General features: G+C 38.2%; 1 protein-coding gene and 1 pseudogene across 1 annotated transcript; both read left to right on the top strand.

The window, feature by feature from the left end:
• Positions 1-36,425: 36,425 nt before the first annotated feature.
• Positions 36,426-39,414, top strand: LOC110864143 (annotated as a pseudogene).
• Positions 39,415-59,225: 19,811 nt separating this feature from the next.
• On the top strand, positions 59,226-63,013 carry LOC110944965 (uncharacterized abhydrolase domain-containing protein DDB_G0269086-like). Its single transcript, XM_022186608.1, has 4 exons — positions 59,226-59,436; positions 59,932-61,860; positions 61,936-62,258; positions 62,720-63,013. The coding sequence occupies exons 1-4, from the start codon at positions 59,226-59,228 to the stop codon at positions 63,011-63,013; spliced, it is 2,757 nt and encodes a 918-aa protein (XP_022042300.1).
• Positions 63,014-72,089: the final 9,076 nt, after the last annotated feature.

Here is a 72,089-nt window from a genome sequence, read left to right as displayed (position 1 = left end):
AGTCCTATTGGCACAAAATGGGTCTTCAAAAATAAAACTGATGAAAGGGGTATTGTTGTCAAGAATAAAGCCAGGCTTGTGGTTCAATGGTTCAGACAAGAAGAGGGCATTGACTATGATGAAACTTTTGCCCCTGTTGCAAGACTTGAAGCTATCAGATTATTTCTGGTCTTTACTGTCAACCACAACATCAAGGTGTATCAAATGGATATGAAATGTGCATTCCTCTATGGTAAGATTCAAGAAGAGGTTTATGTCTGTCAACCTCCAAGCTTTGAGGATCCATTTAATCCAAATCATGTCTACAAGCTGAATAAAGCTTTGTATGGCCTGAAACAAGCACCAAGGGCCTTGTATGAAACTCTTTCCACCTTTCTACTTTCCATTGGTTTTACAAGAGGTATGATAGACAAAACACTGTTTCTAAAATGGAGAGGGAAGGATTTGATGATTATCCAGATTTATGTGGATGACATTATTTTTGGAAGCACATGTAATAAAATGTGTGAAGAGTTCAGAAAACTTATGATAGCTGAGTTTGAAATAAGTGTAATGGGTGAACTCCAGTGCTTTCTTGGTCTCCAAGTAAGGCAACTGCAAAATGGCACTTTTATCCATCAAGGCAAATATGCCAAAGAACTTTTAAAGAAATTTGAGATGGATGATTGTAAGCCATGCAGTACACCCATTGCAACCAATAAATTAGTCATGTCTGATGAGAAGGATGAATTGGTTGATCAAATTTTATATAGAAGCATGATTGGGTCTTTATTGTACCTAACTGCATCTAGGCCAGACATCATGTTTGCAACATGTGTTTGTGCAAGATCCCAATCAGCCCCTAGAAAGTCAAACCTTATTGCTGTAAAAAGGATATTCAGATACCTCAAAGGTGCTCCCACACTTGGTATCTGGTATCCAGCTGATGGTAAAATTGAGCTTTCAGGTTTCTCAGATAGTGACTTTGATGGATGTGACAAAACAAGGAAGTCCGTTTCAGGAGGGTGCCAATTCCTAGGCAATTGCTTAGTGTCTTGGCAAAGCAAAAAGCAAGCAGTTGTTTCCACATCCACTGCTGAGGCAGAATATATAGCTGCTGCAAGCTGTACAGCCCAACTGCTCTGGCTTCAAAATCAGTTGCTGGATTTTGGTATCACTGACTTAAAGACACCACTCATGTTGGACAGGCAGGCAGCAGAAAATATCATCAAAAATCCAGTTTCCCACTCAACCACCAAGCACATTGACATCAGACATCACTTTGTGAGGGATTGCTATGAAAAAGGTTTGATTTCTCTGCATCATGTTCCAACTAAGGATCAGCTGGCAGATGTGCTAACCAAAGCATTAAACACATCCACCTTTGAAAGCTTGATCTCTAGGATTGACATGCTAAACATGGAATAACAGGCAAAATGTTGTTTTTCTATGAATAATAGCATTAAAATGTTTTTAGAAAATAAAAAATCCACCCTTAAAAATAGCTAAAAATGAATGTTTTCATTAAATTCCTTAAAAGTCTGCCATAACCACTGCTTTGTTCAAGAGTCTGTTCTACTTCAAAGTTTTTCCACTGCTGAATGTCAACCCCTGTTCTCTCATTTTCATGATAAGCACTGTTGTTCAAAATCAGTGTTCTATCTACTGATATGCTATCCACTGATAGTAAAAATCATCCACTGTCTTCATTTGTTACCATTGCAACCACTGCCCTTCATCAGTGGCTTTCATAAAAGTACTGTCCTTCATTTCATCAGGGGTTGGCACGTGGACAGTACATAGTGGTCAGACTTTTTGTAACCGCTGCCACGTCAGCATTCACTTTTTCTCCATAAAACCCTCTTTCAAAACCCCAAACAGGGTTTTACTGTCGAATTGAATTCTTAAAAATTCCTTTCTCAAAGAAGTTTTCATCTCATCTTCTCAAAATCAAAATCATCGTCAAAACCCGGTAACACCGATGCTTTCGATTCCACCTCAAAATCATCGTCAAAATCATCGTCAACACCTAAATCCACCTCAAAATCATCGTCAACACCCACTGAAATTCCACACAAACCTTCTCACAGTATTCTGGGTCTTCTTACAAAACCCGGCAACACCGATGCTTTCGATTCCATCATTGACCTCATGTCTGCATCAAAGTACAAAACTTTGCTTACAGCAGATGCTCCAATCTACCTCCAAACCCAAAGTGAGTTTTGGAAAAATTGTACCCTTGACAAACAAGGCGAAGATGTTATAGCCATTAACTCTACTCTAAAGGGTAAAGCAGTCAAAATCACCCCACAATCCATCTCGGAAGTCTTTGAACTCAATGATCAGGAAGGTAAAAATTCTTTTCCCAAAAATAAGTTAAAAATTGATTTCCTTGAAAGAGGGTATGCTGATCCAATGATGAAGAGGAATACCTTACAAAAAGGATACTTCCCTCCTGCAACAAGATTTTTATTTCATACCATGTTATTGTGTGTTTCAAACAAAACCACCTCTTTCAATGAAATACCATTAAAGATTCAAAACCTGGGGTATGCTATTCTTCAAGAAGAAAATTTCAATTATTCCCAGGAAATCTTTAATGATTTGGTTAAAAATGTTGAAAAGAAATTTAGTAAGGATGATGCTTCTACAATAAAACAAGGTGAATCTTTTCAAATAAACAGCTTAACTGCTGAGACTTTCACAAGAATGTCAACACCTTGCAAAACACAAGCAGAGGTGCCTGAGCAGAATTTAGCAGCTAACACTGCTCCTCAGGTATCTGCTGCTGAGCCCACTGCTCAAGGTGATCAAAGTGGCAAAACAACTGCTTTGAAACCCACACCTACAATCCACAAAAAGCCAAAGCAAAAGAAAACTCAAAAACCCCCCAAACCTACGAAAAAGGCAACTCTGGAGGATGAGATACCAGAGCAACTGCCAGTGACAGCACAAAAGTCACAAGAAACCACTGTTGCTACTTAATCACAGCAGATGGTAGAAATACCTCAACCCATGGCTGAAACTCCTCCTGCTTCTTCTCAAAAGGAACAGGTTGTACAAATAGGGACACCACAATATGATGCTCTGGAATCACTTGCTTCCATCATCCACAGTCCAATGCCCGGGGCCAATTCTGTTTCTAACCCAACCTCACCTCCACAATTCCCTCACCAACTAAACTACTGTTGGAAGCTATTGATTTGAACCAGGCACAAACCAGTCCTTCTCAATCACCTATCAATGAGAATATACCTCAACAACTTACTGGGCCTGATGTATCAATCATTTCTAACCCACTAACACAACCTGAGGAGGTTATACCCCTTGAGTTACAAGTAACTCTTGGTGGTAGTCCAAGTGAAGCAGCCACTACAAGTGTTGAACCCACTGGTTTACACTTGGACAGTGGTTACATCAGTAAGACTTCCTTGGAGGCAATTCCATCTATAGCACCTCTGATAACCACTGGTGAGTTTGTTTTAACCACTGGTACCATCAAAAGGTTATCAAGTGTTGAAGGAAGAAGTCCCCAAAACCAAGAAAAAAAGGGCATCAATGGATGATACTTGGAGTACACTCCCTACATCAACCACTGTTACAACCACTGTTAGTGGGAAATTAGATGATCCCATTAAGTTGGGTGATGGTTTAAAGTACCTGGAATTGACGGAACGAGTTGAAAAACTGGATAACTCTGTTACAGAACTCAAAGAAATGCTGCAACAGTTGTTGACAGTACAAAAGGTACAATCCACTATTGTTCCACCTCAAGCACCTGCTCCACCACAAGCACCTGCTGCAGATGAGTTATGGAACCTATTTCAACCTTTTCTCCAATAACAAAAACAAATGGCTGATCAGCAACATGCAATACATGTACAAGAGCTGAGAAACACAATGGAGTCCAGGTTCAAGAACACACAAGCAGACATTAAGGCTATCAAGGCCCACATATTGAACACCACTGGCACTGCTCTTCCAACTGTTCTCTTCATTGATCAATTACCCCCAGATAATGCCAAAAAGTGGGAGAAAATCCAGGAGTGGAAGAAGAAGGGAATAGATGATGATCTTTTCATTGAACCAGAAAAAGATACTATGACCAAAAAGATCCCCTTGCCAGATGGTAGCAAAAAGGTTGATGTTACCCAAAATGCACTTGATGAAGCTAAAGCAAGTGTAAAAAGGGACAGAGAGGCAAAGGACTTGTCCAGGTGGAATAAGGAGAAAAGAGCTTATATGGAGCTGAATACGCAGGGTTATTCTGAGCCAAAGGATGTTAAAAATCCTGAGCTGAAAAGAAATCCCACTAGAAAAGTGAGGGAAACCAAATCCATACCATCCAGACCCATAAAGCATACTCCCAAACCACCGTCCAAAAGCCCCCACCATCAAACTTCCACCCAAACAGTTGTTGTAACACCTGCTGTGTCAACAACTGCTGATACTTTAGTGGTTTCAACTACTGTCAGCCAAACACCTGCCATCACTTCAACACACACCACTACCACTGTCGTACCACCGTCACCACTAAAAATCACTTCACCTCCAAAAACAGCCACTCCATCATCTCCTCCTGCCAAAAAGCAGAAGACATCAGATGTTACAACATCTGTTGTAATGACAACAGTGGTTGAAACACCAGTTGTTTCAACAACTGTTAGTCAATCACAAAGCACTGCCACTAAAATCACCACCACTGATCCACCAAAAACATCATCAGCCTCTCCTCAACCAAAAAGGAGAAGGCTAATCCTGAAAGATGATGACATTTCACCACCAACAAAATCTTCAAAATCTCTGTCACTTGTTACCATACCAAACCATGTTCCTCTCTCTTCAGCTCAAATTCAAAAACCATTAGCTCCTGCAGGTGTTCAATTTCCTCATGAGCTTATAGCAGTCGGAGATGAAATCAAATCTTTTTATAATGAGGATGACCCTGCAAAAAGGAGACTGCCATCTGTTGAAGGATATCCAAGGCCAAACAATATTGAAGAATATTTGAAAGTCAAAGCCAAACAAGCAGAGGATATCTCAAAAAGAAATTCATAAGGGAAATCTGATAGAGAAATTCAACAGAACTATTAATTCTTGCTCACACAAGTCAGATCTTTGGAACAATTTGCAAAAAATATGTGTTAGTAGATATTAGAGAAGGCAGATGAATCTCTGAGAAAAGATTATGTTGAAAACATAATGGCCCACAAGAAATACAAAGGAGAGAGATACATGTATAAAGACTGAACCATTCCTGAGCTGGAAAGTGAGGCAGCCAGGATTCAAGAAATGATCAAGAACAAAGTCAAACATACTCCCCCAGAATGGGCAAAATTCAAAAAGAATGTACCTGATAAAAAGGTAGAGCTGAGGAGAATGAAAGAGGAATTAGCTGCTGCTGATTATGGGTCCTTAAATCAAGTGTTGAGATGGAAAGAAGATAAAGTCAGGGCTACCTACAAAAGCTTGGAGAGACTAAGAAAGACAGATCCTAATGCTCCACATAAGCCTGACTATCATGAAGCAAAGGTTTCAACAAGACCACCAAAGCTGCAAATCAGGAGAGCCACTGCTCCAGCTGGTGCAGCCATCTTTAAAAGAAGGCAACAAAAACAGTTGGGTGCTGAAACAATCCAAGAGCTAATGGAAGGTGATGACCTTGTAAAAGAGGGCATTAAGAAGATATATTAGAAACTCTTGGATTGGATCAAACTGCAAGTACTGCTTAGACAGTCATTAATAGGCCAGCATCACCAAACACCTCATCTAATAAAGATCTCCCAAGAAACCCACCAGACTCAAAAGTACTAAAGTGGAAAACTGATAAACAGAGCCATTTACTGAAAGTGGTCAAGTCTAGTGGAGAAGTGAAGAAAATAAAAAGGGAACAAGCACTTGGCCTAAGTCTTGAAGATTTGCAGGATATCCTTGATTTTCCACTTAGCAGGGATGATGATGACACAGATGCCTTAGCCTTTGAGCTACAACATAAAGGGCAAATAAGGGAACTGCTTATGAGGCAATAAAGATCTTCCAATAATGAAGAGTTTTGGCATTATCTGTTCCAGGGGGGAGATTGTTGGGATTGAACCCTATCAGATGAACAGATAATCAAAGCCAAAACTGGATCAGAGCAGTGGATCCAGAATAAGCAAAAGTTATGTATTCAAGTCTCTCCCCTTGAAAGTGATCTCAACATCTGCTTACCTCCAATCCTCTGATCGTTACAATCTGCTGACCTACAACTACTGCCCAAGTCAAAGTCTGATGGAAGACTAAAGCTCTGCTGTTCAATCTACTGCTATGGGTCAAGCTCTGCTGGATAGTTCAAGTACTACTGGGTTCACAACAGTGGAAGGATGCAGCAATAGTTTAGTTTATATTATGAAATGAAATGTACAACAGTAGTTAGCAAAGCAGAGTTTGTATAGGTCAGATGTTAGAAGTTTATTAGGAGGTTAGATGTCACTTTCATGGTGACGTCAGCATAGATGCTTCAGTGGTTTGCTCGTGCCTATAAATAGAACAGTGCTCTGTACTGTTCTATTAGCTCTTCACCATCTTTCTCCTGCATGAACAAATCACTGTGAGCTCAGGCTAAGGGGGAGTTTGTTATACACTTGCAATTGTAATTGAATCTTGTAATAAATTCAAGCATTCGGTTCAATGTTAAACTTGTGTATTGAAAGCAATTCCCCTGTTTGATTGTGTGCAAAGTTTGTTATCATTTATATTCCGCAGCATTTCTCATTCATCTTCATCTTAATTCAAACGAAAAATACAATCAATCCAAACTCAGATCCTAACAACTATCATGCATCTCAAATTTCTTTAAAAGTTCTTTGGCATATTTGCCTTGATGGATAAAAGTGCCATTTTGTAGTTGCCTTGCTTGGAGACCAAGAAAGCACTGGAGTTCACCCATTGCACTCATTTCAAACTCAGCTGTCATGAGTTTTCTGAACTCTTCACACATTTTATTACATGTGCTTCCAACAATAATGTCATCCACATAAATCTGGACAATCATTAAATCCTTCCCTCTCCATTTTAGAAACAGTGTTTTGTCTATCTTACCTCTTGTGAAACCAATGGAAAGTAGAAAGGTGGAAAGAGTTTCATACCGGGCCCTTGGTGCTTGTTTCAGGCCATACAAAGCTTTATTCAGCTTGTAGACATGATTTGGATTAAATGGGTCCTTAAAGCATGGAGGTTGACAGACATAAACCTCTTCTTGAATCTTACCATAGAGGAATGCACATTTGATATCCATTTGATACACCTTGATGTTGTGGTTGATAGCAAAGGCCAGAAATAAACTGATAGCTTCATCTCTTGCAATAGGGGCAAAATTTTCATCATAGTCAATGCCCTCTTCTTGTTTGAACAAACATGATTACATTCATCAGATTGAAAAACGGTTTTCAAACTGTAAAAAAATCAATGTGTTGTAAATCATGAGGGTAATTACTACTTTTAATAAATTTCCGTGCATAGTTAGTCGAAAATGGATGGCGAGACAAAGCTATCAGTATCGGTTTGTCAAATTTCTTTAATGGTTTTGCATTTTAGGGGGAGAAAAATTGTCAGAAAATACAAAAACATTAGAAAATTTGAAAAAGCCAAAAACATGATAAAATTCAAAAATTGAGTTTTGTGTAAAAAGAGGAAATGATAGTACATCAGTAGACAGTTACGGTATGTTAAAGAATTGTAAAGAATTAATAAGCATTAAACAGTCTCACTGATGATATGTCGATAGGTTTTTTATACACTTAGTAAACTTTTTCGGGATATAAACCTAAATTCAAACACTTGCTTATTTCATGGGAAACACTACTTGGATATATTGGTAACCCCTGAAATCTCGTTTGAAAGGTCCCTTATTCTGAGATACTAGGTCTTTATACTCAGTGATATCTGGGGTATTATTCCGGGACCTCTGCTGAATGGAAGTTCTGACCTAGTCCCCGAATAATACTTTCTGCAAATGCTTGAAATATAGCATCGCCCTCAGCAAGCTGATGAAACAATAAAATTGATAGTCGCTGCTGTTGTAATCAAAAGATCCTCTAAAGGGATACACCGAAAAGTCGAAGCCGTCATCTCTCTGCGTATACGGAAGTATCGACCTGAGCTCTCACGGCCCTCACATCTAACCCCTTACAGATATCATCTGTGGTATACTCACCTGTAAGACTGAATATTGGGATCTGGATACGGGTGTATATTCAAGAGGTGGACACATGAATGAGTTAAGTTCTTAAAACATCTAATTCGTATCCTGAATCAGTTGAAATTTTGTATGAAAATTTAAGTGGAGCAGTATATCGACAATCTAAGTGAATTGTTTAATTCTTTATGTGTAATTAAGCTCAACGGTACTTGTGACTTGTCAAAAACGGATATGATTCTCTAACGCATACTCAAACAAAAATATTGTCTGTAAATATGTTTGTACATATTTCTTTATTGCTTTATATTTTCAGAAAATACAAAAGGATTTTGATTTCTACTTTATTTTCGATAAACCGATGTCTGAGTTGCTGAGTTTCAAAATCTAAGTATGCTGATTGTGTTTCTGAAAATTAAACAAGTTCATTAATTTGATACTTGAATTAAAATCAAAAATTTCAAAAACAGTTTGTGATATCTCCAAGGTCATTAGTTTGGACTTGGACGATTAAGTGTGGGGGAGTTCGATTCTTTAACACTGCCAAATCTGTAAAGATTGTTGATAGGGGGAGTGATTTAGAGAGTTGAATAGTGCCAGATCACGATTTCTGGAAAATTGAATGTCCAAAATGTTGTTACTTATAAATGTTTAAGAATTGCAGATGTTATTCCAGACTACGATCCCGAAAGCCGAGTCTAAGGGGGAGTCTGAAGACGAGCTCAACGCAAACGGAAGCGTGCAAAGAGCCAGGTATCGTTCCTGGAAGAGCTTGTAACCGGAAAGCCAGGTGTCGATCCCAAAGCACGGAAGCTTGACGAAAGGGGGAGCCTGAAGAGTTTACCGAAAGGGGGAGCTGAAGCTGAATACAGATCCACGGGGATTCTGTTCAAACAAAAGAGAGTCTACGTTGATGAAGACGTGTTAAAGATTCAAAAAGACTCAAAGAGAGAGAGAGAGAGAGAAAGACAAGACGCTACGAGATTGACTGCGGCAATATCCAAGGGGGAGTCTGTTAGTGCATTATCAGTCTATCGCCTCCGTCAATCTAGTCCGTAGCAGAAACCGAAGAAAACGATATTTATATTGTTATATTAGTGATACTTAGTCAAAAAGTCAAGGTGGCATAATTGTAATTAATGAGAAACCTCATTAAATGCCTTGGACTATAAATAGGAGACTTTATGTTAGATTAGAGACTTTTGCTACATTTGTCATTTGGAGCTTTCTAGAGCTAGAGAGAGAAACTAGAGAGAGAAAGTGACATCGTGATTCAGGTTCTTGTACATTTTCAGATCTGAGCAATAGAATCACAGTTTATATTACGTTTCGTGTGTTCGGTCACGTTCGTGTACGGATTCCGCACGTCACACGTTCGATTATGCAATCGTTTCGGAGTCAAAACCGGTCCTACAGACTTGAATACATAACTTTTGCTTATTCTGGATCCACTGCTCTGATCCAGTTTTGGCTTTGATTATCTGTTCCTCTGATAGGGTTCAATCCCAACAACTCCCCTTGATATATGCAGAATCTGCAAATCTTCAACGAGTCTTCGAGAAGCCGCTCCCCCGCATTTAATCGTAATATTTAATGTTTAATATTTATCAATTATTTTAATTTAATATTTGTATTATAAAGTTCTTTTATTCATTTTTTCTACTTAATTAAGTGGTTTCTTATTTAATAATACTTATCATTCAGGTGAGGTCGGACAACATGTCGTGCCAGAACAAGTCTCATAAAAAGGATTATTTTGGTTCGAGTCAAAACGTGGTCGGGTCAAACCAGTGTTTAAGACAGGTCAAATAAAATTGCGCTCTCCAAAAGAGCTACATTCTGTTTATATTTTTATAACTAAACACAAATTTAAATTATATATTTAGGGTAGACTTGTAATTTATCTTAAATTTTAAGACATTTAAGAAATATATAATGCATTAAGAACCTATCATTTACCATTTTTTTTCTTTTGTGATATTAATGACTTATTCAACGAACATAAATATAACTGGACCCGCCTTAAATAAGTTTATAATCTTGTGATATTAATGATTTATATACCTAAATAAGTTTATAATCTACATAAGTTTATAGTTAACAAATTCAAAAAATTAATGCAAGTCTAGAAAAATTATATACCTAAATAAGTTTATAATTAACAAATTCAAAAAACTTGATTTGGACTGATCTAGCATTTTGAATCAAACCTCAGGGACGAATTTAGCAGTTTTACCCATTCATTAACGGAGGCTCTAATGGTGTTAATTTATTGGACTGAAATAGCAACAGAAACTAGGCTCAGGAACTGTTTTAGCAAAAAAAGTTGATTTTGGACTGATCTAGCAATTTGAGTCAAACCTCAGGGATGATTTTAGCAGTTTACTCCTCAGATTATGTGTTCATCATCTTTCAAAACCAATTTATGCGCAAAAAGGGCATTTTGGGTATTATTTAGGCATAAGATGTGGACTTGCATAAAAACCCGACAAATGATATGATGAGAAGGTATAACCCTTAGTTGTGATTCCTTAAAATAATACAATCATATAATAACTTCAAATCAGTATCTAAACTATCTTAAACAGGTCAGAATCGAAAGTTAAAGTAGAAGTTAAACTGTTTGACTTTCGGTTGCGAACCGAGCTCTAAACAGGAAATGATGGGTTAGACATGATCTAACATGTCCTAATATGTTATATAAATTGATATAATGTCAAAAATTAAGGTTTCGATACTTAGAAGTTCATTTAGCGTTAATTACGAAAAACTGTGTTTTTGACTTTTATTTAATAAAACTTTAACCTGTAATTTGACCATCTTAACGTGATTTTCAGAAGGTGCCCTCATACGGGATTAACACCTTCATTATTACGATCACATAGCCATGTTCGATTCGAACATTGGCTTGACCAAAATGGTCATAACCGAAAGTCAAAGCAATAGTCAATTTGCTTGACTTTCCACTATGAACTAGCCTATAAAATGAAAAGAGACTAAGGAGAACACTTAATTAAAAGTGTTCAAGGGAGTGTTATAACTCCAAAGAGGAGGCCTCTATATATCAAAAGCTGCTCTAAAGAGATTTATTGAGAAAGTGAGAGGTGCAAAATCACATCTATTTATAGTTGCACAATGATCATGAGATGATCCCAAGTGTTTAAAAGGAGTGTCTAATGAGGTGGGAGAAGCCGAATGAAGGTGGCTTTTCGCGAGATAAGTGGCTAGAGTAGTAGGTTGCTGCTGCCAGCAAGAGAATCTACCAGCTGCACCCCTTGCGGACTGTAAGTGGTAATGGCTTACGATCCGTAAGGACCTTCCGGCGCCCACAATTATTTGGAATACCTTACGGACCATAAAGCATATGCCTTGCGGTCCATAAGGGACCTTTAAAGCTAAAGAATTTTAATGCTTTACGGACCATAAGGTATATGCCTTGTGGTCCGTAAGGGACCTTCAGAAGCCAAAACATTTGGCAATTTGTAATATTTGACCCCTCCACTTCCATCCTTCCACATATTTACGTAATTGGTCCATCTCGTCCAACTTATTGGGAATATTTGAGAGTTAATTAGACACGTGTTGCCATATTATCAGTTTAGAATTTTCGAGGTGTTACATTCTCACCCCTTAAAAGAAATCTCGTCCTCGAGATATATTCAAATAGATATGGGTACTTCTGTCTCATATTTGCTTCAACCTCTTGTGTATATTCTGGGCCACGACGGGGATCCATTTCTTATGGAGCTTTTTAACTTGTCGATCCTTGATCGAAATCAGTTTCTCAATGAACCTCAGGTTTTCATCAATTTGCACATCGTGATGCGGCATTGCTAGCGATGCATCAGCTAGACATTTCTTTAAATTTGAGATGTGAAACACATCATGGATTCCACTGAGTTCCTCAGGTAGCTTAAGTTTATAAGCTACAGAACCGACACATTCAATTATCTCGAATGGTCCAATATATCTCGGGCTCAACTTGTCCTTCTTTTCGAACCTCATGACAACTTTCTATGGTGACACTTTCAATAAACCCATGTCCCCTATTTGGAACTTAAGAGGTTTTCGCCTCTTATCTGCATAGCTCTTCTGCCTATCACAGGTAGTTTGAGCCTATCACGGATTTGTACAATCTTGTCCGTGGTTTCAACGACTATCTCAGGTCCTGATAGTTGGCTTTCTCCAATTTCAGCCCAACAAACGGGCGTTCTGCACTTTCTCCCTTGCAAGGCTTCAAATGGAGCGGCTTTAATACTTGTATGGTAGCTATTGTTGTAGGAGAATTATATTAGGGGTAGGTGGTCATCCCACCTACCACCTAGATCAATAACACATGCTCTCAGCATGTCCTCTAACATTTGAATTATAGGCTCACTCTGAACATCAGTTTGTGGAAGATAAGTCGTACTAAAATTTAATCGCGTACCTAAAGATTGTTGGAAACTTTTCCCGAAATGAGATCTATATCTAGTATCTCTATCAGATACTATGGACACTGGTACACCATGAAGGGATACAATATTGCCCACATACAATTGTGCCAATTTGTCAGAACTAAGAGTTTCTTAAATTGGCAAAAAGTGAGCTGACTTAGTCAGTATGTCGACTATCTCCCAGATCGTGTCATTACCATGTTTACTCTTAGGTAATTTGGTAATCAAGTCCATTGTTATCATTTCCCAATTTTAAGAGGGAATTTCTAGTTGTTGTAGTAGTCCTGATGGTTTCTAATGTTCAACCTTAAATTGAAAACATGTCAGACTTTTAGCTACATAGGTGGCTATGGATTTCTTCATACCCATCCACCAATAATTTCTTTTTAGATCCTGATATATTTTATCTCCTCTTGAATATTTGGAATTATGTAATTCCTGGAGAATCAGATCTCTGAGTCCTCCTAAGATAAGAACCCATATGCGATTTTTTAATCTCAAGATTCCATCATTTCCAAGTGTTAACTGTTCAACAGTTCCGCCTAAACCTTCATTAGAAACATTTGCTTCTAGTAAGGCTTGCCTTTGAACTTCTAAAAGTTTCTCATTCAAACTGGTTCTAAGTTCAATCCTTTTAGCATAAACCCTGATTGGTTTGATCCTTTCCTTAATAGCTCAAGGCGTCAGCAATGACATTTGCCTTGCCAGAATGACTATATGGTTATGTTTCTACTAAAATATTAAGAATTGATAGATATATTGTGATACAAAATTATTATATTGTAAAATATTTTATCTACGCTTTATTATAGTTGTACCTAACCTCTATAGTCGACATTATAAAAAGAGGTATTTGGATGTATAGTGTTCTTAAATAATAAATTATTATTAATTTAATTTTTAACTTAAGAATTTTCTATCGAAAAACTAAATCTCATTACAATTTACTATATTTTATTTCTTTTTTTTTTGTCCAAACATTTAGTATTATTCATGCACTACATGTTTACTAGGGGTGTACATAGGTCGTTTGGTTCGGTTTTTACCATCAACCATAACCACTAGTAGTTACGGTTATGGGATAACCGTAATCGATATTTGGTTACGGTTAATCTGTTATGATATAGTTATTTTGGTTATTAATAAATAACTTCAACTAAAACTAATTTCCTACTAAAGTTCAAAACTTTTAAGCCAATAGGTGTAGACAATTCAACATTTAGGAATTGTATATATTCATGTGACTTCCAAGTAAGTATTCATGGATTCATACCATTTTGAAAAAGGTTATTTCTCTCAAAGTATAACACCCGTCTTATTTATTAATTATTTTATTCTAAAATAAGCACTTTTCAAAACCAAAATGCATAATTATCAAAAACTTAGTTAATAAACTAAGATGTACATCGTTATAGTGTTTTAACATTCGACATTATGAAGTGTTTACATGACAACATTTTCTAAAACATGATTAGATTAGTGCAGAAGCTTCAAAACTTGTGTTCGGTTCTTGATTTCTTGCTTAAGCGGCATCCGGCACGAAACGAGCATCACCTAAGGTCAAAACCACATCAATTGTTAGTTTTGACAACATTATAATAAGCATAGACAAGTCCCAATATCATACGCATAACAAAAAAAATAAAAATCTAAATATTTGATCTGTCGCGCCACGCGACAGAATTAGGTTTATCCTTCGCGTGCCTCGAGCGGCCCCGCGTGTCGCGCCCGCATCTAGTTACCCCGTCGCGTGGCGCGGGGGAGCACGTTTTCCAGCAGGTCCGGTTCCTGGACCTGCATATTTGCCCAACTCTGAAATTTGTAAAAAATCTAACTTTAAACTAGCATAACTTTTTACCCGTTTGTCCGTTTTAGTCGATTCTTTTTCCTATGCGTCCGTAATAAAATTATGGATCCAGCCATGTAAATTTCACGTAACGAAACCCGGTTTATGAACGAATGGTTCACAAAATCCTTGTTTCGATTGTCCGATCCATTAGCCATGTGTGCATATTTTCTTATTATTCAGTTCTTTGGCATACTAGACTAAATTACCTAATCCCCGGGCTTGTAAATCTTGGCGTATCTGCGCCATTACATGGCTTTACGCTCGCATTAGAATTTCATGCTTGTTTTCTCAAAATTCAAGCATGCCATTTCGTGCAACTCTTGCAATTGATTTCTACCATTCGACCTGATATCTCGGATTCGTAAACTTAACTTAGCACAACCAATCCATTGGCGTAACGCTATCTATCACTAGCACAATATGAGACTTCCAAGTCTCTACACATATGATCATTTTAAAGACATAGTTTTGACATGTTTGGTTGTCGTGTGATGTAGGACCGTATTTGACAGTCGTTTGAGTCAATCCGAGCTAGCAACTACCGAAAATGCAGCGGAAATACAAAATCGGCATGAATCAAAGCAGAAATGGTCTAGAAACAGAAGTAAAGTACTTTAAAACAGTTTTCTCATTGATCTTCACAAAATACACGAGCAGCAGTTCGGCTACACGGGAGACATGAACGTACAAAATGAGAAAACAACTTGGGTTTATATAGTGCTAGAGATTTCGCTTATAGGACCACATGTCACTATGAGCGAAAACAACAACAAGTGATTTCGCTCCAAGTGACATGTTGTCACTATGAGCGAAATCTAAACATGTCAAACCCAATTTTACACTTTTAACCCTATACTATACATAATTAACACATCTAGACCCTATACATTGAATAACTAAGACTAAGACGCAGGCCTTAGACATTCGTGCACCAACATGTGAAAACCATCACTTTAATGACAAGCCAAACTATTTCCAACCGTTATTTTGACCCGTTTGATTGTCGAGTGAGCTTCGCCACTTCAATGACACACCAAATGTATACATTATACTATGACACCATTAACAAACTAAATCCAAACTTTTATGCATAATGTGACGGAACTAAAGTCACGTACCATTAGAGCACCCCTTTCAAGCGCGTATCTCCTCCGGCTTGTCCACTCGACGATCCGGATTCTTTGCCTAAAGAGTTCAATTCACCACCAATTTAGAACCCTTTTTATAAACTTTAACGCATAATTTTCTATAAAAATCAAACATGCGTTTTTATCCGATTTTTAACACTTTTTTCCTCACTTAAGCATTTTAGCGAACACCTATCTGATTTAATTTTTACATAACTAGAATCAAGTTCATAACTTGTTATTTTGGCCAATTATAATCACATATTTCGATTCCATTATGTCAAGCATGCATATAATCACCAAAATCATCATATAGAAGTCAAGTAATACTACTTTTGATAATCATAATTCTTTTGTTCATCTTACTTTGTAAAACCCATTTAACCTATGAACGGGTTATCATAAATTTCATTATTTTAAACATGATTACTGCAAATTATCAACTAGGATTCACTCTTAAACTTGTTTTCATTACAAGTTTCATCTAAACATCACATAATCAAGCTCAATTTCGATTTTCACAATCTACCTAGAATTTGAGATGAATCAAAACACTAAAATTTTGCATACCTTATGATCCCTTCAACGAGGTGATCACTAATTTGTGCTTGAAAATCGATTTGGAACTGATTAAAGCCTTCAATTTAATCAATTTGGCAAGAACTAGGGTTTGGTGGGGAATCCTTGTTCGCCCCTGCGTTTTTGATCGACCAGACACACACTTAAGTATGTGTTTGGTGTAGTTTATTTTGTTTTTATTAATTCATGTTTCAAGTTTAACAACCTAAATCCCTCAACTATTGTTTAGTTTATATTTTAGGTGTTTTAATCCACTTATATGTTACCACAAGACTCATAACTAACTGGGATATTTATTCCTAGTTAGTTCGTTCTCGTTTATTTTATACTTTATAATTCTAATATAAAGTTTTATACTTTCAGGGTGTTACACAAAGGCTCTTCATGACTCAAATTCAACACCCACGTAGAATATTTCCAGAAATTTTGACTTTTTTGATCCATATGATTGGCATTTGTTAGAAAGATTCTACGAAGGATTCATGAATTTTCTAGGAAGGATTCTAAACGAAAAGATGTTTTGCATTATAAGTTTTCTAAGAAGGATTCTACGAAGAATTCAGTGTTAAAAATACCAAATCTCATCACATTTCATTATACATTATTTCTTTCTTTGCAAACTTTAAGGTCGTCTTCCTTCAACGAACCCACGAACCGGACCAATCGAACACACACGCGATGTGCAGAAACCACCGCGTGCCTCGTACCACAACGTAGAGCTCGCACAGAAGGTGTAGAAGATGAGAGAGTCGTGTATACACAGAGTATTCACAATCAACAATCACACAGATTGAATAATGAACACAAAGCTAGGGTTTGTTTGCCCAAGAAGTTTTCTCCAAAATTTCACTGTTTCATTGAAATCTCTCTAATGATTGCATACATCACAAAGCTTATATACAATCATATGTTCGCACAACAAGGACCTTACCATAAAACCCTCAGTACTTAACAAATAAGTACTCACCACTATCTAGAAAATACAAATTCGCACACTCTTAGAGAACCACAAGTACTCACCATATAAAATAATACAAGTACTCACATCCTAAACCCACAAGTTCTCATATGAATAAATCCACAAGTTCTGATGAGAGATAAATCTACAAGTTCTCATGAGAGATAAATCCACAAGTTCTCATATGTATAAGAACCCTTGTCCAAACTTGTGACGCTTTCACATAATTACAAGATCAGTCCTTTAATGTTGAAACTTCAGCAGTATCCAACATTTATCAAACTTTGGTGCACTTACAGACTCCCCCTTGATATATGCAGAATCTGCAAATCTTCAACGAGTCTTCGAGAAGCCGCTACCCGCATTTATCGTCCTGAAGTGAATTTACACAAACATGCTACTAGAAAATTGGACAACTGTGACTGAAATTGCAATCGCAAATACATCACAATAATACGGTCGCAAGTTTGCAAATGGTAACCGGTCGCAAAAACGTTGCAAACCGCTCACCAACTGTCTACTTGCAAAGCGTCCGCAACAAGACTAATATTTGTGATTGTTTTAACGGTCTCAAAAAATAAAGAATGGCCGCATGGGCAATCAAGCTCGTTTTGCGACGGAAATGCACTTCGAAAAGCCCAATTTTCTAGTAGCAGCATTAATAACTGTTTGTATTTTTTCTGTATTATTTAATAATACCTTCAAATAATTTGTATCTTTGTTTTGTTCTTGACACATTTTGGATAAGGATTATCATTGGACTTCGATAGTCTTACTAAATTTAGACTCTATTATAAGTGTATATGATTATGTTACTAAAATCTTTTGATTTGATTGATATTGTTAACTATAATTACTATATTTTAGGACGTTGTATCAAAGTTTTATTAGATCTGTAGTAGGAGTTTGTAGTAGACGGTTTAAATATTAAAAATGAGATATATGGATGTATAGCATTTTTAACTATAATTACTATATTAGATTTGTAGTAGGAGTTTGTAGTAGACACATTTTGGATAAGGATTATCATTGGACTGGAAAAAATGCACCTTTCACAGCTTACTACAGGAAATTCAATGCCAATGCCGATAAAGTTGGTCCTAACTCAAGGTCGACAAGCTCTGTAAATGACAACCAGGCATGGAGAACTCAAGGAATCGATGCAGCTGGCCGAAACAGGATTAGGTGGGTGCAGAACAAGCACATGATCTACAACTACTGCAATGACCGCACACGTTTTACTAACGGTCTTCCTGCTGAATGCAAACGCTCCAGATTCCTCTAAGCCTACATGGGATTTTGGTTTGAATGCAATTCATCATCACCTTCTAGTAAATATTTCCAGTCTTGAAAATTCTTTATTCTTTCATATTGTACTTGTATTTGATGCAACGATGATAATAAATAAATGAACAACAACATTCTTTATTCTTTCATATTCTACTAGTTCGACCTGTCTACATTTTTTCCCACATAAGAAGTTGATGGACATGGAATGTTTAGGAAACCTGTTCAGCCTCATGGCCAACTCATCAAAGTCTTGTATCTGTACAGCAATTCCACGAAAGACCATGAAGACCGGGTACGACGTTTATTATATATTTGATGTAAAACAGTTAGATGTGTGAGCGTATTGCTGCTATATGTTTATGTCTGCAAGTCTTGTATGTGTACAGCAATTCCACGAAAGACCATGACAAGCATAAGTATTCACGAAAAATGGCAGTCAACGAAGAATGATACGTCGTTGAATTGGATCATGAAAAAACCATAACTTTCATGGGCCTTAGTTGTTCGTGGATGCTGGACGAAGAACTCATCATGCTTCGTGGCTTCAGGTTTTTCGTGGGCCTTGTCTTTGGCCCAGTAAGTCTTTCGTAATTGTTGCTGGTCTTTGGCTATAAAAGGACACTTGCAGAACAACTAGAAAAGGAGAGCACACATCAGAGAGTTTTGAGAGAATTTCTTGTATTATCATCTTGTAACAAAACTCTGCTGGATAAATACATGAGCTTTAAACTTTGAATCTCTTCTTGTATTTTGTGTTCTTTGGCTTGGTTGCATACCCACTTTGATTCTGCACTCGTGGGTGTGTCGTATAACAAGGAAGTAGGTTTATCTTGATCCTCCGAGTGGACCTACAAGTGGTATCAGAACTTTGGCTCTATTCCTTGTTAAAACCAAGCTTAGTTTGTTGTAGTTTGAGCAAATCTTTGAAGGTTTCTGCAAGTTTTCTTGATTTTGAAACAAGATATTCAAGTTTTTGAAAGTAAAATGGGTTAAAACTTTGGAAAAACTTGTTGTTTGCTAAAGATTTTCATAAAAACCTTGTTAAAACACACGGAGACATGTTAAAATCTGGGTTTTCTTAAAATTTCTCGCAAAATCTTGTTTCGCCATATTTTCCGGTGAAGTAGCTTGGTCGGAATTGCTACCGGAATATTCTTGTTAGAAGATAACCTTCAAAATCTTTCTAAAAAGTTGATTTTCGTGTGTTTGTCTTTTACCTATATCTGGAAATACACCTACCAACTTTCTATATTTTAGAAAACATATTCTCCTTTAATTGGAAACATTCTACCAACTTTTCTCGAAAACCCAGTTTGGGAAACATCAAAACCTATGAAACATTGAAGTTTTTTGTCCATTGAAGTTATTTGTCCATATCTCACGAATCATCTAGTCTTTCGTCCATATTCTCTTTCAACGAAACATTCGTTCATGAAAAATCCTACGTGCTTAACATAATCATGAAACATACTTGTTTTTGTCCAGATCTCACGAAATACTGGTCTTCACGAAACACACAAGTTTTTAGTCTGATCCACTTTTCGTGGACTTTAATATGTTGGACTGAGGTTATTCGTGGGATTGCATTTCACCTGCATTTTTCGTGGGCTTTATAATTTGAGGGTTATTCGTGGGCCTTATTTACGAAATACCCATCCTTTTTCGTGGGTTATAAACTGTTAATTTTTTGTGGGCCTGCATCCTTCGTGGATAACTTGTCAAACCAAATAATCACTTGTGTTCTTCATGGAACTGTTATTCATTCCTTATCTTTCATTGGATTGAAGCTTTCGTGGGCTGGGGTTTAGTAGTCCATCAGGTTATTCGTCAATCAGGTTGGGCCTTGTCACTCGATTGGGCCTGCTCATTTTTCGTGGAAAGGCTTTCGTGGGCTTCTAAAAGTTGTTTATTTTTCGTGGGATCAGGTGTTTCATAGACATCCATTATTCTTGAAAATCATTTTTCGTGGTCAGTTCTTCATAAACATCCATTTTTCGTGTGCATTGGTGTTTAACAGTTGTTTCACAGAAGGGTCACATTGAGCGTTTTTGAACTTAGAAAATTTTTCGCAGGTTTGTAATTTCGGATAAATGGCAACAAATATATATGGTTGGATTCCAGATTCAAATGAGGACAATTTGTATACGCAAAAGGGTTTATCACCATCTTGGCTTCAGTCTCCTATACCGTCAAATTACTCTCCACCATTAAAAATCAAGCTTTGGGCTAAATCTACTTTTGATTTTGGTCCGACAGTACAGTTAGGGAATAGTGGTCAAACAAGAACTGTGTTTTATGCCGAAATTACCAGGAATGTCAGCGATGGTGAGTCCTTGGGAAATGATGACAGTTCCAGACTTGGCAGTAGTTTAGATGAAGATGTTACAAGTTCAAGCGAGGATGGATCTGAATTTGAATCATCGAGGGAGGTTGTTGATTCTGAGGCAGATAGGTTAATGTCTGAGGGTGAATCCAGTCAGGTATGTGCTTGACGATTTGCAAAGCAAATATGACGTGACTTTTATCCACAATCAACATTTGATCGTTGATCTTTCAAAATGCACAGAGGCCAATATGTTTCATAAAAATCATGAAAAGAATTTTAAGAAGGTAATTGACACATTAAGAGAAGATCTTTCCGAGCTAAAGAAAACAGTTTCAAGAAAACAAACTTCAATAAACAATTACATCAATAGTCTCGAGGAAACATAAAAAGAATTGGCCAGTTTTAAGTGTGAAAATGAGGCGATCCGGCTTAAGTTAGATCGTTATTCAAACTCGAGGTATGTGCTGGATCACATCATTGACATACAGAAAAAGAAAGAAGATGTCATGTGCATTGGATATAAGAAGTGCCCTCCACCTGTTAGACATAATTATACCGCAATGCCTGATGAGGAAGATAAGCCTCACTTTGAATAGTCAGTTTCATTAGACATTGAGGAATTCGCACTTGGACTCGATATAAAAAGGACATATCCTCCAATCAAGCTCAACCAGCCAATGTCAAAGACTCCACAACCGTACAGAATCAGGATCCTCTAGTCATTTTTGAGGATTGTGATAGTTCGGATGATGAGTCAAACAAGGACGAAGCTAAGCAGTCAGAAACGGTAACAAAGGTGGAAAACATACCTCTCGAAAATCAAATTCTTTGTGATCCACCTACAAAACCGTTTGTGACTTCTACAGCCAAACCAATTGAATCTTTTACTGAGAGTTGTGAAAGTGTGAACTTACTTTATACGTTGATTGGTTCTGACAAAGTTTACTCAAACAAAGATTTTCCCATTAAAAATGTTAATCAATCCTTGATTGATAAAGTGTTTGAGGATTCAAGCAGTAAGTTTTTGGGAAAGTTGAGCCCAAGAGTTGTAGTAACTTAGTGTGCTCCTATCCCAAAATCCGAAGTTCGGAAACAATATGGAAATCAAAAACTTCCAGATTGACAAAAGCAAAATCACGCTAATCAAGGAAAGAGAACGGGCAAAAGAGCTCAGAACAAGAAGATGTTTCAAAAGATAAATTTCATGAAGTCTCGGGGGACTGATAAAATTGAGACTTTTGAAAACAAATCCAACACGGATTTTGTTAAACAAGTTCAGATGTTGAAAAGAAACAGTCATAACAACTACACACAACACATAAATGGTTATGATGTAGGACCAAGTACCTCTAGACCACGAAGTACATCATCAAGTTATCACACTTATGATACTCAGAGGTTTGTTGAGCGGAGATCATGTTTTGAATGTGGTATGTATGGGCACATTGTCAGAAATTGTCCATATCTCACGAAAGGAACGGCAAAAGTTGATGCCCCCCCGTCGTAACAGTTACCATACAAGATCTGTTTCACCAAAACAGGACCCTCGCCTTGCTAAACAACGAGAAATGAAAAAGAAAATGAAACAAACAAAATAATTTGAAAAGGCTTTGAAACTAGAGGTTATCCAAACACAGTCTGTTAAATCAGATGTTAAAAATGAAAAACAGAAACAAATTTGGAAACCAAAATTGGTAACTGTTTCAGGGGGAGCTCCATCAATTTCGAATCATCGGGAAATGGAAGTCACAATCCTTGATGATGTCGGATGACCCAAGTTAATGAAGGCTTGGGTCCCCCTCTCCAACTAATCTCTGAATGAGTGTGCAGGATGTTCCAGGGGGAACTATTGATAGACTTAGGATTGTTGATAGTGGAGCGTCCATGCACAAGATCGGCGACATAAGGCTCCGAAACATTGTTACATCTAGGAGAATATTGTTGCTTTTGATGGAGAGAGAAAAAGAAAAGAAGACAAAAATGTCCGGTGATTGATTTATGGTGAAAGAAATTGAAAACTTCGACAAAATGGAAAACATACCAATTTGTTTGTTTAAGGCTTTGATCGGGTCCACATGATAGATTCAAATGAAGTGTACGCGCCTGCAGCATGTCTGAAGCTTTTCGAAGATTCATGGCTTTTTCTTCCACAAGAAGTTCAAAGTCTACAAGATGAACGTGTAGTGTACATTTTCTCCATGGTGTGATTGAAGAAAATGTGTTTGTTGATCAAACCAACCGGGTGTGCGGATGCCTTGGCGTGGATTGAACAACCGCACACTAATTCTAAAGGAGAAAGATGAAGACCTTTGCTGGTGCAAAAGCATGTGGAAGACATCAAGTATGGAACGACCAATGATGATGTGTATAAGCTTTCCCACATGCTCCATTTGCCACTTACCAGCCGGACCCGAAGTTTTATCATCTTGTTGCTGTGAAGAGATTTTTGAATTAATTGAGGCAACTGCAAAATTGAACTTGAAATCCACACCGGGTGGATATCCAGTTTGGGAGAGCACTCAGATTCCAGGCAATGCACAAAGTAGTTGAAGGATTACGGTTTTGAATTCATAATCTCTCCTATCTTTGTTGATATTTAAGCTGCTTTATGAATTACCAAAATCTCATACAGCACTCTTGACCAGACACATTGATCTCGAATATCACCTCACACGTGAGCGTTTCAATATGAAACTCGTCAATGTTGTTTTGGTCCACACCGATTACCAACGTGCCAACTCATTTTTCCAAAATTTGATAAATCACTTCCGATTAAAATTAATTTGGTGAACGGCATTGATGTAAAACATGAGTTAATTTACATCGGGAAATTGTTTTTGTGAATATTTTTTTTTTGAGAAAATCCAAAAAGATGTTTTTAAAAGTTTAAATTTACTTTTTGAATTTTAGGGGGAGTAATTTCCAAATCAGAAAAATACAAAAACAATAGAAAAACAAAAATGAGTTTCTAGGTGAGCAAAAGAGAAAATGATAGTACATCAGTGGTCTTTCGAAACCTCTTTGAACTTAAAATGATAAATGATAAGCAGCTCTATATAAGATGTACCGGTAGGCTCACAATCATTTTAAAGTGTGTAGGGCGATATAAACTTAATCGACTGAAGACTGTGTGGGTACCGGAATTTCGTTTAATAGATTATGGAGGTTCTGAGATACGTGGTCTTTATGCTGTTTATCATCTAGGTATCATGGTTGTTTCTTTTACCGAAAACAACGGGGACGCAAGTCTAGAACTTCCATGATACCATACATACGTGTACATATCATACATACATGTATATAATACATGATGCATACGACCATCAATAAGTGATAATATATCACATTCACCCCTGAATAAGTGATTCTAAATCACATTTATCATCCAAGAGTAAAGTTCATCTCTTTGTCAGTATGATGGTACTAACTTGTTCACGGACTTGCTCTTGTGCCCTGCATGCATCGAATTTCAAGTTCCTCATTAATAAGTGATTTAATCACATAGGGATTGTATTCGTCCTCGAATAAGTGAGTATTTCACATCATATACGTTGAAAATAGATGATAAATGGTATACTCACCAGTAAGATGAACTCTCGTGCATACCTTGATACGGGAATATGTCGTGTGTTGATGAACTCCGGTCGGTAAGTATAAATCATACCTTAACGTATCCCCTAACCGCGAGTACATATTATAAGTTGAGCTTATGTGGACAACAATACCGATAATCGTTATAGGATGCTTATTTAAATGTTAACTAATTGAACAGCAAGAGTGTTTTTGCGTGACCGTACCCTGATATGATTCTCTTACCCTCGAAACTCGCAAAAAGAATGTCTATAAATATTTATTTACTACTTTCAGTCTTTACATTTAAAATATTCAAAAATATCAAAAAGATTTTAGGTGTGTTTTAATATAAACTTTATAAAGGCCAAAAAGATTTTATTTCTATTTTATTTTTTTGATAGCCCGATGTTGGATCTCGAGTCTTTTCCACCTGAAACCTGTTCGAAACCTAAAACAATTACATCTTCATAACCGGTCTAAGGTAACAAGTTTTGAAAGTTAAAAATCTAAAATTGATCAAATTTTTAAACTTTCAAACTGTTGTCGGTTGGTAGTTGATTGAGAGTTGGTCACATGTGTGTCGTTTGTTTATTTTGACTATATTCTAAGCGGTTGTTCTCATTACGCGTTTAGCTCTGTTGCGTGTGTAGATGCGGCATTCGAACTAGCTAAAGGCGAAGAGAACGTGTTAGATGACAAGCTTTGGAATGAAGACACAACATGGATGCAGTCAAAGCATCAAGATGATCGAGTTGCAGCTGACCACTCATCAACACCACAAGGATCTGAAGATTTCAATATCAACGTCTCACGAGCAACGTTCGCGGGGGAGTTTGTTGATGCATCTCCTGACAGTGACAAGTGAAGACATCTGAAGATCCGACACGTGAAGAACGAACCATCACGAGCAGCATCCAAGGGGGAGTTTGTTGATGCATATTGTGTGGATACGGTTCCTTACGGTTCGACTACGTTACGTAGTGAAGACCGAGGTTAAGATATCCTCCTATCTTTACCCGGTACGACGTTTATTATATATTCGATGTAAAATAGGTGCGCGTGTGCAGTCTGTTAGATGTGTGAGTGTATTACTGCTGTATGTTTATGTCTGCAAGTCTGGTATGTAAACAACAATTCCACCAAATACCATGACAAGTATAAGTATTCACGAAAAATGGCAGTCAACGAAGAATCGTACTTCGTTGAATTGGAACACGAAAAACCACAACTTTCGTGGGCCTTAGTTGTTCGTGGATGCTGGACGAAGAACTCATCATGCTTCGTGGGTTTAGGTTTCTCGTGGGCCTTGTCTTTGGGCCTAGTAAGTCTTTCGTAATTGTTGTTGGTCTTTGGCTATAAAAGGACACTTGTAGAACAATTAGAAAAGGAGAGCACACATCAGAGAGTTTTGAGAGAATTTCTTGTATTATCATCTTGTATCAAAACTCTGCTGGATAAATACATGAGCTTTAAACTTTGAATTTCTTCTTGTATTTTCTGTTCTTTGGCTTGGTTGCATACCCACTTGGATTCCGCACTCGTGGGTGTGTCGTATCATAAGGAAGTAGGTTTATCTTGATCCTCTGAGTGGACCTATAGTTGAGTGCAAAATAGGGAGTGGAATGGTGACTTGACATGACATGATATTATTGGCTAGAGAATAACTCAAACACTCAACTAGTAATTAACCACTCCCTCCACCCTTAGATTTATAATTCATGGAACAACCAATATTTCGTATAATTGTTTCTGTAGGAGGACGCATGAAAGAAGTCTCACTAAAAATTGTGAATAAATTTCGAGAAACACAAGCAATAATTGTTTTCCATGAGTTGGAACGCGTAAATACATGGGTGTCTTTAATTAATTATTTTTCGGTGTAGTCACCTCTTTGCCTCCTGACTTCCATCTCACTAACCAGGATGGTTCCTATTGCAAATTTCTCATGTAGCCACACCTATATATATAATACTATACAACACACCATATAAACACCGTATAACAATATGTAACACCATATAATACCATATAACACTATGTAACACTATATATATCATTATATAATAAATATAACACTATACATCTATTATAGACATGCTATCAGACAACCTATAGTGTTATATTTGTTATATAATGATATATAGTGTTACAAAATGTTATATGGTATTATATGGTGCTACATATTGTTATACGTTGTTTATATGGTGTTATATAGTATTATATATAGTGTTATAATACACTTCTCACACTTTGAGCACTTTTTACAGGATCCTCTACCTATATATATATATATATATATAGGGGAGGGTTTAAATGAGAACGCTAAATATTGTGAGAACCGTGAGAACAAATAAAAAAACCATGAGAACTTGGTCAAAAACAATTCAAATTCAAATTTTTTTCTACACTTATCATTATTATTCGAATACAATGTTAGAAATTCAATTTACACGTTTAAATTTACGTGAATTCGTAAATTTAAATTTAAACGTAAATTTAAACGTGTAAATTGAATTTCTAACATTGTATTCGAATAATAATGATAAGTGTAGAAAAAAATTTGAATTTGAATTGTTTTTGACCAAGTTCTCATGGTTTTTTTATTTGTTCTCACGGTTCTCACAATATTTAGCGTTCTCATTTAAACCCTCCCCTATATATATATATATATATATATATATATATATATATATATATATATAGGTAGAGGATCCTGTAAAAAGTGCTCAAAGTGTGAGAAGTGTATTATAACACTATATATAATACTATATAACACCATATAAACAACGTATAACAATATGTAGCACCATATAATACCATATAACATTTTGTAACACTATATATCATTATATAACAAATATAACACTATAGGTTGTCTGATAGCATGTCTATAATAGATGTATAGTGTTATATTTATTATATAATGATATATATAGTGTTACATAGTGTTATATGGTATTATATGGTGTTACATATTGTTATACGGTGTTTATATGGTGTGTTGTATAGTATTATATATATAGGTGTGGCTACATGAGAAATTTGCAATAGGAACCATCCTGGTTAGTGAGATGGAAGTCAGGAGGCAAAGAGGTGACTACACCGAAAAATAATTAATTAAAGATACCCATGTATTTACGCGTTCCTACTCATGGAAAACAATTATTGCTTGTGTTTCTCGAAATTTATTCACAATTTTTAGTGAGACTTCTTTCATGCGTCCTCCTACAGAAACAATTATACGAAATATTGGTTGTTCCATGAATTATAAATCTAAGGGTAGAGGGAGTGGTTAATTACTAGTTGAGTGTTTGAGTTATTCTCTAGCCAATAATATCATGTCATGTCAAGTCACCATTCCACTCCCTATTTTGCACTCAACTGTAGGTCCACTCAGAGGATCAAGATAAACCTACTTCCTTATGATACGACACACCCACGAGTGCGGAATCCAAGTGGGTATGCAACCAAGCCAAAGAACAGAAAATACAAGAAGAAATTCAAAGTTTAAAGCTCATGTATTTATCCAGCAGAGTTTTGATACAAGATGATAATACAAGAAATTCTCTCAAAACTCTCTGATGTGTGCTCTCCTTTTCTAGTTGTTCTACAAGTGTCCTTTTATAGCCAAAGACCAACAACAATTACGAAAGACTTACTAGGCCCAAAGACAAGGCCCACGAGAAACCTAAACCCACGAAGCATGATGAGTTCTTCGTCCAGCATCCACGAACAACTAAGGCCCACGAAAGTTGTGGTTTTTCGTGTTCCAATTCAACGAAGTATGATTCTTCGTTGACTGCCATTTTTCGTGAATACTTATACTTGTCATGGTATTTGGTGGAATTGTTGTTTACATACCAGACTTGCAGACATAAACATACAGCAGTAATACACTCACACATCTAACAGACTGCACACGCGCACCTATTTTACATCGAATATATAATAAACGTCGTACCGGGTAAAGATAGGAGGATATCTTAACCTCGGTCTTCACTTCGTAACGTAGTCGAACCGTAAGGAGCCGTATCCACACAATATGCATCAACAAACTCCCCCTTGGATGCTGCTCGTGATGGTTCGTTCTTCACGTGTCGGATCTTCAGATGTCTTCACTTGTCACTGTCAGGAGATGCATCAACAAACTCCCCCGCGAACGTTGCTCGTGAGACGTTGATATTGAAATCTTCAGATCCTTGTGGTGTTGATGAGTGGTCAGCTGCAACTCGATCATCTTGATGCTTTGACTGCATCCATGTTGTGTCTTCATTCCAAAGCTTGTCATCTAACACGTTCTCTTCGCCTTTAGCTAGTTCGAATGCCGCATCTACACACGCAACAGAGCTAAACGCGTAATGAGAACAACCGCTTAGAATATAGTCAAAATAAACAAACGACACACATGTGACCAACTCTCAATCAACTACCAACCGACAACAGTTTGAAAGTTTAAAAATTTGATCAATTTTAGATTTTTAACTTTCAAAACTTGTTACCTTAGACCGGTTATGAAGATGTAATTGTTTTAGGTTTCGAACAGGTTTCAGGTGGAAAAGACTCGAGATCCAACATCGGGCTATCAAAAAAATAAAATAGAAATAAAATCTTTTTGGCCTTTATAAAGTTTATATTAAAACACACCTAAAATCTTTTTGATATTTTTGAATATTTTAAATGTAAAGACTGAAAGTAGTAAATAAATATTTATAGACATTCTTTTTGCGAGTTTCGAGGGTAAGAGAATCATATCAGGGTACGGTCACGCAAAAACACTCTTACTGTTCAATTAGTTAACATTTAAATAAGCATCCTATAACGATTATCGGTATTGTTGTCCACATAAGCTCAACTTATAATATGTACTCGCGGTTAGGGGATACGTTAAGGTATGATTTATACTTACCGACCGGAGTTCATCCACACACGACATATTCCCGTATCAAGGTATGCACGAGAGTTCATCTTACTGGTGAGTATACCATTTATCATCTATGTGAAATACTCACTTATTCGAGGACGAATACAATCCCTATGTGATTAAATCACTTATTAATGAGGAACTTGAAATTCGATGCATGCAGGGTACAAGAGCAAGTCCGTGAACAAGTTAGTACCATCATACTGACAAAGAGATGAACTTTACTCTTGGATGATAAATGTGATTTAGAATCACTTATTCAGGGGTGAATGTGATATATTATCACTTATTGATGGTCGTATGCATCATGTATTATATACATGTATGTATGATATGTACACGTATGTATGGTATCATGGAAGTTCTAGACTTGCGTCCCCGTTGTTTTCGGTAAAAGAAACAACCATGATACCTAGATGATAAACAGCATAAAGACCACGTATCTCAGAACCTCCATAATCTGTTAAACGAAATTCCGGTACCCACACAGTCTTCAGTCGATTAAGTTTATATCGCCCTACACACTTTAAAATGATTGTGAGCCTACCGGTACATCTTATATAGAGCTGCTTATCATTTATCATTTTAAGTTCAAAGAGGTTTCGAAAGACCACTGATGTACTATCATTTTCTCTTTTGCTCACCTAGAAACTCATTTTTGTTTTTCTATTGTTTTTGTATTTTTCTGATTTAGAAACTCATTAGCTTTTAGGGTTAGTTTTTTTGGAGGTTTAGGATTAGGATTAGGATTAGGTTTTTGGGTGTGGGGGGGGGGGAGGGGGGTTTAGGTTTTTGGGGGGTGGGGGTGGGGGGGTTAGGTTTTTTTCGGGTTATGTTTAGGGTTTAGTTTTAGGTTTTCGGGAGGGTGGGGGGTGGGGGGGTTTAGGTTTTTTTTTTTTTTTGGGGGGGGGGGGGGGTTAGGCTTTTGGTGGGAGGGTGAATTTAGGTTTTTTTTTTGGGGGGGGGTGGAGGGTTTAGGTTTTTGGGGGGTGTCGGTGGGGGGTGGGTTAAGTGGTTTAGGCTTTCCGTATCAGTGCACATGTGCAGTACAACCAAAAAAAAAATTTTTTTTTTTTTTGAATTTTTTTTTCCATATATAAAAAGTAGCGATTTTTCTAAAAAAATTGTAAAAAAAAAAGTTTTTTTTGTATGTTTTTTAGGTTTTTTTAGGCTTTTTTAGTTAGTTTTGGAGTTTTCACAATAAAAGTGGTTTTCATTTGAACCATCCCCTATATATATATATATATATATATATATATATATATATATATATATATATATATATATATAGTGTAAGTATATGTAGAAAACCAATTTTATTGAGAAAACTTAGGAAACTAGAATATGTGGACCACATTCATCCACATCACCTCATCCAAACCCATGCTTTAAGGGTATTTTGGTCTTTTTGTTTTTTCTTTGAAGATTGTGCTTTGTACTTTTCACCTTTTTCAACCCATCATCCATCACCTTTTTCAAACCATCATCATCCATTCTCTCTCTAAAATAACACCTTTGAGAATTCAAAATATCTCATTCTCTCTCTATCTTCTTCTTCTGTACATTCACCACCACCATCATCATCATCATCATCCATTCTCTCTCTATCTTCATGATTCAATATAAACACCAAGAACACACACACAAGTGTGTGTGAGAGAAGCAAGCCTGAATCGTTATTGTTAAAGAAAGAGAAACACCAAAAACACACACATAAGCGTGTGAGAGAAAGAGAAACAAGATTCTCCATCATGTTCATGAAGAACACCAAGAACACACACATAAGTGTGTGCGAGAGAAGCAGGCTGAAATCGTTTGGTTGCATGAGTTTCTAGAGAAGGAAAGTTATTGGAACACCAAGACCAAAAACACACACAAGTGTGTGAGTGAGAAGAAGGTCAGAAATCATTTGGTTCATGGGTTTTAGAGAGAGAAAGTTGTTAGAACACCAAGAACACACACAATTGTGTGATAGAGAAGCAGGTCAGAAATCGTTTGGTTACATGGGTTTTGGTTGAGAAAAAAACTTGTTAGAACACAAAGAACATACTCACAAGTATGACATGGGCTGGTTCCATGTCTTAATGTTATTTATTTGGTAAAAGTTGAATGATTTTGTGTGTGTATTAGTAAAATAGATTTGATAGTTTGTTGGGTATTTTTTTATTTTAAATGTATTAAAAAAATTTAGAATTGAGATAATGATTCTTGTTGTTGTTGTTGTTATATATTAGTTACATTTAAAAAGTCCTTAATATAATCGTTGATGATCTCGTTTATTTTACAGAAAAAAAAAATTATGGTTGGTTTGGTTGCTTGTTTGAGGCTTTTGATCTGAACAGTAATTGTTTTTGTTAGTCTGATTGCTTGTTGGGGCTTTTGATCCGAATACTAATTGTTTTTACCTACTTACATGTCTCTATTACAAATGGATGAAAACAGTTTTTTTAAAACATCCACGTTGTAACACTTGTTTATTTGAAAGTTCTTAAAACAACTGTTGTAACACGTGTTACATCTTTTTACACAGCTGTGCATTTTCCTTATTATAATCCCATCCTCAACGTAAAGATACATCCAATGTAACACATGTTACAAAAGCAAATTACCTACTTACACGTCTCTATTATGTTGATTTAAACATATATTTAAAAACATCCACTTTGCAACACTTGTTTATTTGAAAGTTCTTAAAACAACCGTTGTAACACATGTTACAACTTTTTTAATGTTGTGCATTTTCCATTTTATAATCCCATCTTCAGCTTGAAGATACATCCAACGCAACACGTGTTAGATTTTTCAAAACATCCATTTGTACCACTGGCTATCGTCCGGCTTGTCACTTATTTGAAAGTTCTGTAAACAACCGTTGTAACACGTGTTACAACTTTTTACTCAGACGTGCATTTTCTTTTTATAATCCCCTCCTCAACGTAAAGATACATCAAATGTAACACGTGTTACAGCAGGTTTTTACCTACTTACACGTCTCTATTGCAAATGGATGAAAACAGTTTTTTTTAAACATCAACTTTGTAACACTTGTTTACTTGTTTTTGTTCACAGGTGAAAAGATGTTTTGTGTTCAAGATGAAGTTGGTTATCAAGAAGCGAAGCCCGCCGAAGGATTAAAACGCATCATCAAGTTTTCATGGTGACGATGGTGTGTTTTTTGGTTGGCTGCTATGTGTTGTGAAGATGGATGTTGTTGTGAAGACCATATGTAACATGTGTAAGATAGCTATACATGTGTTACATTTGTTGCCCCATAGTGTAACATATGTTATAAACATGTGTTACATATGTCAGTCCCTTTGGTGTCAATTTAAACTTAGTAAAATTACATATGTAACAACATTACGTCATCCAAAATGTCATATCAATGAACAAACAAGTAATATATGTAACTATAAGTATATGAGACTAGCGTAACGAATTAAAGGGACAAACGATACACTTCATGTTACATATGTACCTAGAGTTGTTATTAACAATGTTATTAGTAGATACAAAAACTGCATTAACGTATATTTTTTACATTGAACCCAGCATATTGGTCATAAGTCTTATACATGGCAAGAAGTTCTTCCGGTGTGACGTATGATTTAACATTAATAGGATGATATTGCTCGTTGACATTCGGTGTCCACAATTTAGTGCCATTAGAAGACTCGCAAAGATGGTAATGTGGAGTATGTTCTAGATCATCTGTGGACATAGAGATGGATGTTAGTATAATTTTACGTGCGTTATGAACGTTGTAATACGTTTAGCACCCTAGGGTAACAAAAAAAGATCACAGATGACACTTGTCGCCATGTTACACATGTTAATTGTGTGTGCACATGTAACATCTTCTCTACAATGTGTGTAACATCCTTAAAATTTGTGTTCCTACTATGCTTTATATTTTTTAAGTACTTATAGGTAAACATGTTTTTTAAGATACAACATGTAACATGTGTTACACGTAAATGTTACACAAGTGTTTCCAGTTTACACATGTTACGTCTTGTGTAACTCTGCTTTATATTTTGTAAGTGTTTCCAGTTTCCAGTTTAAACATGTTTTAAAGATACAACCTGTAACATGTAAGTATTTATAGGTAAACATGTTTTAAAGATACAACCGTATCACCTTACAAGTTATATGTTTTGCTGACAAACGCCATGTCACACATGTTACACACTATAGAGTGAAACAACAGTATTGAACGCTGCTACACATTTCCCATTCTGTCATAACATGTGTAACCTTTTTGGGGGTTTCGATGTTGTAGGTTTGTACAGACTTAAATATATACAAATGATCCAAAAATGATCATACATGTGCTACCCTCTAGTGTAACATAAGTTACAAACATGTCTTACATATGTGCAGCCCCGATTTTTGGTAATAAAGGGGTTGAACATATGTAACACATGTTTGTAACATGTGTTACACTAGAGGGTAACTTCTGTACAACGTCAAATATACCCACCACCTGCCCTTCATCGACTTCTTGTTCCCCTTCTTCATCGGTTTCTCCATCTTCCTGCCAAGATCCCTTCTCGTTTGGCTGCAACTGCTATGGTCAAGTCATAATAACACAAGTTACAGTCCAGTATTTTTAATTTACTTATTAAAAAACAATAGTAGTAACATAACTAACACTAGTTACCTTCTACCCAATTATGCCCTGAACTTGAAGACTCCCCAAATTTTGAGTTTTTATCTGCATCATTTCACACATAAAAAAAACTAAGCAAAACCACCCAAAAAAAGGTTACATATGTAAACAGTTACCATACACTTCAAACAACTACTATCCGGTAGAACCAACTCCCTCGCTGCAAGCACTAAACAAACATGTAACATATGTTAGCACAACCTTTCGTATTTGTTTGACGTCGTATAGCTTTTGTTTTTGTTTTCTAGACTGGACAGTTGTGCTCCCCACAACAATTGTTTTAGATGTGTTACCCTTAAGTGTAACACACGTTACAAACATGTGTTACATATGTGTAGCTCCTTTTTGTGTCCAAGAAAGGGCTGGTTTTAACATAAGTAACACGTGTAACATTATTACAACATATGTGGCTAATTATGCTAGCAAGACATTTCAACTAACAACCCATTTAAAATAAATTTCAACCCATTTAAAATTACATTTCAACATTTCAACTTGTAAGCTAAGAACAACTGATAATATCAAAAAAAAAATAAAAATGATTTTAATACAAAAATAAAAACCTGTAAACTACATAAACATTTACCCATTAGTAGACCATTTTGTGCACACAAAAACATATTAACAACAGCCTTAACAAAAAAAGGTTACTCAGTAAAACCTCTAGTGTAACACACGTCACAAACATGTGTTACATATGTGTAGCTCCTTTTGTGTCCAAGAAAGGGCTGATTTTAACATAAGTAACATGTGTAACATTGTTACAACATATGTAGCAGCAAAAAGAACTACTTTTTATATATAAAATGAACGAGATCATTACTACATAAACATGATTTTAATACAAAAAACAAAAACCTGTAACTACTAAACATTTACCATTACTAGACCACTTTGAGCACACAAAAACATATTAACAACAACCTTAACAAAAAAAAAATCAAGGTAAATTAGTTCAAACCTGCTTCTCTCTCACACACTTGTGTGTGTGTTCTTGGTGTTCGAGAACACGATGAAGATTGTTGTCTCTCTATCTAAAATCAAGGTAAATTAGGTTCAAACATACTTCTCTCTCACATACTTGTGCGTGTGTTCTTGGTGTTCGAGATGAACACGATGAAGATTGTTGTTCCTCTCTCTAAATCTGCTTCTCTCTCATGTTCATCTTCAAATCTGCTTCTCTCTCATGTTCATCTTCAAATCTGCTTCTGCACTTGCTTCTTGCTTTCTTCCATTTTCCGGTGACTTTTACCGGATGATAACAACTGAAATGTTGCTCTCATATCTAGGGATTTCAATTCACCGTCGCACCTTGTTTTTATCTTGTTTCGCGATTCACCGTAGCACCTTTTTCTTCTTCCCCGGCGAGACTTCTTCTTCTCCGGCGAATGGATGATGATGATGATGATGGTGGTGGTGACTTCTTCTTCTCCGGCGAGACTTCTCTCTTAAATCTCTCTCTCTACCTCCTGAACTCTCACACACACACTTGTGTGTGTTCTTGGTGTTTATTTTGAAACATGGAGAGAGAGATAGAGAGAATGGATGATGATGATGGTGAATTTACAGAAGAAGAAGAAGAAGAAGAAGAAGAAGGAAGAGAGAGAATGAGATATTTTGAATTCTCAAAAAGAAGAAAGAAGAAAGAGAGAGAATGATGATGGTTTGATGGTGATGGTGACAATTAAAGAAGAGAAAGAAAGAGATATTTTAATATATGGTTTGTACTTACTTTGACTTCTTTTGGACAAATGTAATCATATCATATGTAATTTTACCCATATGCATTTGAACTAACTTTATTGACTTTATCATGTATTTAATTTAATTCAAAAAGGTTTCAAATTTTATGAGCCATTGGATGATCTTGATCAATGGTCATAGATTGGGTTTCCTAGGTTTTCTTAGTACAAATAAGTTTTCTATACATCCATGCCCTATATATATATATATATATATATATATATATATATATATATATATATATATATATATATATATATATATATATATATATATATAGTGGGCTGCTAGAATGAGAACCACCCCGAGTTGTAAGAACCGCGAGAACCACACCATCCGGGTCGCCGTTTACCACGATTTTTTTTACAACTAGATGTGTAAATTATAAACACATCCGTAAAAAAAAAATTAAACGCCCCCCCGAGGGGGTAGTTTTTTACACCACAAGTTTGGTGTTTTTATTTTATTTTTCTTTTTTTTTTTCACCAAACTTGTGGTGTAAAAAACTACCCCCTCGGGGGGGGGGGGGGGCGTTTAAATTTTTTTTTTTTTACGGATGTGTTTATAATTTACACATCTAGTTGTAAAAAAAATCATGATAAACGGCGACCCGGATGGTGTGGTTCTCGCGGTTCTTACAACTCGGGGTGGTTCTCATTCTAGCGGCTCCCTATATATATATATATATATATATATATATATATATATATATATTGAGTAAACTGCAATTTTACCCTCTAGGGTTTAGGCCAATTGACACCCTGACCCCCTCTAACGAAATAATTGCAATTTATCCTCCCCTCCAACGTTGATGTTATGTCGCAATTTTACCCCCTGTTGTCTAATTCTTTTTAAAGTCAACATAAAGTATTAACGGTCAAAGGGTATAATAGTCTTTTCCACACTAGTTTTATATCTTACTCAGCATAACACCCTAATATATCACACTCGCTGCAATCTTACCCTCCACCTATTAAGCTCTCCTTCCTTTCTTCTCCGGCGACATCAACTGCGATGTTTTTCTGTATTCCATTTGAAGCTTCAGTGACAATGAGACGATCAGGTGGCGTTGTGGCTGAATACGGCGGTCGCCGTCGTTGCCACGGCGACGATGTTGACTGGTTACATCTCTGTTTTACACATACTGAACCCCCTATAATTTACACGCGAAACGACAAACAAATCGATTCTGATCAGTTCAGTACCAAAAATGGAGGATTACCAAGCCAATAAACATTAATTTAATCCACTCACTCACAACACAAAGGGGCAAAACTTCTAAAATCCACTTGCAGAAAATCTTATTCAACAATTTCGGGAAATATGATTTCTGAACATTGTGGGAAATATAAGATTATTGTTTTGAATTTCATGTTATATATCACAACTTGAATAGACATAGGTTGTTTTGAGGAGGAGATCAAACTCCACTATTATGATGATGTCACGGTAAGACTCTGATAACCTCTGTTCTTATTGTTTACATAAACAGCTTATAACCACTAATTATGCACGCTGTTAGGAATATATTTTGGTTTTCCTGTTTATTGATAGAAACTGCTCTTATCGAATAAGATATTTAAGTGAATTAACTTATAATACAGAGTTCTGTTGCTATCATTCACTGAAAAATAGTATGGAACCAGAAAAGTATAATTAATATTCTTGTTTTGGGAAAATAAATTAAGTTTGAAAATACTTGTTTCTATCTTGTAGCCTGCTAATTACGAGCCCCCGTTCTTCAGAGGTTGCACAGAGGAAGAAGCCCATCATACATGGACCAAAAATCCTTTGAGAATGGAGGTTGGAAATGTCAACAGCAAACATTTTGTTTTATCTCTTAAGGTAAGAAATCATTAATTATATTGAAAACTTAATTATTCAAACCTCAGGGATTTTTGTTTTATCTCTTAAGGTAAGAAATCATTTGTTTTATCTCTTAAGGTAAGAAATATTATACTGTATACCAAATCCAATTTTGTATAACAGAAAAAAGGCTCACTTGTATAAAGTACCTGTATTCCTCTGTTTGTGTTAATTACGGTTACTGGTGAAAAAGAGGATTTCAAAGGTTTGATTATATATCTGTTTTTCTTTATCTGCTACTTGAAGTGTGCATATGTGATAGCTGTAAGAACAACTGCAATGGGTATGAAGTTGTTAGCTGCTAACAAACTCCAACTTCTCTCTATCTCCCTTTACATTTTAAAGAATATAGACTGCCGGTGAAGGACCTGCAACAGGCCGGAACAAGAAGACGACACCGGAACCAACCATAGGGGGTCTAGTTAATGTTGCTGTGATAATGGTGATTTTGGTGGGGGAGATGGTGGTGGTGATAGATGGTGGCAATGGTGGTTGATGGTGGTGGTGGGCTTATGAGAGAGGGAGTAATATTGCAGAGTAGAACAAACCATAGGGGGTAATATGAAAGGGTAACATAGTTATTTCACATTCTATTTAACAGATCTGTTAACTTATTTGACGGCAGGGGGTAAAATTGCGACATAACATCAACGTTGGGGGGGGGGGTAAATTGCAATTATTTCGTTAGAGGGGGTCAGAGTGCCAATTGGCCTAAACCCCTGGGGTAAAATTGCACTTTACTCATATATATATATATATATATATATATATATATATATATATATATATATATATATATAAACCATCACTTAAAACATCAATCCATCACATCTCCTTCCTCTCTCTCAAACACACACACACAAAGTAGTACAATAATGGGACATTCAAACTTTAAAGCTTGTGCAGTTGCTCGCTCTAACAATTTCATGTCTGATTGTAGTAGCTACATCTGCAGGAAGTTTTTACGATGAAATGGACATCACTTTTGGAGGCGAACGTGCTAAAATATCCAATGGTGGTCAGGATCTCTCACTTTCGCTCGATCAGTAGTACTCCGGGTCCGATTTCCAATCCAAACACGAGTACCTCTTTGGAAGGTTCGACATGCAACTTAAACTGGTACGTGGAAACTCCGCTGGTACTGTCACCACATTCTACGTGAGTTCTACAAGCCCTCATAATTTCAATGTTTGTATCCTAACGCTATATTAAAGTTACCATGTCCCTAATAAAAAGCATTTTATATGTAACAATCTGTTGTCATCACAAGGCGTGGGGCATGATGAAATAGACTTTGAGTTCTTGGGCAACACCACAGGAAGCCCTTACACAATCCACACCAATGTACACTCACAAGGGAAAGGAGATAAGGAACAACAATTTCACCTATGGTTCGACCCCACTGCGGCCTTCCACACATACACTATTGTATGGAACTCACAAAGAATCATGTAAGTCTGATCACATTCTACACAAATCATATGGTCTTAGCCCATTAGTAGGTACTGATCCTAAAGTACTTTTAATGCAGTTTCTTGATTGATAACATACCTGTAAGGGTGTTCAACAACCATGAGGCAGTTAGAGTTCCATTTCCCAAGAGCCAACCAATGAGAGTGTACGCCAGCCTATGGAATGCGGATGATTGGGCAACACAGGGTAGGCGTGTCAAAATCGACTGGACAAAGGCACCTTTCACCGCTTACTACAAGAAATTCAATGCCAATGCCAACAAAGATGGAAAGTCCACAACCTCCAAGAATGACAACCAGACATGGCAAACACAAGGAATCGATGCTGCTGGCCGAAACAGGATTAGGTGGGTGCAAAGCAAGCACATGATCTATAACTACTACAACGACCACAAACGCTTTACTAATGGTCTTCCTACCGAATGCAAACACTACAGATTCCTCTGAGCCGACTTGGGATTTCGATTTCCATCATCACCTTGTAATAAATATTTCCTCTGAGCCGACTTGGGATTTTGATTCCTCTGATCGCATCAATTATGAAGGTGGATTACTTCTTAGTCGAACCTAACTTTATACCTCCGTATACTTCAACTCAGTAATTGGATTACCTTACGATGAACTGCCGGACTTGGACACGGATTTGTCAACTCTCAGACAAGTATGACTATCTAAACATTTACCTTATCCTTTGTTTGAAAGGACCGTTATTTCATGATAACCTTTATGGTTATGTGAATCTTTTCGCTAGTCTCCTTACGAACCGACGTTTAAGGCGATGCCTTATTTTCATTACTAACTTGAGCAAGCATATCACTCCATTATCTCGATATCACGATATCCCCGCTTCTTCGCATGGAAACTCTAAACAAGATCTCCCTCTAGTCTAGGGATTTCAGCAAGCTCGACCCCCGAACGATAAACTTTCGAACCCTGAAAATTGGGACGTGTTGATTCAATTGTACCCTTTCCAACATGTTTTCGCATCCTCGCATGGAAAACTCTCAACAACGTAAGCGCTACTTTGGACTCATCCACACGACCTAAACAATCCATTCGAATTTGATTATTTACCAATTTGAGAAATCGCATCCTATCAGACGTTTCAGTAGATCTTAAACCTACAAACCCGCACGACAACTGTTCTTCTTTGATTACTTCCCGCTCCGCTAATCTTTTCAGGGTAACAATCCTATCGGTGAACGACGTTCTTCATTTTAACCTCATACCACTTGCTTACGACCAGTTGTATCTCCGACATCAGATAAACGCTTACTGCAAGTCCTGAAACCTTTATGTTTTGCCTCAAGTTGAGCACATCGATTGCGACTACTCTTCTTGCATGTTTTCACTGTACGTGTTGTGCTTCACGAATTCTCTAGTTCACATCTCACCCTAATCTGCACAAACCCTGCTCAAACAATTTACTCTTTACGAAGGTGACTCAAGGAGCAACGAGCCAAGGATACCTCAGAGGTAAAGGTATCACAAGCACTGTCTTTCGAACCTGATACGACCGATACTACTTCCTAGTCACGATATTCGAATTTACCTTACCTTGACATAATTGCCACTTGTTTTCTTCGACGACATCTGAAACTGCATCGGGAACCAGTAGGAATCTGAGCGACTTCTACGCCTTGCCCTAAAAACTTCTACGACACAAACCTCATTACGCTAAGTTTTCAACGCGCGACTTTTGACGTCGCGAAGCCCGCTTGTCTCGATTATGTACGCAATCCCTCACAGCTTTAACTCGAAAGAGTATCACCTGCCAATACAAGATGCCCAGGAATTCGCGATTCCAACAATTGAAAGATAAGCTATGAGGTACTCCTATCCTACCGTATCCTATCCAAAGCATTGATGAAATTACTGCTTGCAGCAATATGCCTAATCAAGTACTCGAATCACTAGATAAAGCGACGTGTGGATAATCATTACCTACGTGATTCGACAACTCAAGGTTTGCGAGGAAACTACACTACTTACGATCTGGAATTGGGAACGATAGATTCTATACTCGGAAATGAAGAGACACAGCTTGTACGGTACCCATTGCCCGACTTACACCAATCACAAGAGTCACTTATACGTCCACAGCCGAAAGAAACCAAACCTAAGTACGACCGCATGTTACAACTGACCGTTCACTCGAACCTCCCCAAGCGGATTCGCAGCGTGCAAATTGAGGAAAAACCTTTTAGCCAAGTCCATGCAGGGCATGGGTAAGTAACTCAAACTCAAGGACGGCATTAGTTGAAGCTGAGTTGTGATGGATCACCTGACTAAAACTGAACGTTTTCTCGTGGTCAAGAAAACCGACAAGTTTTCAAATCTTGTAAACATCTACTTGAAGGAAGTAGCTGCTAGGCGCAAGGCGCCAACTCCCATTGTCTCTAATTATGACTTACGTTTCACGTCCGATTGGTGGCTAGCCATGCACAAATCCTTCGGCTCACGATCGTGCATGAGCACTACTAGCACCCATGAATGAATGGTCGAACCTAACATACCGTCCAAACTCTTGAAGACATGCTGCAACATGTGTCACCGATTTTGACAACGGCTGGGAACGACACCTACCTCGTTTAGAGCATTGATAGAACTTAATCTAGCGTGAAGCAACGGTACCCTGGTACGGGTCACTCAGGGCGTGCGAACATTATTAAGAATGTTTGGTTGATTGTTTGCATACTATACCAGTTCGCGTCGTCGACACAAAACTTTTGATACAAGCGCGCACCCTAAAGTGAGTTAACAACTTTTTACTATTAGCATGCGTCCCTGGTTTGGGACGATGTACTATTTACCCGGTTTGGGAAATCCACACGCTACCCCTAGCTTAGGGCTACACGCGCGTCCTTAGAATAGTACACATTCCCGGGTATTGGGAACCACTACTATCCCTGGATTAGGACTGCTTCATATTCCTGGATTGGAATACTACTATCCTTGGATTGGGACTGCTTTATTTTTCCGGATTAGAGTACCACTATCCCTAGATTGTGGAGGAATACTTTTCAAACTAATGGTCCTGGAGGAATACTTTTAGATGTACCGGTACAATTTCGATGATTAGTTAAGAAACTCAACTTTATCACTTCGTTGAGGGACCGGGTGAGACCACAACCCTCAAGCGTTGTAAGTTACCTATAGGACGAGTTCGTTGGAACTCACGTCGTGGCCTGGGGGTTTACTCAGAAACGAGAAGACCAGATGATACGCACGTATCCCCCGCCATTTAAGAACAAACTCCAAGCCATCGTTTTAGAACAACATAATTTAAATTTTCGGGATGAAATTCTTTCAACTAGGGGATGATATAACACCCGACCCTCACAAGGTAAACACTCACAGAGCCGTATTTCTGAATGAATAAATATTTAAATCTATGCTATGAGAAATAAGTACAAAATCTATGAATTCTTCATTTACGTGTTATGTGGTGTTATGTGCTACGTGGCTTACACGTTCGTTTTGTGAATTTTCGTGAATTACGTGTATGTACGTATGGCAATAGGTTATCAGTGAATCTATAACTAGAGCGAATCGTATGTCTTAGCTTAAATTTCGAGGACGAAATTCTTGTAACATGGGGAGAATGTGACAACCCACACTCTCGATCCGAATCATCGAGAGAATGGTGTTTTATTATTATTCTTAATTGATTATTATTATTATTATTATTGTTATTTATTAAATAATAATAACCGCGTCGAGAGAAACGTGCTGTTTAACTGTTAGCCTGAGCCAAGCATATATGATTTAACACACACATGAACATATGTTATAACCGTTACATTTATTTATCCATCTAAACAAACAAGTTCGTTTTAACAAGATATGACAAAACGGGTTTGTGCACTTGGGCCAAGCCAAGCCCAACCCAAAACCCTTGCACCTAAACCCTAGACTAAAATAGAAAGTTAAACCCTTACCCCTCTCATTTCGTAAACCTAAAACCCAAATAACATTCAGCCGTAAACACCTCTTTTGCGATCAGAAAATTCTGGAGACCAAAACTGATCTCCGACGAGGTCCTCCAGCCACACACACATGTCCCACCTCATGCTTTCTTACACCTAACCATATTCCCTTTCCAGCCGGCCACTGAATCCCAGCGACATCGATTGTCCCACCCTAATCGATGGCGGAAACATCGGGATGCGGCACTAAGCGTTCAGATTGCTCATGAGTTTCCATAACACTAATAGTTTTGATATAGATTAATTAAGTTTCACGATAACATTGTCTAAAACATCAACCATGAAATATCAAATACAATCATCAAAATTGTTTCAAAGTTTCTAAGATTAACTAGGGTGAGTTTCGAGTAGCATCCTAGCAAGTTTCTTGATAATCAGCATCCTATCAGCCTGCAACATGTATTAAAATAATGTCAATACAATAATGTACTGGCAAGTATACAAGTTTTAGTATATAGCATAATAGTTTAAAAAGACTCATATCCATTATGTAAACGATAAATCAGCCTGCAACATGTATTAAAATAATGTCAATACAATAATGTACTGGCAAGTATACAAGTTTAAGTACATAGCATAATAGTTTAAAAAGACTTATATCCATTATGTAAACGATAAAATAGTTTCAGCCATGCTAGTGTTCGCAGTCCAAGTGATAGCCCAAGTGTCACGATGCATTTACCACATTCCCAAGAATCAAGGAAAGCAAATAGAATCCTCCTAACAATACCCCCGAGAATAATGGGGAGGTGCATCTTCCTATAGCACTACTATTGTTAAGGCGGAACTACACACAAGGATTAAACGTTCACAAAGCATAAAGAATCAAGAATCAAGAATCCAAAAAGTATCAAGTTTCACATTCATAGAGAATAGAGTTTAGATTCAAATAGTTTCAAGTTTCAAGTTTCATAGAATACATGTTGCATCCCAAAAGTTTAAAACAAAAAGGGATCGAGTATACTCACAGTGGTTGCTTAACAGTAAAACTGTTATTGGAGCAAAGGGAGCTCTTAGAATTAGCCTGATTAGAGTACAACAGATAAGCTTCGAGCATAATAATGAGAATCGTGCAAAGTGTCGGATCAGTCGCCTGATCGGATGGCCATTCGGACGGATGGTCATTTGGTCGGATGACATATTTGATCTAGACGGATCACCATCCGATCGGATGGTCATCCGTACGGATGGCCATTCGATCGAATGGTCATTCGATCCAAAGTTGAGTTTCCAAAATGTTAACTTTTGAAGTGTTCATGTAGCAAGATACCGAGTCATTCGATCGGATAGCCGTTCGGTAGAATGACACTTCGAGTGTAAGTATCAAAGTTCAAAGTTTCTGATTCAAAAATAACTCAAGTGTTGAAGGTTGTAAGGCACATGTCACTCGATCGGATGGCTGTTCGATCGAAGGGCCGTTCGATCGAGAGGACCTTGTCCCTTTTTGCAACCTTGTAAAGTTTCTAAGTTATGAGTTTAACGGTGACGGCTTGGTATGTATTGAGACAACATCAAACACATCAAGGCTCAGCCTGTCTGATCGAATGGGAACCACCCCGTCTGATCAGGTGTCTGTCCCTGATGGTGTTCATGTCTGAATTCGTAATCCGGCCATCTTCTCTGGTGATAGTCCATTTCCAAGCCGACTCCAGACTAATCATCAAATCTACAGCCCACTTGGGTCCGGTTTCCACCGTTTTAAGTAAAAAAAAAATTAAGGAAGTTTGAAGATAACTATGAATTTGACTGAAAAACCTTGATTTAGTAAGGATTCGGTGTAAAAGTACATGAAATTCCTCAGATCTGAGCTAGATCTTGACTGGAATGACACCACACAACTGTTAGTACAAACCACCATGATGACGTCATCCTCAAGAGCTCGAATCTCAAAGATTTCACGGTGAAAAGTGTGAATTCGAAGAAGAATCATGTAGAGAATAGTGTGTAGATTGAAGCTGTACAAGATTTAGGTTGAAAACTTACAAGAATCGGCCTAGAATCGAAGAAAAGTGCTCAAGAATGAGAGGGCATGCGTCTTGGTAGAAGGAGGCTGTCACATCAGTGTTGAATGATGTGACATGTCCTATTTATAGTGCAAGTGGGGAGTTAAGACGTTGTGTATTATTGTGTAATATTATCACATAACAAGATTATATCATTATTACAAAAGTTTCGAAGTTTCCGAGTTTACACAAGTGTCAAGTCTCCAGTCTCTCGTTCAACCAAGTCTCAAGTTTCACGAGTCTCAAGAGTCAAGCACCAAGTATCCAGAATCAAGAATCAAGCCTCAAGAATCAAGTATCAAGAATTAAGGGTTTGAATAGTACGCTTGGTCTGTCCATCCGTTTGAGGATGAAAGGCCATGCTAAGATTCAAATGAGAACCCATAGCGGACTGAAAGGTTTGCCAAAGACGTGAAGTAAAACGTCCATCACGGTCAGAGATTATGTCTAGAGGTATGCCATGACAGCATATAATCTCATCGGTATAGATTCGAGCAAGTTTCTCCACTTTACAATATTCATGAATAGGAAGAAAGTGGACTGATTTTGTCAAACGGTCTACGAACACCCAAATACTATCATGACCAGCAGGTGTACGGGGTAGTTTAGTTATAAAGTCCATAGCGATGCTATCCCATTGCCAAACAGGGATTTCAGGTTAATCTAAGAGCCCTGAAGGACGTTGATGTTCACCCTTTACCTTTGTGTAAGTAAGGCACTTAGAGACATACGCAGCAATGTCCTTCTTCATATCGGGCCACCAATAAGTCATATGCAAGTCATGGTACATCTTATCAGCGCTAGGATGAATAGAGTATCAAGACTTGTGAGCCTCGTTCAAAATGAGCTCACGGAGGTTATCACGATCTCGCACCCAGATGCGATTGAGATAGTATTGAAGTCCGTCAGACTTAGTTTCGAGATGATCCACAGTAGCACCTCGTATTTCGACAAATAGACTACCTTCATTAGCTGACGAATACTGAGCTTAATGAATGCAGGTATGAAGATCACTAGAGATAAGATAACAACGAATAGTATAAACATGAGCCTTACAACTAAGAGCGTCGGCCACGACATTCGCCTTGCCAGGATGATAGCGAATTTCACAGTCATAGTCGTTAAGCAATTCCACCCAACGCCTCTGTCGCATGTTCAGCTCCTTTTGGTTAAAGATATGTTGAAGGCTCTTATGGTCAGTGAAAACCACACACTTTGTACCATACAGGTAGTGTCGCCAGATCTTTAACGCAAATACAACTTCCCCAAGCTCTAAATCGTGAGTAGTATAGTTTTTCTCATGTATTTTGAGTTGACGAGAGGCATGAGCAAAAACCTTGTCCCACTGCATGAGCACATAGCCCAAGCCACGTTCGAGGCATCACAATATACCACGAAATCGTCATTCCCATCTGGGAGAGTAAGGATGGGAGCATTACATGAAAGGGTTTAAAGAGTCTGAAAAGATTCCTCTTGCTCGGGACCCCAAGCAAAAGGTTTATCTCTCTGAGTCAACGAAGTGAGAGGAACGACGATCTTAGAAAAGTCCGAGATGAATTGACGGTAATAACTCACCAATCCTAGGAAGGAACGAATCTCAGATGTAGATTTAGGGGTACTCCAATTCTTCACAGCTTTGATGTTAGAAGGGTCAACATGAATACCTTGCTTACTAAAAATGTGACCAAGAAATTGTACTTCGTCAATCCAAAACTCACACTTAGAAAATTTAGCATAGAGGCATTCACCACGTAGTAACTCAAGAATCAAGCGTAAATAACGAGCATGATCAGCTCTAGTTTTAGAATAAATGAGAATATCACCAATAAAGACTATCACAAAACGATCCAAATAAGGTTTACTCACACAATTCATGAGATCCTTAAACACAGCGGGTGCGTTGGTCAAGCCAAAAGGCATAACCACGAACTCGTAGTGCCCATAACGAGTGCGAAAAGCGGTTTTGGGTGCATCATCTTCGAGAACACGGAGCCGATGATAACCAGAACGAAGGTCAATCTTCGAGAAACAGGACGCGCCTTGTATTTGGTCAAATAGGTCATCAATACGAGGGAGAGGATAACGATTCTTAATGGTAAGCTTATTAAGTTCACGGTAGTCGATACACATACGAAACGAACCAACTTTCTTCTTGATAAATAGCACAGGAGCACCCCATGGGGAGGTACTTGGACGAATGAATCCCTTGTCGCGTAATTCCTGTAGTTGGCTAGACAGTTCCTGCATCTCGGAAGGTGCAAGTCGATAAGGAGCCTTGGCGACAAGAGTCGCACCAGGTACGAGATCAATACGAAAATCAACGGATCTAGGAGGAGGAAGACCATGAAGATCTTCAGGAAAGACATCAGAGAAATCGCACACCACTGGGACGTCGCTTATGTTCTTCCCCTTGCCCTTTTGTTCCACCACGTGGGCCAAGAAGGCAAAGTTATATTTACGTAAGCCTCTGTTTGCTCGAGTGCATGACATCAACTTCAGTCCTCTTGAAGGTCGGTCTCCATAGACGTGCAAAATATCACTGGACGGAAGAGGTAGACGAACAAATTTCTCATGACAATCAATATCGGCATGATTCTTACGCAACCAATCCATGCCGATTATGACATCAAAACTACCCAATTGCTTGGGTATTAGATCAATAGTAAACACGTGGTCGTTAAGAGTCAGGGAACAACCACTGAGAGTAGAATTAACCAGAATTGATTTACCATCGACAATTTCCACCGAAACGACTTAGGTAACTTAGAGCGTGCACAGTTTAACACAGATTCAAATTCTACGGACACAAAGTTACTATCGGCGCCAGTATCAAATAGTATCGAAGCGTAAAGGTTATTGACGAGAAACGTACCATTAACGACGTCATTGTCGTTACGAGCCTGATTAGCGTTAAGGTTGAACGCTCATCCATGAGCGGCTGGCTCTTGGTCCTGGTTCAGCTGAGGACACTGGTTACGGAGGTGAGTAGTATCTCCACACTTGTATCATGCACGAACAGCGTTGACTGGTCTCGGATTCTGCTGAGGAGCTAGGAGTGCTGGTAGAGCTGCCTGAATTGGGGCTTGCTGAGCTGGCTGGGCCGAGTTGACTTGATGGCAATAAGGAGTAATGTGACCATAGCGATTGCAATTGGTACACAGGCGACAAGTAGAAGCGACGGGATGATGAAAGTTGCAAGTTGCACCCTTGGGATGAGGACCAGTGTACTGCTTCTTGATTTTAGGGGCTGTGGGGCTCAGCAGCAGGGTTTGTAGCAGGAACAATAGCATTGCATCCTAAACCCTGAGATTTTCTCCTCTTGTTCTTGCTGCCACTAGACTGATGAGTAACCTGGTTTGCTGATTTAGAAGGAGCGGGAGCAGCAAACTACTTATCACGAATGCGGTTGTTGTTGAGATTAGCTGCAAGATGGTAGACTTCCTCAATAGTTTGGAGTTGAGCTGCTTCAATGAAATGACGCATAGCAGGAGGTAGACCATTGAGGTACTTGGTTATCATGCCCTTAGGGGTAGAAACCAAGTGAGGAACGATCAAGCTGAGCTGCTTGAAACGGGTAGTATAAGCCAGACTGTCATCACCAATCTGTTTGAGATGTCAGAACTCTTCTTCAAGCTTCAGTTGTTCATGGGGAGGGCAGAATTCGAGCATCATCAATTCTCTCACCACAGCCCAAGGAAGAGCATAGGCTTCTTCATTAGAACGGATGTTTCTCTCATTTTACCACCACTCCAGAGCTCTGCCTTGAAACATTCCCGTTGCACTCCTAGTCTTTAAGTGTTCCGGGCACTCGCTGTTAATGAAGGTAACCTCAATGCTGTCAAACCACTCGAGCATTGCGGTCACCCCATCACTGCCCGTGAAAGGCTTAGGGTTGCAAGAGAGGAAATGTTTATAGCTGAACTTAGTAGGCTTTAGCTTCTCGCCCTTAGATTCCATCGAGGATGGAGGAGTGTTCGATCCTTGGATCTCAGAGACAATCTTTGGCACGATGCGAGCGATCTGGTCGGCCATGAAGGACATCATCTTTTTCTGAGACTTTTCCCTGGATCTCTTGAGAGTGTCAGATAACTTTCGAGAAGACATCTAAAGATCCAACAAGAGGATCGTATAAGTCTAGATCACAAAGTCTCACAGTATAGATTCACACACGATAGTTTAAAGACTCAAGATTCAACAAGTTTCACGTAGTTTAAAGATTCAAGTTTCCAACAAGCTTCACATAGATTCCAATAGATTCAACATCCGCAAACCCACGACCTTCACATGGCACGTTGTACGAAGGTTTGGCAATATGTTAGAAACACTTATATATAGGAAGTACCAGCGGCGTATCCACCACGCTTCGGGCACATCACTTCCGCCTCGTACTCGGTGTCATGTTACATGTCGCATTTGCCAAACATAACAACACTCTCATCATCATCATTACACACACGTAGATTAACCCAATAGTTTCAAATAGATTAGCATTCAACATTCTCACCATAGTCCATAAAACAACGAATCCCCGCATGGCACCTGCTACGAAAGATCAGCAACATGATTGAAGCACTTATATATAGGAAGTACCAGCGGCGTATCCACCATGCTTCAATCATGCCACGTTCGTCTCGTCATCGGTGTCATGCTTCGCTAACCATAACATTAGATTCCATCACTCTCACAAAACTTTCACATAGATTAATCAAATAGTTTCAACAACTTCAACCCGAGTCTTCAAAAATATGAGCTTCACTCAGCGCGTGGTACGAAGGTTCGGTAACATGCTAGAAACACTTATATATAGGAAGTACCAGCGGGGTATCCACCATGTTTCGGACATGCCACGCCTCGTCTTTGGCGCTAGGCTACATTTAGTATTTTGTCACTCCAAACAACACATACGCACTAGAGAACACATAGATTTCACATAGATTACACAAATAGTTTCCCATAGTTTAGAGTTCGACATCTTCATCACCGGTCTGCAAAACACTAAGTTTCGCATGGCACGTGGTACGAAAGTTGGTAACATGTCGGAAACACTTATATATAAGAAGTACCAGCTGCGTATCCACCATGTTTCAGATATGTCACTTCTGTCTCGTATTTCAGGGCCATGTTACGTATAGTGATTCACAACCACAATAACACATAGGTTCATCAGATAGCTTCTCGTAGTATCATAGTCGATCAAGATTCCCACATAGGTTAACATAATAAATAAAGATTCGTAAATTTAGTTTGATCCTGGAAGATTAGGATTAGAGTTTTAGGTTGGGGACATACGTACGATTTGTGTGAAAAGTCTCAAAATAAATGAAGAATCAAGCTTAAAACCATGCATAAAATTGAGATAACATAAAAGATAGGCTTATAAAACACAGGATTGTTCTGGGTAGAGGAACGGTGACTAACCAAAGTGAATCGAACCCCTTTCGAATTGAGGCAACGTTTCTTGACTTACTTAGACAAATACGTCATCTATGTTAGGCCTACGATATTCGTCCTTTTGGTCATTTCACGCCCCTAATTGATTAGGAATTTCGAGACTTTGGCGGGACATAAAATCAAAGAGCGGGACTAGTCATCAAGGTCTGAGTTTCACGTCTATCTTGACGACATCGTACCCTAATAGCGTCGGTGCTTATCAAAAGATAAGACCTACTAGAATATAATAGGAAATTTCTCATCAAGGTTCGGATGTCACTCCTGACTTGAGGGCAAATTTCATGCAAAATACAAACACTGGTTAGCAGTGCTTTCAAGTATCCAAGTGTATATTATGTCAGCCTTAGGAAAGGCATGTAAGTTTATCAGGAATTGTGTTGCTAGGAAGCAGATACGGTAGAATGCATAAGTCTTAAACAACAGATAAGAGTCTAGATTCCTAGAACTATAGACTAGAGCAAGTATTCCTACTTATCCTAATTCCCTATAGTTATGGCTCTGATACCGATCTGTCACACCCCAACCGATGGCGAAAACATCGGGATGCGACACTAAGCGTTCTGATTGCTCATGAGTTTCCATAACACTAATAGTTTCGATATAGATTAATTAAGTTTCACGATAACATTGTCTAAAACATCAACCAAAAATATCAAATACAATCATCGAAATTGTTTCAAAGTTTCTAAGATTAACTAGGGTGAGTTTCTAGATGCATCCTTGCAAGTTTCTTGAGAATCAACATCCTATCAGCCTACAACATGTATTAAAATAATGTCAATACAATAATGTACTGGCGAGTATACAAGTTTGAGTACATAGCATAATAGTTTAAAAAGACTCATATCCATCATGTAAACGATAAAATAGTATCAGCCATGCTAGTGTTCGCAGTCCAAGTGATACCCCAAGTGTCCCGATGCATTTATCACTTTCCCAAGAATCAAGGAAAGCAAATAGAATCCTCCTAACAATACCCCCGAGAATAATGGGTAGGTGCATCTTCCTATAGCACTACTATTGTTAAGGCGGAACTACACACAAGGATTAAACGTTCACATAGCATAACGAATCGAGAATCAAGAATCCAAAAAGTATCAAGTTTCATATTCATAGAGGATACGGTTTAGATTCAAATAGTTTCAAGTTTCATAGAATACATGTTGCATCCCAAAAGTTTAAAACAAAAATGGATCGAGTATACTCATAGTGGTTGCTTAACAGTAAAACTGTTATTGGATCAAAGGGAGCTCTTAGAATTAGCCTGATTAGAGTACAACAGATAAGCTCGAGCAGAATAACGAGAATCGTGCAAAGTGTCAGATCAGTCACCTGATCGGATGGCCATCCGGGCGGATGGTCATCCGGTTGGATGACATATGTGATTCAGACGGATTGCCATCTGATCGGATGGCCATCCGTACGGATGGCCATTCGATCGAATGGTCATTCGATCCAAAGTTGAGTTTCCAAAATGTTAACTTTTGAAGTGTTCACGTAGCAAGATACCGAGTCATTCGATCGGAGGGTCATCCGATCGGATGGCCGTTCGGTCGAATGACACTTCGAGTGTAAGTTTCAAAGTTCAAAGTTTCTGATTCAAAAATAGCTCAAGTGTTGAAGGTTGTAAGGCACATGTTACTCGATCGGATGGCCATTCGATCGGACGGCAGTCCGATCAGATTGCCATTCGATTGAGAGGACCTTGTCCCTTTTTGAAACCTTGTAAAGTTTCTAAGTTCTTAGTTTAACGGTGACAGCTTGGTACGTATTAAGACAACAACAAAGACATCAAGGCTCAGCCTGTCTGATCGGATGGGAATCACCCCGTCCGATCAGGTGTCTGTCCTTGACGGTGTTCATGTCTGAATCCGTAATCCAGCCATCTTCTCTGGTGATAATCCATTTCCAAGCTGGCTCCAGACTAATCATCAAGTCTACAGCCCGCTTGGGTCCGGTTTACACCGTTTTAAGTAAAAAAATTTAAGGAAGTTTGAAGATAACTATGAATTTGACTAAAAAACCTTGATTTAGTAAGGATTCGGTGTAAAAGTACGTGAAATTCCTCAGATCTGAGCTAGATTGTGACTGGAATGACATCACACAACTGTTAGTACAAACCGCCATGATGACGTCATCCTCAAGAGCTCGAATCTCAGAGATTTTCACAGTGAAAAGTGTGATTTCGAAGAAAAATCATGTAGAGAATAGTGCGTAGATTAAAGTTGTACAAGATTTAGGTTGAAAACTTACAAGAATCGGCCTAGAATCGAAGAAAAGTGCACAAGAATGAGAGGGTATGCGTCTGCGTAGAAGGAGGCTGTCACATCAGTGTTGAATGATGTGACAGGTCCTATTTATAGTGCAAGAGGGGAGTTAAGGCGGTGTGAGTGGACGGATCGGATGGTTGTTCGGGCGAATGGCCATCCGATCGGATGCCCATTCGGACATTCCAATCCTTTTTGCCATTTTTCCGTCTTTGGTTCGTTTTGCGAGTTTGATTAAGCGTTGCGTTGCATATTATTGTGTAATAATATCACATAACAAGATTATATCATTATCACAAAAGTTTCCAAGTTTCCGAGTTTACACAAATGTCAAGTCTCCAGTCTCTCGTTCAACCAAGTCTCAAGTTTTACGAGTCTCAAGAGTCAAGCAGCAAATATCAAGAATCAAGAATCAAGCCTCAAGAATCAAGCCTCAAGAATCAAGTATCAAGAATTAAGTCTCAAGAATCAAGTCTCAAGAATCGAGTATCAAGAATCAAGTCTCAAGAATCAAGTATCTAGATTTTAAGCATCAAGTCTCATAGTATTAAGTATCATGAATCCAGTTTCATAGAATTATGTATCAAGTATCAAGTATCAATAAGATTCAAGTTTCATAGCATCAAGATTCACAAGTCTCATAAGTGTCAAGAATTACATAGTACAAGGATTAAAAATGTCAATAGCTAAAAGTTCAGGGATGCAGGACGTTACATCGACGGTCAACAACTAGAAGATTTACAGTAGAGAGAGAGAACGATGATGAGAGAGAAGAGTGAAGAACCAGCGACGGCGACGGTAACGACGGCCAGTCCGGTGACGATTACAGTGAGGTAAGCGGCATAACTCCAAATCTCATTCAACCATCTATCCTACACAACTTCAAAACCAAACCCCCACAAATCTCCGGTCAACTCAGTCACGGCGGCGCTGCCCATCTTGGAGCCGCACAACATCAGCAGCAACACTACACTGAAGAGACATGGGTGAGGGTGATATTTCATTTCGGGTGGTGCTGGAGCCTGATATAGAGGTTCAACAGTGGTCCAGTGGGCGGATTTGAAGACTGTAGCGGCGTTGTGGTGTTTCCCCGACGAATCAGAGGTGCCGGCGACGTGAACAAGTGACGACCGAAGCCGGGTGGTAGGTATGTACCTTTTGTGTTTCTTGTGTTATGAGTTTCTGAGTATGTATATATGAGTGTTAGCTGCTTGTTTGCAAAAGATACATAAGGTCCGAGTGTTGATTTAAAGTTGTTTGGATAAATTATGCATGACATTGTTTCTATGGATTAGTAAACCTGCCTGTATAGCATGAATTGAATGACACTAAGGTTGCTTGATGATTAAGTAGGTGTGCTAAATGCACGAAAGAATATAATTAAGATATAAGGATTCTTGATGAAAGTTGCAATACATAAATAGGTGAATATATGCAAAATATGTAAGCTAATGATAAATTTTTGGGGTGTTCTTGATAAATGATTGATGTTAATGTCATGCACTCCTCGCCGCACATTCCTAGAGGGGACAACACAAACAGCATGAGGTACAACCCTGTACAACACACCGTACACCCGTGTATGCGAGGTGTACCGCACACTTGGCAAGGTACAACTCATAATGCACCTCGTACAGCCAAGTTAAGCTAAATCGCACACCCGTGTATGCGAGGTGTACCGCACACTTGGCAAGGTACAACTCATGATGCACCTCGTACACCCAAGTTAAGCTAAACCGCACACCCTTCAGACCGTACACTCTAGTGTACAAGCGATGACTGCACAAGGTACAAGAGGGTTAAGCATGTTGCACACTATGTGAACCGCACAGTCTTTTACAACACATAAAGCACATAGTACATCTATAGGATGCATGACTGCACACTTACGTGTGGGTCGCACACTAGGCAGTGGGTCGCACATCTCCGTTGAGCCATTCAAATATTGGGCCGCACACCCATTAATGGACTAAAATATTACTGGACCGCACACTTAGTTCGGGACCGCACACTAATGTGCGGTATTGTTGGACTACAAACTGTTTGGTCCGTATACTACATGTTATATTTTGGGCTATCTAAGTTACTGTTTGTCTATGTGACCCGTATGACTACCTGTGTTATATGTGATACCTTGTATGCTACTTGTTAGTTATGCGTACAAATACGTGAAATACTTACATACAAAAACCTGACTGGTATTGGTAACCATAATAGGACGTGGTTGACCAACTATTAAAACATGTAAATTATCTGCCGAGCAAACCAAGGTGAGTTCACACTACAACTAAAAGCATGCATTCCTGGTGGGTTGGGAACTACATATATTCCCGGTGGGATGGGAACTATATATGTTCCCGGTGGGATGGGAACTTCATATATTCCCGGTGGTTGGGAACTTCATATATCCCCGGTGGTTGGGAACTTCATGCACTAAGCGAAAATCTACCATGAAAGTCCCTTATTCACTTATACCGATTAATCGTCGTCCGAGACGAATGAGATATTAATTGATAGCACTATTAGGTTTGACAACCTCACACCGTGCATCTGGAGGAGGACAGGCGTGAACTATTATCTAGGAACTCTGGTCAATGACGGTAGACATTGATCAAAAGGGCAAATAACAATTACGTCGAAATTTCGGTACTGCACAGTTTAGTGGATTGGTTGGTTCATTCAAACATACAAATGGGGTAGCTCCCCATGGTTTGTTTACAATATGGTAACTTCATAAAAATGATGTTTTTTGATAAAACGAGAAAACCTTTTTCGAAAACCGTGAACTCGCCAACTTTATGCTGACCCCCTACTGCATGCTTGTAGGTTTTAGGTACAACTGCGAACGGACAATGCAAACGGACAAAGTGTGTAAGTGGTACGTTCTATACATTTATCTAAACTGTGGTTTCAATCTGCAAAGGGGTTTATCTTTTATTTCCGTTGCGAACTTAAATCATATTTTGAAAACTTTTAAATTCAATCACTAATTGTTTTATCGGTAACAATTTACAAACTTCGCAAACGGTTTAAAATAATTAGTGGCTGGATTCTGGGCAGTCGCACGCCTCGCGGTAATACTCCGCATGTGGAATTTGAGGGTGTGGCACATGGAGGCTCTGACGTGATGACAAGAAGGACTGGTGACGGCGGTTCGGACGAAGGCTATAAAGGATTTGAGGATTCTGTTTTGAGTGCCGATTGTTCGATTATTAGAGTTTGTTTGCGGGTCACGGGTCACAGGTCAGCGGGTCAGATGGGTTGTTTATGTTGGTAACTCCAAATTCAGCCGTAAACCAGGAAAAGAACGGGTTAAAGAAGGCCACTTATGTGGGTAACTCCAAATTCAGCCGTTGTCCTTGTGAACTATTTTTTGTTGGCCATTTGTTTTGTATTTTAAGACACATAAGCAATACAGGATCCAGCTTTATTGAGTTTGGATACTCCCAATTTTTAGAGGTTGAATAGAGGGAATACACATGGGAGTTTTGCATGACTTTCTCTCAATTTGATCCACTATCATACTTTGCGGAATGAAATTAGTGACATTGAAGTTGAATATAGTTTTTTTATCTTTGAAAGAAAATGCTAAACATGACAACACAAGAAACATGACATAATTTCTCAGTGAGTTATTTCTATATTTATGTTTTACTTAAATCCAATAAGCTATTCCACGCTTTGTCCAATGTTTAAATATAGCACTTCATGAAGGGACTTGTCCGTATCCGTAAACCCTGAATCTGTGGTTCGTTTATGGCTCTGATATGCAATAAGATGTAGATATTTTGATGAGGATTACATATTTTGATGGCCAGAGGTTCTACGAGTTATACCATTGGATTGGATTTTTTTAGAGAAGTGAAGTCAAACCTCTAGACTATGTTCAATAGGGGCGTTTTAGGTATTTTTGGTGAAGTGAAGAAAGAGAATGGGTATGTAGATGACATGAGAGAGAGAGGGTTGAAGTTTATGTGGAGGAACCAACTCAAATTAGTGGTGTGAGGGGATGGACGAGAGAGAATGTCATTATTGGGATAAAAAGGGATTTGTTAGTGGGAGATGAGAGAGTGTATCACATAGGTCTGTTCAAAAAGCTCGTGGTTCGGAGCTCGCTCGAAGCTCGCTCAGATTTAGCTCGGAAAAAGCTCGCTCGATTTGGCTCGGTTTAAAAGTGAGCCGAGCCGGCTCGGCTCGGTTAGAAAGTGAGCCTAGCTCGGCTCGGCTCGTAACGAGCCGAGCTGGCTCGGTTCGGCTCGCTTTTTAGCTCGGCTCGGTTTAGCTCGAATTATTTTACTTATAATAAGTTTTAATTTTATATACATTATAATATATTACAAAAAACTGATTATTATTTACATGTATATAGGTTTGTAATTTGATATTTATGGCATATTTGAATATTGATTACCATACTAATGAACTAATATTGTATTTTATTGAAATTAAAACTTATTTTGCGTTGTTAAACTTGATTTTGGTTTGAACTGTATTAAGTTGAACTTATTTTGAATATATATTTTTAAATTATTGAATAATATTTTAGGCTATTAAATTTTAAGAGGTATATATTAGTTTTTTTTAATAAAATCGAGCCAAACCAAGCCGAGCCGAGCTAGCTCGGTTTAAAAACAAGCCGAGCCCGAGCTTAGATTTTCAGCTCGGTTTCAAATCCGAGCCGAGCCGAGCCAGCTCGGTTTATAATCGAGCCGAGCCCGAGCTTGGCCTGGCTCGGCTCGGCTCGGCTCATGAACAACCCTAGTATCACATTACCTATTTTTAGAAACCCTTAATTGGGGATGCTTTAAGAAACAATATCAACCGAGTTGTAATTATAATTTTTATATCTATGGGATTAGAACCTTTGGCAGTTGTTTGTTTACTAAACCCTCAAATTACTGGTGTGAGGGGAGGGAGGAGAGACTATCATTTTTAAGATAAAAGTAGATTTGTTAGTGTGACTTTACACTGTGTTTGCGAGTCTCAAATAACACGGGGAGGGTAAAGTGTAAGTGCACCAAAGTTTGATAAATGTTGGATACTGCTGAAGTTTCAACATTGAAGGACTAATCTTGCAATTATGTGAAAGTGTCTCATGAGAACTTGTTCATTTATGTCTCATCAGAACATGTGGTTTATATGTTGAGAACTTGTGGTGAGAGCTTGTGGTTTATATGGTGAGACCTTAGTGTGAGAGCTTGTGGTTTTCCTTTTAGTGGTGAGTACTTATTTAAGTACTGAGAGTTTCATTGTAATGTTGTGCGAACTTAGGTGTGTATATATTCTTAGTGTCTTTTACGAAAATCAAGACAATTCAATGAAAAAGTGAATATTTTAGGAGATAACTTCTTGTGCAAACAAACCCTAGCTTTGTATTCTTTATTCAATCTGTGTTAATGTTGATTGTGCATACTTTGTGTATTCACGATTCTCTCATCTTCTACACCTTCTGTACGAGCTCTACGTTGCAGTACGAGACACGCGGTGGTTTCCGCACATCGCGTGTGTGTTCGATCGATCCGGTTCGTGTGTTCGTTGAAGGAAGACGACCTTACAAGTGGTATCAGAGCAGGCTCTATATATAGAGTGCTCTTACGCTGTAGACTTCGTGTTGGAGGTTAGATTTCATTCGGTTTTGTTCGTTCTAGCGGGTTTTCAAATTTCTAGGGTTTTCCTCATACTTTTCTTATTTTTTTCATGGATTCTTCATGTGTTTCTTGATTTTTCATCATGGATGGTGATTAGGGTTCAGTTGTGAGTGTTTGTGCTTGATTTGATTGTTGAGATTTTGCTCAAATTGTGCCAGATCTAAAGTTTTGAGTCTTGGTGGATCACCCACAAGCTTAGAGAAAGAGACCGAATTTCAAATTCTCTGGGTTTTTGGTTCCGTGAAGTTATTGATGATCTTGTATGCAGTCACACTTGGGAAATAAATTCAGACTTGTGGTTTTTCACTTGTGCGCACATGTGAGATCCTGCGTACTTGTGATTTTTTTTATTCATGAGAACTTATTCATGAGACCTTGTTTCATGAGACCTTGTTTTTATTCCTGAGAACTTAGTCATGAGACCTTGTTAACCTTTTCATGAGACCTTGTTAACTTATTCATGAGACCTTGTTTTTGTTCCTGAGAACTTACTCATGAGACCTTGTTAACTTTTTCATGAGACCTTGTTTTTGTTCGAGAACTTAGTCATGAGATCTTGTTAACTTATTCATGAGATCTTGTTTTTGTTCATGAGAACTTATTCATGAGACCTTGTCATGAGGACTTATTCATGAGACCTTGTTTTTGTTTATGAGAACTTATTCATGAGACCTTGTTTATATTCTGAGAACTTAGTCATGAGACCTTGTTGTTGTTCATGAGAACTTATTCATGAGTACTTGTTTTTGGTCTTAGCACCTGTTTCATTATCATTCATCGGTACTTATCACTTAGGGTCTCTAATAGTATCAGAACTTGTGTTTTTGATCAGTACTTGTGATATTTGTTAAAGTTTCATCACTAAGTGTTCACAGTCTTTAAAACAAAGTCATAGTAAAGATGGCAAACAATTTGAACACTGTTGTTCAAAGTATTCGACACAACAACGAAGTCGGAAGCAGTGATAAACCTCTCGTATTGTTGAATGAGTTAGATTATCCGGAATGGAAGATACGATTTGAACGATACATCAAAGCGAAAGATTTAAAACTGTGGTTATGTATGACGTTACGAATTGGAGGACAACCTGCTCGAACTTTGACAATTACAGGTTATCTTGCTTTAACTGATGACGAAAGAAAGTATTATGAATGCGAAGAAAAGGCAATGTCCTTGATTACTATGTCATTACCATAATCGATCTTACACACTTTCGGTAAGAAAAACTCATCAAAGGAATTGTGGGACAATTTGAGCGACATATACGAAGGAAATGAGTTATTCAAGAAACGGAGACTTGAACGACTGAAAACTCAATTCGTAGTCTTTAAAGCTATGAAAGGTGAATCGTTGGATGATCTTGTAAACAGATTTTACCATTTGCTAAGTGAATTACATCGAAGTCAACCTGGATTGTATACGGAGTTCAAAAAGGTGGAAAAATTTCTTAATTGTTTACCGAAACAATGGAATATGTATTCTACCTTAATCAAAGAGAGTGCTCAATATGAAGAATTGACTCTTGATCAAGCAGTCCAGAAGATGAAAAGTTACGCATGGAACTAAGATGACCAAGACTCTGATTTTGAGAAGCTATAAAATCCAGCTTTGTACCGTGCAAAGCAAACTGAAAAGGGAAGTAATTTAGGTGTTGCTTTCGTTTCAGATGCTTCTCAAGGGGATCCTGCAAACCATAATTCCTTTGTCGTTGGTAGCAATAGTGGAATTAAAATTGGTGGAATCCCTATATCTTTTGGAAGGTCATTGTCAAGTGCTAGGCCAAGTGAACCAACCATGAATGTTCCTAAAATCGACCCGCATAGTCTTAAGCTCATAGAAGAAAATATGGCACTTCTTGCCTCATTCATGACAACATTCAATAATTTTGCACTTGGTAAATTAGTTGAACCATCGACTCTCGATGAAGATCTTGATCAAATCGATCAAGATGAATTAGAAGAGCTTGATTTGCAACTAAGTATGGCGTTATTGGTAAGAAGTGCGAAGAAATTTCTTCAGCGAACGGGAAAGAGTTTCATTGGTGGTAACACAAAGACACGAATGGGAATTGACATGACCAAAGTAAAATGCAACAACTGTGGTATCTATGGTCATTATGCAAGAGAGTGTCAAAAACCGAAGAGTAGAGAAGGAAGTAATGGTCAAGGAAGCTCAACAAGATCCAACAACAACAGTCTAGCCCTATCCAATACAACTTCTACCACTTCAACAACAACCACATCTGATAACCTTACTCCTAATGCTAATAACGCTATGATTGTTCAACCCCTTCAAACTGTTAATGAGCCACACGATTGGGGGATTGTAATGGAAGAAACAGCTACTGCTATTGTTTCACAAGCGTTCTTTGCCGAGAGTGTTGAAGAAGGGTTTGGAGATTTGTTTGAAGAGGCGAATGTGGAAGAGTTGACTGTGGTGGCGGAAGCTCTAAGTGAGAATTTGGAAATGGAGAAAATCATTGAAGCTGAAGAAAACAAGAGAAAAGAGAACATGGAAGAAGAAAGAAGAAAGAAAGAAGAAAAGAAAGTTGAAAAGAAAGATGAAAATGATCGTTTTGAATTCAAGATTGCAGCCGAAGAAATGCAACGCTTGGCTGATAAAGAAATGACAAAGATGAAAGAAGGAAAAGCAGAAAGCTCGGATCAAGCTTTCATGACTAACATCGAGGTACAATCTAAATCTGATGATAAAAGATGTCCTAGATGCGTAGACTTTGTTGCTAAGTGTGACAGATACGCACTCCATAACAGTAATTTGATTACTGATCTGGAGAAATCTAGAGAGTTAATTGTCGCGCTTTTGAGGGCCGACAAAGAACATAGAAGTCAGGTGCTTGCCTTGAAAAAGGACATCTCTGAATTTGAGAGACGACTTGCTCAAGCGACGATTAAGAATCAAGATTTAAAATCTGAACTTGAAACTTGTCAAAACACTGTTTTGGAAAAGAAACAATTAATTTTAGACAAAGATAACTTGATTCTTGATCTGCAGCGAAAACTTGAGAAGTTTGAAAGTTCATCAGATGTGATGAATTTTTGCATAAACAATCTTCGTCTCAAAGATTCAGAAGATGAGATGTTTGGTGTTGGTTACAAGAAGGTTCCACCTCCTATTTACCACAACTATACATCGACACCTACGATTGATCCTGAAATTGCAGATTTCGTTCCAACTGCTCTATTGACTGTTGATCCTTTGAGTGAGGAAGAATCTGAATCCGAATCGGAATCAGAACAAAAGAGCACGAGTGATGTTAAAACAAACGAAATTGATTTAAGCAAAATTGAAAATTTGATAAACTCAAAGATTTTGGAAGCTTTAAATCAAGTTCAAAATGTTCAAAAGCCGAAGCCTAAAAACAAAGGTAAAAAGAATGTTAAAAACATTTCAAAAACCAACTTTGTGAAAGGCGAAAGCTTTAACATAGAAGGTGAAACGATTGAAAAAGGCTCAAATTCTGAATTTGTGAAACAAAAGGCAAAAGGCTCAAACGTAGCATCCTCATCCTCAAATAGTTAATGTGAGGATGATCAAATGGAAAAGAATGAAAAGATTGATAAATGACGATGTTATAAATGTTGTTTAAAAGGACACTTAGCTGCAAATTGTCCAAACGACAATGGAAAGAGTCGTGTTGATCCTAAACTTGATAAACCTTTTGTCACCAAACCACAAAATGAACCTAAAAAGAATGAAAAGAAAAGTGGTAAAACTCAAAAAGGAGAAAAGCCTAAGGTTGTAAAGCTAGAAAGCAAACCTGTTTCTAAACAAAAGGATAAAAATCAAAAACAAAAGGATCAGGATACCGATTCATCATATGATGATAGCCATCGTGGTTCAGATCGTGGATCGGAAAGTTCTTCAGCAAAACGTGAAAGTCGTCAGAAAACCCCTGCTCGACGACCAAATCGTGTAACTTTCTGACCACAAGAACAAGATCAACATCCTGGAGGTTCTTACAACCACAATGTTAGACCTCATGTGCAAAATCGTTACGTTGATAACCGAAATGTGTCGCCGGCCAGATTTCATGGTCAAAGACAACATTCATGATACCAACAATGACATGTGTTTCATGATAATGAGCAAACATGGTTTGATAGAAGTTTTAAACCTCAGCATAGTCAAAACTTCGGATATCAAAACTCTGGTAATCGTTTTGGTGGAAATTCTGGGTACAATAACCATTCTCAAACTCCGCACAATCCTCGATTTGTGGGTGGACATTCTAACAATTACCGAGGTGGAAATGTTAGAAACAACAATGAAGATGGTTATTTCAAGGAATTTTCTTTTGTTGATGAATTTGGACGACCCAAGACCGTCACGGCTTGGGCCCCCCACTCTAACTAATTTCCTGTTTGTGAATGCAGGAACAGCTGAAGAGAGCTATCTATATTTGGTATATCGATAGTGGTTGTTCCAAGCATATGATGGGGAACAAAGAATTGTTGTCAAATTTGAAATCTATTTGTAGTGGTTATGTTAACTTTGCGGGTGAAAAGGGTGGATATATCACGGGTGAAGGTTTTGTATCAAACGGCAAGATCACCTTGCACAAGGTGAACATTGTTGAAGAACTGAAGCACAACTTGTTGTCAGTTTCTCAGATCTATGATAACAAGTATTCAATTCATTTCACAGATAAGGCTTATTTTGTTCTATAGCCGGGATTTATAGTTCCTGAAGATTGGGTTGTGATGAGAGCTCTAAGAGTGAACAACACCTATGTGATGGACAAGTGTCCGGTTGTGAACTCCTCTGGTCCGACAACGTGTTTGTTATCAAAAGCAACAGAAGATCAATCTTACTTATGGCATTGAAGGATGGGCCACGTGCATCTACGCAAAATGAATCACTTGATTAAGAACAACTTGGTGTTGGGTGTTCCTTTTCATAGTTTCAATATGCATAGTAAATGTGAATTCTGTGAGAAAGGGAAAATCAAACGTAAACCTCATAAGCCAAAACACATAAACTCTATCCAACAACCACTAGAGCTACTTCACATGGATTTGTTTGGTCCGATCCATGTAACTAGCATTGGTGGTATGTCTTGTTGTTTGGTTGTCACATATGATTTTTCAAGGTATTCGTGGGTATTTTTCTTAAAATCGAAATATCAAACTTTCGGCACTTTGAAAGATTTGCTTAAACAATTAGAAGAAAATTACTCTTTACACATCAAAAGAATTAGAAGTGATAAGGGAACAGAATTTAAAAATCGAAATATGGATGAGTTATGTCGTGATATGGGTATTGTTCATCAGTTTAGCGCTCCTTATGTTCCTCAACAGAGCGGAGTCACTAAAAGGAAGAATAGGACCCTTATCGAGGCTGCAAGAACCCTTCTCTCAGAATCCGAATTGCCCATATTCTTTTGGGCCGAAGCTGTAAACACAACATGCTATGTGCTTAATCGTGTGCTTACAGTGAAACGGGAAGATAAAACCTGTTCTGAACATCTTGAGAAAAAGAAACCAAATTTGAAAGGTTTCCAGCCTTTTGGGATTAAGTGTATGATCCGACGGACATCGGATACTCCAAAGTTTGGGGAGATTGGAGAAATTGGTTTCTTCCGAGGTTACGAACTAGGCTCTTCGAACAAACGAGTATACAATGTCAAGAAACGGATGGTGGAAGCAGTCTTTGATATAACTCCTTTGAGTTACAATCCTCCACCATCTGAGTTTAGTCCCAAAACTAGCTACGATTATGACAAATTGTTTGACTCTTTTGGTTTACCTGATCTAACAGATGATGAGACTGAACTAGTGTACTCAAACTTGATCTACAAAGATGAAGTGGATGCAAGTTGGCGTACCAGCATTCCAACAAATGTCTCTTCAAATAGTGATTCAGGAGTAAACGTTGCCAGCACATCAAATGTTAATGATGTCGGAGCTACTCCACCCTCCAATAATGCAGATTCAAGCGATTCCGATGATGACGTTGTAGCTACTTCTGAAGCTGAAGCTGCTCAAAATACAATTGGTGACCTTTTGTTGATTTTTCAACTTATCCAAATGTTGGCACGTCTATGGGAAATGTTCAAGCATCTAGTAATGCAACTGCTGAGGGGGAGATAACAAACCTGCGAGTTCCAGCTATTCCTATCACTCGGACAAATAGGAATCATCCTATTGATAATCTTATCGGAGATCCGCGTGAAGGAATAATGACTTGTAGCAAAAGTCTTAATGATATGCTGTGTTTGTTCATAGAAATCACAGAGAAAGAGATCTATAGCTTAATCCTGCACGAGTGCTTTATTTCGCAGATAGAGCCAAAAAACTACCACATGGTGCTGAAAGACGCTTCACAGGAGGAGTTGGCTCAGTTTGACAAGCTGAAGGTTTGGAACTTGGTAGATCTTCCGAAGGGCGAGCACGCGATCAACACGAAATGGGTCTTTAAAAGTAAAAAGGATGATAAAGGTGTCGTCATCAAGAATAAAGCTCGTTTGGTGGTGCAAGGTTTCAATCAGGAAGAAGGGATCGATTACACAGAAGTTTATGCGCCAGTGGCACGACTTGAAGCAATTCATTTGTTCCTAGCCTTTGTTGCTCATATGCGTACTAAAGTCTATCACTTGGACGTCAAAAGTGCATTTCTTTATGGGAAGTCGCAAGAAACTGTGTATGTTTCCCAGCCGCCAGGTTTTGAAGCTCCAGAGTCATCGAACAAAGTGTACTTGCTGGACAAAGCTTTATACGGTCTTCATCAGGCTCCTCGTGCTTGGTACGAGATGTTTTCAAAGCATTTGTTGGCAAATGGATTCATTCGTGGTGTAATAGATTCCACTCTCTTCATCTTAAAGAAAGGGGGAGATTTCCTGATTGTGCAAATATATGTCGATGACATTATTTTTGGTTCTTCAAATGAAGAGCTTTGTCGGGAATTCGAACAAGTGATGAAATCGAAGTTTGAGATGGGTGCAATGGGTGAGCTGAAGTTTTTCCTCGGGTTGCAAGTGGATCAAGAAGTGAATGGCACGTATATTCATCAGACGAGGTACGTCCACGAGATCCTCAACCGATTCAACATGGAAGACAGTCTACTATAACAACCCTCCTAAAATATTTTCGACACCCTCATATATTTTAAAGTGTCCCTATAGGTCCTAAAATACACCTCGAATACGAAAACGGGCCTCGAATACCTTTATTATTATTAAAGTTAATTAAAAACACATTTTATGTGTCGCTCGCGGCCCGCGTAGACCATTAGGGTCTCTTACGCGGGGCGCGACAAATAGGTGACCAAGCTTAACCCGGTGGCGCCACGTGTCGGATTCGTGTTGAAGCTAGTTCGATGACTAGGCCAGGGTAGGGCCTACCCAGCCTACTACGCGGGCCGCGTAGCCTTTGGCTACGTCTTACGCGGGCCGCGAGAGAAGTCGAAGAGGCACTATATAAGAAGGCCCTCAGCCTTCAGTTTCCGTCGCTCATTTCCTTCAATTCTCTCTCAATTTCTACGTAGTATACTTTATACTCGGGCATAATACCCCCTAAATAACGAGGTTCTGCTCCGTTGTAAGTATCATAACCCCGGTTATATATTAGATACGTTGCCTGATTGATCCAGGGTTCCGTAACGGCTGTCGAGGTTCTGCCCGACGTAGTCGTTGGAATGCCGTCTCGGGGAGGGTATTACTAATGTTAATATTGGGTTATTATACTAACACGTGTGCATTTGTGTATTTAATAGATAATCACCAGGAAACCCCAAAGGATTACCTAAGACAACAATGTGAGTAATCCTCTTTTTTGTGTAAACCTTTTTGTGAGTAATCTCCTTTTTGTAAATTGTTTTTACAAAACCTTAAATATTTTACAATGTGATTAAGCAGTGATTGAGTCTTTGTAATTCTTCAATTACTGCCGGTATGTTGGGGTTTTGTATACAAAATGTAGAACATGTTACCATTGGACAAAGAGTTAGCCAATGGGTAATATGACCCACCAATCAGGATTGACAATACTGAATGAGTAATTGTGCAGATGTAAACATTGTAATCTCTCTCAATACTGTTAATTGATAAAACTCTTCTTGATTAAACTGGGATTCACTCACCAGTATTTCCCACTGACAAAATGTTTTTAAACGCGTTTCAGGTAACAAAATGTGAAAGCCTACTAGAAGCCAGCTGGACAGCACTTAAAGGCTTGGAAAAGTGGCTATAAAAGTTACCTAAATAAAGAAGATGTTTTATTTCAATAAAATGGGGTTTATCCCTATAAATCAATTTGTAATGAAAACTTGGGTTTTATCCCAATATACTTATTTATATAAAATATGGTGTTTTACTCTGATAAAATATTTTCTAACTACGGTCCTGGTCCTGATGTAATTTCCACTGCCAAATTGATAAACACCGATACCACCAATACTGATTCTCGCGGTTGCCCGTTCCCTCGACAGATAGGGGGCGGGGGTTGCGACAGAAGGTGGTATCAGAGCTAATCCACTGATTCAGCCACAGAAGTCTTATGCTGACATCAAGATATTATCTAAAGTGTTAGGAAATAAATTACGGAAATACGTGCATAATTGTATTTTATTGTTGTGTGTTATTTGACAATTTGTTAGTTTACGGAAATACGAACCAAGGACCTTCTGATTCGTATCGTCAATTGTCCAGCTCGCCTAGGAGCGAAGGCACCTCTTCACAACCTACCCTCTCAGGGTATTCAGCTGACAATGAAGGGATATTCGTGTTTAAGGCTCAGTCTGTAGAGTCATTCCCTCCTAAAAAGAGAGGATGGTTCAGTAGCGGAGCGAATGAACGTAGGAAAAGAATGAAAAAGTTACAGCAGCAGCGTGTGTTAGCAGCCGCTAAGAGAGAAACCGTTGCTCAAGCACAGGATATGCTTAATAGGAGTTTAGCCAATTTCCATATCCTCGAAACCACAGCTGCCGACCCTAACCTAGAGCAATTGATAGCACCCCAGCCATTACCGTTGTTCCCTACCCAACCAATGGAAATAGAAAACAACCCAGAAAATCAAATCCAAATGCATGATTTTAACCCAGAGGAGATACCTAGGATACCAGCACCTAATCCCTTGGACCCAAACTACGATCCATGGTTTGACGACCATAGGGACTACCAGCCACACTACCTGTCACGGCCCCCGGCCCGGTGTGACCCGGTCCAGAAGCCGCGGGACAGAAACCCGTGGTATTTATTATTTGATTTGACAGCGGAAGTTTAACAGGATCTTTAAACTTGAAAATGCCCAATTATTTTATTTCATAATTTGGGATAAACCCCGTAATTTACAATAGAGGAATTTCACGAGGAAATTCTCTGTTTTACAAAACATGTTTGTTTATTTAACTGAGCCACCACTTCAAGCTTGATTAGTGCTCCGTAGCACTTTTCCTTGAGTCACAGTAGGTCACCTGAAACATGTTTTAAAAATATTTTATCAGCGGGGAAATACTGTCGAGCCACTCAAATTTGATAAAACGACACATAGCTATCAATTACAGCATAAGAGCGATTACAATGGCTTTTATCTTATTTTTATCTTGCGCCGTGTCACACCCTGGTGACGATGGTCATACCACTATTGGGTCCTTTCACCCAAGTAGTGATGATTATCACTGTTAGGTTTATGAACCTAACCATGAGAAATTAGTAATGTGCACAATACCCCACTTGCCAGTGATTCAAGATAACCACGACTTAATCCCTGTAATTATAACTTTGAAAATAATTTGGAGTATTGTAAAACATTGTTAATAAAAAGAGAATGACTCACGTTGCAAGTTTAACCGGACAGAACCTTGCCTACTGATTTAACCTTGTAACCTAATTTAAATAACAATGCACACGAAACTAGGTAAATAACTTAATACAACATTTACGATAAGCTCACGAGATTAAAACCCTCACGACGAATGACAAAGTATAGCCCTAATTTGGGCAGCACTTAAACATCCATCGGATTGGTTTCAATCGATCGTACATTGTATCATAGCAGTGATCGAGTTAATACCCTGTAATCGTAGCAGCGTTTCCCTATTTAAAACTTCGAATTTGAGCAGTATACTTCGTGTTTGAAGGAAATTTTCGAGTACAGGTGAATGTCCCATGCACAGGCTACTTATAGCAGAAAAATGGGTTTTACGTGGCCCGCGTAAACCCATACTTAAACCTTACGCGACCCGCGAGGGCCTCCTAATCTATGATTAGGGCTAGCGTCTCACAGGTAGGTCCGCCACGTGGTTAACACGTGGCCTGAATGCTTATCCGGTGAATTTCAAGCTGTCGCGGCCCGCGTATACTACCCTTATGTCTTACGCGGCCCGCGTAGAAACCAAAAATTCAATTTTCTTGATTTTTCATGCACATTAGGGTTTCAGGGGTCCGGGTTTTTCACTTACGGGTCGTTTTGGGATATTTTTGCAAGTCCTTACATCCTCCCCACCTTATTTAAAATCTCATCCTCGAGATTTACTGAAATAAGTGAGGATACTTTCGCTTCATTTCCGATTCCAGCTCCTAGGTGTACCCAGGTCCTCTTTTTGAATCCCACTTGACCTCGACCAGTCTAGTCTTTTGTGCTTGAGAAACTTGACCTTTCTGTCTTCTATTTGGAGTGGTTTCTCAACAAATTTTAGCTTTTCATTTACCTCTATTTCTTGAAGAAGTACTACCAGGGATTCGTCAGCTAAAAATTTCTTGAGGTTGGATACATGAAACATGTCATGTACTCCAGCTAGCTCTACTGGTAGTTGTAGGCGGTAGGCAACTGGTCCTATGCGCTGAATTACTGGGAATGGTCCTACGTATCTTGGACGTAGCTTTCCTTTCTTACCGAAGCGGACAACCCCTTTCCAAGGAGAAACTTTTAAGAGTACCTTGTCTCCAACTTGAAATTCCAGTGGCTTGCGTCGGTTGTCTGCATAACTCTTCTGGCGATCTCGAGCCGTTTTTAGTCTTCCCTTGATTTGAGTTATCTTGTCAGTGATTACTTGTACGATTTCAGGACCTGATAATTGGCTTTCTCCTATTTCTGCCAAGCAAACTGGAGTTCTACATTTTCATCCATACAGTGCTTCGAACGGGGCCGCTTGAATGCTTGCATGATAACTATTGTTATAGGAGAATTCGATTAAGGGTAGTTGATCATCCTAGTTTCCACTAAAATCTATCACACATGCCCTGAGCATGTCTTCTAAGGTTTGGGTCGTCCTTTCACTTTGCCCGTCTGTTTGGGGATGATAGGCAGTACTTAAGTTCAATCGGGTCCCCATTGCCTCTTGAAAACTCGTCTAGAAATGTGAAGTGAAACGACTATCCCTATCCGATACAATGGAGAGTGGAATTCCATGTAAGGATACTACCTCGTCTACGTATAACTTGGCTAATCTTTCCATGCTAAAGGTTTCTTTCATTGGCAGAAAGTGAGCGGATTTGGTTAATCGATCCACAATCACCCAAATCACGTCGTTACCTTTTCTGGTTTTGGGTAATTTAGTAACGAAATCTGTGGTTATTAGTTCCCATTTCCAAACAGGCATTTCCAATTGTTGGAGTAACCCTGAAGGTTTCTGGTGTTCTGCCTTAACTTGGGAACAAGTTAGACACTTAGATACATAACTTGCTATGGCCTTTTTCATTCCTATCCACCAGAAGTTATTTCTTAAATCTTAGTACATCTTATTATCTCCAGGATGCATGGTATACCTAGATTTATGGGCTTCTTCTAAAATTTTATTCCTTAAGTTTCCTTGCTTAGATACCCAAATCCTTTTCTTGTGGAATCCCCAAATTCCATCAGTGCCTTGCTCTAATTCCTTTTTCCTTCCTTTCATTTCTTCAGCATCATCCTTGATTGTTGTTTCTTGAATGTTTTTCAGTTGTTCCATTAAATCTAATTGTAGATTTAACCTAAGAGCACGAACACGCTTTTGCTTTTCATGATACTTACGACTTAGACATCCGCGACTACATTTGCTTTCCCCTCGTGATATTGAATATCACAGTCGTAGTCACTTAGAATTTCCATCCATCTCCTCTGCCTCATGTTCAATTCTTTTTGCACAAATATGTACTTTAAACTCTTGTGATCCGTATAGACTGTGAACTTACTTCCATACAGATAGTACCTCCAAATCTTAAGGGCAAAAATTATTGATCCTAATTCTAAGTCATGTGTTGTATAGTTTTCCTCGTGCTTCTTCAATTTTCTTGAGGCGTACACAATTACCTTTTTGCGTTGCATTAGCACACATCCTAATTCTAGCTTAGAAGCATCACAGTAAACTTCAAAATCTTTTGTCCCTTCTAGTAAGGCAAGGATTGGGGCGTTTGTTAATCTTTGCTTTAAAATCTTAAAAGCCTCTACTTGCCTAGGTCCCCATTCAAACTTTACTGCTTTACAGGTTAGCTTAGTTAATGGTACAACTATCTTAGAAAAATCTTTAATTAATCGCCTATAGTATCCGGCTAACCCTAGAAAACTTCTAACTTCCATAGCTGATTGCGGGACCTTCCATTTGGTGATCGCTTCTACCTTGGAGGGGTCTACGTGAATACTTTCGTGATTCACCATATGCCCTAAAAATTGTACCTCTTGGAGCCAAAATTCACACTTGGAGAATTTGGCGTAAAGCTTTTCCTTTCTTAACAAAGTTAAGAGTACATGTAAATGTTCACAATGCTCGTCCTGGCTTTTGGAATAAATAAGTATGTCATCGATGAAGACAATTACGAATTTATCCAAATATGGTTTACAGATCCTATTCATTATATCCATAAATGCTGCAGGAGCATTTGTTAGTCCAAATGGCATAACTGTAAACTCGTAATGACCATACCTAGTACTGAAAGCGGTTTTAGGTATGTCTTCTTCCTGTAGTTTCAACTGATGGTATCCGAAGTGTAAATCTATTTTCAAAAATATCTAGCTCCCTGAAGTTGATCAAAAAGATCATCAATCCTAGGTAATGGGTATCGATTCTTAATTGTAACCTTATTCAAATCCCTATAATCGATACACATTCGCATTGAACCATATTTCATCTTTACAAACAATACTGGTGCTCCCCAAGGGGACGAACTAGGTTGTATAAACCCTTTGCTTAATAATTACCCAAAAAATAATTCATCTAACTGCTTTTTCAATTCTAACATTTCGGTGGGTGCTAACCGATAAGGTGCCTTGGCTATCGGTGTAGTTCTAGGAATTAGATGAATTCTAAATTCTACTTCCCTCTCGGGTGGTAATCCAGGTAGTTCTTCTGGGAATATATCCGGGTATTCTGATACTACTGGAATATCCTTAAGTTCCTCTTTTGGTATTAATAACTAGCGAAACCATATATGCTATTCCTTGTTTTCTTGAATAACTGGCCACTTTCATTACTGAAATGAATTTCATTGGCTTTCGTAGCTTATCTCCTGTAACCATAATTATTTCTCTTATGGGTGTATGAATTTCTATGGAATTCTTATCACAGAGGATTCGAGCATGGTTGGCTACTAACCAATCCATTCCTAACACAACATCGAATCCAGCTAAGTTCATAGGTAACAAGTTTGCAGAAAATTTATGACCTGAAAGTTCTATCTTACCTTCCTGCAAGACTCGATCAATGCTAACAGAGTTACCGTCGGTTGTTTCTACTGTATAAATCTGCCTAAGTTTGTTTAAAGGTAGCCTAAGAGCTTGGCAGAACGAAGTATTTATAAAACTTTGGTTTGCACCAGAGTCAAATAATACTTTC

This window comes from Helianthus annuus, chromosome 11 (genome assembly GCF_002127325.2).
Source record: "Helianthus annuus cultivar XRQ/B chromosome 11, HanXRQr2.0-SUNRISE, whole genome shotgun sequence".
NCBI lineage: Eukaryota > Viridiplantae > Streptophyta > Magnoliopsida > Asterales > Asteraceae > Helianthus > Helianthus annuus.
Note: the sequence above shows the minus strand (reverse complement) of the source record. Positions and strands in the feature narration are given on the sequence as shown.

Bases quoted from the DNA above. Each gene is read 5' to 3' on its own strand.
- LOC110944965 (XM_022186608.1), top strand. From the start codon at position 59,226: ATGGCAAACAATTTGAACACTGTTGTTCAAAGTATTCGACACAACAAC. The intron at 59,437-59,931 runs GTTATCTTGCTT...TATAAAATCCAG, and splicing joins TCGAACTTTGACAATTACAG to CTTTGTACCGTGCAAAGCAA. The intron at 62,259-62,719 runs GTAACTTTCTGA...TTGTGAATGCAG, and splicing joins CTGCTCGACGACCAAATCGT to GAACAGCTGAAGAGAGCTAT.